Below are 68,902 nucleotides of genomic sequence, written 5' to 3' on the forward strand. Positions count from 1 at the left end.
GGTATGAGAGCGGCGGCAGCGGCGCGGCAGCGGCTCGTTCTGGCAGCGGCAATGGTCGTTCGGTGGTCCATGGACCAAAATATAATTTTTATTTATAATAGATATGACCCTTTTCGCAAAAAAAATTGAGTCCACCCCATCCATTTTGGACATGTGAGAGCTCACGAAATAGCCTTTCCTCTTGCTTTATAGATAAACTCAATTGACAGAATGATACAAGATGTTGTGGTAACCCTCTTACAAAGCCGGTCAAAGAAAACTAGGCTAAAACAAGATGATTGCGCTAACACTACACAAGGGATGCTCTACTGGATGTTGGCGGCTTGCCGCCGAGCAGAAGCACGAGAGTAGCAGGACAACGAGAAGCGCCTATAAGCCTACAAAAAGCAAACCCATGTCTCTTGGATAAAATCACCGAACTTTATCACAAAACATCCACCAAAAATGCCGCTAGAGAGGGCCCTCTACCGAGTGCTAACCCTGTAGGCGTGCAGTTTGGATCAAGGTAGCTGAAGACATAGTCCCGTGTAGGAGAGGACACAAACGAGACCGCCAAACGATAGAGCCGAAGATGCATCATCTCAATATCAAGCCTATGATGACGCCCCAAAATGGTGAAGACGCAACGCGCCATCATCAAGTCTAGCAATGGACATGGTTTTCCCCCGAGCATGGACAAGGGGTCGAGGTAAAACCACGACATCACCACTAGGAGGGACGCAACACCCGCAGGCGACGGCGGTGGCATCGCCGAGAGGCATTGGGCTTTCGCTCGGTACCTCCCTCACTCCTTGCATATGAACCCTGGCACATGGCCCTTATGCCCGGATGGCATCAGTAGAAAATGGATGGCCTAAATGCAAGGGTTTTACGCTCATAGCATCAACTTACAGTGGGAGGACACTGAGTGAACCTAGTTTTTGGGATAATCAAACAACTTGACTAGGATCGGCGGAACACGGAGGAGAATAGACATGATTATATGTCAGCGTACAAGTGTGGTGTACATGAAGTATAGCTCCCCATTGCCATCTCATGTATACGGACTATGGGAGTTCCCCTTATACAATGGTCCAAATCTTTGTCCATTGACAATATGTGCGACTAAACTACCACGTGTTGTTCCAGTCATTGACTTATCTCCATTACAAGCTATCCTCGCTATCTCTAACCTTTTGGCATACAACTATGTCAACTCAACATGCCACTATGCATGAGAAAAGACCAACCTTTCACCATTCATGCTACTTATATTTAAATATACTACAACTATACAATAATCGGGTACAATAAATTTATACGCACTTTAGTTTCAATTATTATATTATTAATTCAAATACTAATGTTTCATACAACCCGATATCATTGAAATAATTGGAACCAATCCCTGCAGTGACGCACCACGCACGCTGGGTATCATTTCTATTTCCTGAAATTTTGATGGACCAAGGCCCACTATAATTCTCACACATACATATGTGGGTAGGGATTGCTCAAAAAAAACTGCAGGTAGGGTGATCATCCTAGGAAGAATCCGAATGGTTTTGATGCTTTGTTGTTTCTTTATTGTCTGTCATCGTCATGCATCTTTGAACTCGGTTTTATATTTGCTTTTGTTGGACCATTTTAATATAAGTACTTCCGGAGCTGCTAATACTTGCACGGCCGGCTGTTCGTTCTCTCATTGTTTTGTGTTCACCTGCTCACCTAGAACGAACTAGATCCCTAGCTGCAACATACTTCTTTTTTAACAAGAGTTGAACGCACTTCCGCTCGAATTTTTACTGAACACAACCATTGACTCCACGGACCAGAGTTGGATTAAGCTAACATACTATATACAACCACAAGGTTATTTATTCTATCTGGTAATTAACTTCACGGTCACGCTGTTGTCCATCGATATTCACACATCATCCTAGAGTAAAACGTGCGTTCTACGTCCATGTGCAAGACTACAGCTATATAAGCACATCCCTTCCACCCATAGTTGACAGACCAAAGCACCACCAAGCTAATTGTAGTATCAGCAAGCACTAGTCGAGCAGATCATGGCCATCCCAAAGGCACTGCTTCTTGCCATCATAGGCAGCATCTGCTTATGCAGTAGCACCGTTCTATCAGCTCGGGAACTTGGTGACGCGGCCATGGTGGAGAAGCATGAGCAGTGGATGGCGAAGTTTAACCGTGTTTACAAGGACAGCACCGAGAAGGCGCAGCGGTTCAAGGCGTTCAAGGCCAATGTTGCCTTCATCGAGTCGTTCAACACCGGAAATCACAAGTTCTGGCTCGGTGTCAACCAATTCACCGATCTCACCAACGATGAGTTCAGAGCAACCAAGACCAACAAGGGCCTCAAAAGAAATGGTGCTAGGGCTCCAACTAGGTTCAAGTACAACAATGTCAGCACTGATGCACTTCCAGCGGCAGTTGATTGGAGGACCAAGGGCGTCGTCACTCCTATCAAAGACCAAGGGCAATGTGGTAAGTAAATTTAGGTAGTATGTATATATCATATTCTCATGATAACTGAAATTATACTAAGTACGCCAATATTTTTGTAGGCTGTTGTTGGGCTTTTTCGGCCGTGGCTGCAACCGAGGGCATTGTGAAATTAAGCACAGGGAAGCTCGTCTCCTTGTCTGAGCAAGAGCTAGTTGACTGTGATGTCCATGGTGTGGATCAGGGGTGTGAGGGTGGCGAGATGGACGACGCCTTCAAGTTCATCATCAAGAACGGCGGCCTCACCACTGAGGCCAACTACCCATACACCGCACAAGACGGACAGTGCAAAACTAGCACTACAAGCAACAGTGTTGCAACCATCAAGGGCTACGAGGATGTGCCCGCCAACGATGAATCTTCTCTTATGAAAGCCGTGGCTAACCAGCCTGTATCAGTAGCTGTGGACGGAGGGGATGTCATATTTCAACACTACTCCGGCGGGGTTATGACCGGCTCCTGCGGAACTGATTTGGACCATGGGATAGTAGCGATTGGATATGGCATGACGAGTGATGGAACTAAATTTTGGCTGCTGAAGAACTCATGGGGCACGACATGGGGCGAGAGCGGGTACCTCAGAATGGAGAAGGATATTTCCGACAAGAGTGGTATGTGTGGCTTGGCCATGCAACCTTCCTACCCCACCGAGTAGGGAAATACATTGCCACGTATATCTACAAATATTACATAAATACACCGTTTTTTTCTATATGTATGTAACTTCCATTGCACTACATTATTTCTCATTTGTAAAGTCGTAAATGTTTGGTAAATATATATTGAAAAAATATATATGACTTTGAGCTTAAATTCTCTATGGTGTTGTTTACACGGAAATCCCTCTTGTTAGAATCCACTGATCACTGATTGGACCCAGATTTGTTATTTCAAAAATGAGAGAGCATCCCTGATCTTTGCATCTATCAATGCACACATCCCGCATATTAAAGATATTCATTATATTGTATTCCCCTAAACATAAAAAGGCACAATAATAGGCAACAATTCCTACAACTTATGGGCGAAGTGGTATGAGTCAACGCGACATGTGGGTAGGTCAAACCTAGTTTGGACCTGAGCATTTTGATACTTACAGGACCAAGCTGACACACCTAGAATACTTTTGTGACTTCCGATGCACTTAATCTCTAGGAAAACATTACACTAATTGAGTACATGTCCATCCATTTGGACATGTGAGAGTTCACGAAATAATATTTCATCCCACTTTATAGATAAACCCTTACAAAGCAGATCAAAAAAATCTAGACTAAAACAAGACGGGCAGCGCTAACACTGCATAAGGAATGCACTACAGGACGTCGTCGGCTTGCCGTTGAGCAGAAGTGCAAGAGTAACATGACCACAACTAGAGGCTCTAGAAAGTCTACAAGCAAACCCCAGTCTCTAGGATGAAATCACCGGACTTTGTCGCAATGCCTCCACAAAAATTGTCACTGGAGAGGGCCCTCTTCCGAGCGCCAACCCTGCAGGCGAGCCATTTGGACCAAGGTGGCTGATGACATAGTGTATGAGAGGAGACAAACGAGACGGCCAAACGCTAGAGTCGAGGATGCTTTATCTCGGTCTCAGGATCCAATCCTGCCCAAGCACGTCTCCATGTTGTGAGACCTAAGCTCTTTGTTGACGCCCCAATAGGGTAACGACGCAACAAGTTGTCACCGAGTCTAGCAATGGACACGGTTTTCCCCGAGCACGGACAAGGGGATGGAGGTACAACCATGCTGGCACCCGTCGAACTAACGTGAATCCCGCAGGCATCGTCGGTAGTGCCACCGAGAAGCGCCTGGCTTTCACTCAGTACCTCTCTTACTTCTTGACTGGGAACCCTAGCTCTGACCCTTATGCCTGGACAGTAAGAAATGGATGGCCTAAATGCAAGTTGTTGGCGCCCAGAGCATCAACTTATGGGGAAAATATACGGAGCTCTCATGTGTAAAAAGTTAATTTTAAATGTTTCAAAAGATTTGAATTTTTCTGTGAATGTTCACAAGACATGTGGCTACGGCCTCGAAAAAAAAAGATCCAAACTCGAAATACACACTGAGAAACAAAAAAGGGAAAATTGATGTAAATATTGTCATTTTTGCAATTGTCTTTTTGTGACACTACTCATGCTGAATTTGTCTTTTTTGTTCTCAGTGTGCATTTCGAGTTTGAATATGAACTTTTCAGAGTTCATGGACTCGTGTCTTGGGAACATTAAAAAATCGGAAATTTTCAAACATTTGAATTGACTTTTAGACATGGGAGCACCTTAATGTTGGGAGCACTGGATATCCTCCTCAATTTATGGTGGGAGCACACCGAGTGAACCTAGTTTTTCGGGATAACCAAACAGAAGGAAGAGGATCGGCGGAGCACGGAGGAGAATAAGCACGATCAGATGTGCACGTAAGAATGTGTTGCACATGCAGTATAGCTCCCCATTGCCATCTCATGTAAATGCACGTCTCCTTATATATTTGTCCAAATCTTTGCCCATTGACAACATGTGACTAAACTACCACATGTTATTCCAGTATTGACTTCTCTCCATATCATATATAGCTAAATAGTTGACCATCACTGTCTCTAAATCTCTTAGCATTCAACTATGCCAACTCAACAAGCCACTCTACACGAGAAAAGACCACGATAACATGCATAGTTGCTTCTACTTATATTCGACAAATATCCTAAAACTACACAACAATCAAATACAGTAAGTTTATGTACAATTTAGTTTTACTTCTTATATTATTAATCCAAATACTAATGTTTCATACAACAAAACATCCTTGAGATAATTGAACCAATCCCCTCGACAACGCACAGGGTATGATTTCCATTTCCTGAAATTTGATGGACCATGAGCCGCTGATATTCTTACACATCAATCGGTGGGTAAGGTGACCACCCTAAGGAAAGGCTGAATGGTTTTGTTTCTTTATTATTACCGTTATCGTCGTGCATCTTTGAACTCTTTTTTGTTATCTTTGCTCTTGTTGGACTGTTCTAATATATGTACTTTCGTAGCTGCAATACTTGCCCGCCAGGCAGTTCCTCTTTCTCATTGTTTTGTGTTCACCCGGCACGAACTAGGGGTCAGTTCTTATTTCTCACTATTTTAAAATATACCCCCTTCGTACTAAATATAAGACGTTTCCAGGACCAGAGTTGGACTAAGCTAACGTACTATCTACAACCACAAGATTATTTATTCCAACTGGTAATTAACTTCACCGCCACGCTGTTGTCCGTCGCTCTCCACACCATATCTGCTACGTACATGTGTATGGCTACAGCTATATAAACACATCCCTTACACCCATTTTGACAGACCAAAGCACCACCAAAGCTACTTACAGTACTAGCACTAGTAATTAAGCACTGATCTAGCAGATCATGGCCATCCCCAAGGCTTTGCTTCTTGCCATCCTAGGTTGCATCTGCTTATGCAGCAGCACTGTTCTGTCAGCTCGCGAGCTCGGCGACGTGTCCACGGTGGAGAGGCACGAGCAGTGGATGGTGAAGTACAATCGTGTTTACAAGGACGACGCCGAGAAGGCGCAGCGGTTCGAGGTGTTCAAGGCCAACGTTGCCTTCATTGGGTCGTTCAACGCTGGAAACCACAAGTTCTGGCTCGGTGTCAACCTGTTTACCGATCTCACCAACGATGAGTTCAGGGCAACCAAGACCAACAAGGGCTTGAAAAGGAGTGGCGGTAGGGCTCCAACTGGGTTCAAGTACAGTAATGTCATCACCGATGCACTTCCAACAGTTGTTGATTGGAGGACCAAGGGCGTTGTCACTCCTATCAAAGACCAAGGCCAATGTGGTAAGTGGGTTTCGGTAGCATATATCATGTTTCCGTAAATCTCATCACCCCTCTTGACATGCGTGATGTAGTTCTTGGTGCGGGAGGAAGTTTACACCAAAAGGAGGAAGTTTTCACCAGCGAACAGAATGGGAAAGTACCAGGTCCGGGAGTTTACCCTTGACCTTGATTATCTCGAGATGAAATCGGTGGATCTTCATGATCTGTATGATATATTTACGAAGGAAGAGATTTGAAATGTCATTAAAGACATGCCGGCCGATCGCGCTCCGGCCCCAATGGCTTTATAGGCATTTTCTATCAGAAGGCCTTGTTAGAATAAATCCGAGGCGCTCCGTCGATCTATCGAGGACCAAGCAATCACACAAGCACGACACCGAGATTTGTTAACGAGGTTCACCGATATGGCTACATCTCCGGGGCCTGACTACGGGTGCTCCTCCCAGTGACACCGTCACAATACCGCACTCCGGCCGCCCGGGCGCCGGCACACGCCGCCGGCTCCCCCGCGTGCCTATGCTATTATGTTGGCATACACCATGTGTCTACCCCCGCTATATATGAGAGGCCTAGGATACAAGTGTCCTACTTGGACACGACTCCATATCCTGTCTACACACCATACGACTCCAAGTCCAACTGTAACCTAACTTGTACAATAATATTCGACACAACTCTAACAGGCCTGGCCTATAATCAAGCACGATATTATGGCAGCTATTCTGAAGTTATACGTGGGAGATAGCCGCGGGTTTGGCAAGCTAAATAAGGCACTGATCACCCTGATTCCTAAACGGGCGAATGCTGATTCGGTAGGGGATTTTCGCCCGATTAGCCTGACCCACAGCTTCGCAAAGCTGTTCGCTAAGGCGCTGGCCATGAGGGCAAGGAGACGCATGAAGGAGATTGTTCAGGCAAACCAGTCGGCCTTCATTGCGGGAAGATGCTTGCACGATAATTTTCTCCTTGTAAGACAGATCGCTAGGAAATTACACGCGAGGAAGATGCCAGGAGTGTTCCTGAAACTTGACATCACGAGGGTGTTTGATTCTCTGTCATGGCCGTTCCTATTCCAAGTTATGAGAAAAAAAGGCTTTGGGGACGCCTGGATCAGGTGGGTGGCCATCTTGCTTCAGACTGCTAGTACTAAGGTGGTAGTGAACGGATGTCTGGGACAGAGCTTTGTTCACGCTTGCGGTCTTCGCCAAGGGGACCTAGTCTCTCCACTCCTATTCGTCATTGCCATGGAACCCCTAACAGCGTTGTTCAGGAAAGGAGCTGAGGAAGGAGTCGTTAGCAAACTAAATGGGATCTCTCCAACACAAAGGCTATCCATTTACGCGGATGATGTTGCGTTGTTCATCAAGCCGACGGAGATGGACTTGATCTTTGTCAAGCAGGCGCTGGCAAGCTTTGGTGAGGCCTCTGGATTGGAAGTCAACTACAATAAATCCAAGGTTGATTCGAGGCTCGGTGGAGGACCAGCAGAGAGTTGCCGCACACTTGCAGTGTGACATTGGGCAGTTTCCATGCAAGTATCTGGGCATTCCCTTGGCGATACATCAACTAACTCGAGCAGATTGGTTGCCACTTGTGGATCAAGTTAGGAAATTTATCCCGGCATGGCAGTGCGGCCTCATTCAAAGGCCAGGACGTCTTGTTCTCATCAAATCTGTGGTGGCGGCGAGACCTATCCATCAGCTCATGGTGCTTAATGCCCCTGACTGGGTGTTCGATGAAATTAACGCATGGATGAGGTCATTCTTTTGGGCCGGGAAAGACAAGGTTAACGGAGGGCAATTCCTTGTGGCATGGAACACTATCTGCCGTCCCACAAGGTTTGGAGGCCTCGGAGTCAAGAACTTGAAGGTGCAAGCCCTCGCCCTTAGGGTGAGGTGGGAGTGGTTGAGGAGGACGGACCTTGACAGACCCTGGCAAGGTATCCCGTTCCTGGTTGACGAAGAAGCGAGGCATGTGTTCAATCAACTGGTGCAAATCACAGTAGGAGCCGGCGATAGAGTGCTCTTTTGGAAGGATCGCTGGATGAATGGCCTGGCGGTGGAAGACATTGCACCTGCCATCTTACCCTTGGTGCCCACGAGAGTGCAGAACAATCGGACGGTCGGTCAAGCTATGGTTGATAGCAGGTGGGAGCTGGACATCAATGAAGAGCCACCGTTCATGGCCCTCTTGCAGCTCATGCATCTCCGAGTGGCTACTATGGATGCTTATCGAGACTCTCAGGGGCCGGACACGTTTGCATGGACGTGGGACACATCGGGGCAGTACACACATCGGGGCAGTACACTGCGCGGTCAGTGTATCAGGCGCTGCACCTTGGGCTTGCGACTTCCCCTAGATACGAGTGCATTTGGAGGAGTGGGGCGATCCTAAAATGCAAAATCTTTGCATGGCTAGCGGTGCAATATAGGCTATGGACTTCGGATCGGCGCGCTAGACATGGCCTGCAGGACACTACGGCGGCATGCTACACGTGCCTACAAGAGGAAGATATGGTTGACCATATCTTACTTCTTTGCCCTTATGCCAAGGAGGTTTGGCATCTTTGCTTCACGGAAATTAGGGTCACCGTCCGGCAGCCGCAATCAGGTGACTCGCTGGAACCGTGGTGGCTTCAGGCGCGGAATGCAATCTCGAAGACGGACAGAAGAGGTTTTGACACCATCGTCATCTTCGTAGCTTGGTCTTTATGGAAGCAAAGGAATGCTAGAGTATTTGGGCGGGTGGCGCAACAAAGGAGCCCGCGGCAGTTGGTACACCAAATCTTCGATGAGCTTAAAGAGGGGATGAAGCCGATGTTGGGGGAATACATCGATTTATGAGTAGTTAGGCTAAGTATTGTTTAGGTGTTGAGTGGATCTTGCTAGCTTGATGTTCGCATCTATGCCTAGCTTCTTGTAATTATGTTTGCTGCCTTCTATAAAAATATGGTACGCCGTTGGCGTACTCTCGAAAAATCATGTTTCCGTAATAATTAAAATTACACTAAGCACATCACAATTTCAAGCTGTTGCTGGGCCTTTTCGGTTGTGGCGGCAACCGAAGGCATTGTGAAGTTGAGCACCGGGAAGCTCATCTCGTTGTCGGAGCAAGAGCTGGTTGACTGCGATGTCCATGGTGTGGATCAGGGTTGTGAGGGTGGCGAGATGGACGACGCCTTCAAATTCATCATTAAGAACGGCGGCCTCACCACCGAGTCCAACTACCCATACACGGCACGGGATGGGCAGTGCAAGACCAGCATTGCAAGCAACAGTGTGGCAACCATCAAGGGCTACGAAGATGTCCCCGCCAACGATGAATCTTCTCTTATGAAAGCAATCGCTAACCAACCTGTATCAGTAGCTGTGGACGGAGGGGATGTCATATTTCAACATTACTCTGGCGGGGTGATGACCGGCTCCTGCGGAACTGATTTGGACCATGGGATAGCGGCGATTGGGTATGGCATGACGAGTGATGGAACTAAGTATTGGCAACTGAAGAACTCATGGGGCACCACATGGGGTGAGAATGGTTACCTCAGAATGGAGAAGGATATTTCAAACAAGAGTGGTATGTGTGGCTTGGCCATGCAACCTTCCTACCCCACCGAGTAGGAGATATACATTGCCACATATTTATCTACAAATATTGCATAAATATGTGTATTTTATTTTCATGTATGTATCTTCCATTACACTACCTTGTTTCTTGTTTGTAAAGTCATGAATGCTCCGTGAATATACATAACAGAAGATAGATAGATGACTTTGAGCTTAGTATTATATGGTGATGTCTACACCAAAATCGATCTTGTTTTAATCCACTTCTTCAATGGAACACATTTCTCCCCGAAAATGAGGGAGTCCCTCTAGCCTTTACATCTATCAATGCACACAACGTTCTTAATTAAAGTAATTTATTACATAATATCAGAAAAGAAACAATGATTGTTACAACTCAGGCATCACAGATCCTATTACTAGTCCGTCACCCATATGGGCTGAACAAAGCTTGAGCTGCCAACATCAATCGACTGCACCAAGAGTCCAGAGTACGTTCGTTTGCATGTGCTGCAGTAAGCACCAAGTATGTATCGGGTAAAACGATTGGAAACTCATTGTTAAAGACAATATCCATATAACCCAACATAAAGCACAAATTGGCGTAAGTTGTCTATAGCCCCGAAAGCTATTTCCCAAACATATCAGAAATACTATGGGGTGGTGCAAGATCGAAATACACATGAACAACTCACCACACAGGGGGCAAAAGGGCATGAAAGAAAACAAGATCTTTATTCTTTCTTCTTCGTTGTAATGGCAACACTTTTAGCTGATTTTCCAGTTCCTCTTTGCAAGGTTTTCTTTTGTAAGGATTATCCCCATCGTAGGTACCATATGAAGATCTTAATCTTAAATGTCACCTTTGAGTTTCTAGATATGTTTCACACCAATTGACTGTTTGTATTTATTATATCGGCATACATGAATTGACCGAGGAAGACCCAAACGAGTGGAGGCTCCACCTAAATACATCTCGTTCTTGGTCTAGATGTATATATAGGCGAACATTCCACTAATTCAGTCCACCATATCTACTTTGGACCTATGAGAGCTCACCTAAATCTAACACTTAGCGGTGCAATGATCACGACCATCTGCCACTGTTGCGTGTTGTGGTTGGCCAATTTGATGAAGAAAATGATAATTCCTCTATAAACAAATATAAGACATTTTAGATACTAACGTCTTAAATTTGTTTACAACGTGGGTATTATTCACTGAGAGGCGAGTTCTCCAATTACACGCCCTTCTAAAACCTTGTTTGGGCGCCGTTATTAACAGAAACAAAGCATGGCATGGAAACCTAAGAGGGGCGATAGCATTAACAGAAATTCTCAATATCATCCCAAATTCAAAAGGTGAAAAGTTTCCAAATTGCTCACTCGGTATTTGTTAATGTGTTCATGTGTTTGTATTCAATTAGTTCACTCTGAATGTCAACACTCAGTCAAAACCGACACTAAGTTTATTCTTTGAGGTCATCTACCTCCCTTCTTTCTATGCTCTCAAGTTTCCCTTTACCATTCTTGTGCCCTCACTTGGTCACAAACTCACGCCAGTGGAAAGTGCAAGGATCATGCCTTCTCATGGATGCCATCGAAGAGATCAGCGAGCGGTCATTGCCACTCATTAGAATTTTCGAATGAATTAGCAAGGAGAATTTAGATCTAGAAGGAATAGAACCATTGGCACAATAAAAGTGGTTTACCAAGCATACAACTTGAATGTACAGCGATCAACGTCATCAACAGTAGCTCAACCCCTGTACGCCGATGGCGCAGGTGAAGAACAGGTTGATCGCATGATGATTGTTTTCGCGGGTTGACACTTGATCTTAAAAGAGCTGACGCGGAGTACGTGCAAATGACAATAACAATAGTGAAAAGTATGTATATGGCCTCAACAGCAAACACAGCTCACAGCATTCCCAAAGACAAAAACCCAACAACAATACAGTCACAGCAGAAGAGGGCAACTACAACGATATAGAAGAATCGTAATGCCGAAGTGCCTACCTCGCAAATAACCTTGCCTATTGTGCCTCCTGCGGTACAGGAGCAACATCAGTAGCCTCTTCAGATGGCTTGGTCGGGTCCTCATTGATCGCCTCATTAACGCCGAGCACTTCATCCATCAGGTCGTCTTCCGCGGCCATGTCGTCCACATCCACATCATCATCCTCGTCATTGCCACCGTCGGGTATCCTCCGAGCCTTTGGGCCATGCTCCGCCCTGTGCGTGTCCAACTCCTTGTCCATTTCCTGCATGTTAGCAGGCACGTTCCCCCTCCGAGCATTCCGGGCATTCTGAATTCTTTCGAGCTGACTCTCAACATTAGACAGATACTGCTCCTCAACTTGCTTTTGAAACTGGGTCAGCTCCGTTCTGCGCACAGATTTCCATTCTTCAAATACCTGCAATCATTGATGGGAGTTAGGTTCGTCTGGATTGACGGATCCAGAAGACAACTGGTGATTTAAAAGAACATAAATAATTTTGTCACGTAACATTAAAGGTGGCACCAGGAAAACATGCAAACAGATGCTGGAAATAGGACTACAACTATAATACTATGTGATGTTCTCAATCCATTATTGCATTTGGCAAAAAAGATGCTGGTAAGGTCACTATGAGCCACCATGTTCCTTCACCTCGGATGCGCATTCATCAAAAGAAATCACAAAGCTGCTCCTGAACAAAGTGAATTCACACATGTGCAACTGATGAACTGAAACTTAATAACACGCCAGAAATTTTCCCAGCAAATTTTGGAATTCATGGCATGATGATGCACTACAGCATAATTTTGCAAGAGAGCCGTTATAGGTGACTTCATACTGTGCAATGTAATTAACATTATCAAGAAAATATACTCCCTCTGTTCATTTATATAAGACGTTTTAGCCGGTTCAGACACTGCCCTAAACAGTTCAAAACCAGCTGTCTGAAACGCCTTATAAAAACAAACAGAGGGAGTACTACTAATAAAGGTAAATACCACAACGCCTATGTACTATAAGGACCAGCCACAAGCAAGTTATCATAGTTCCCACAAGTTACTGCCTCCTTTCCGGTTTATAAGTCTTGTGTGTATCCCTAGATCTATACTTTGACCAACATAAGATGAGTTGTATAGTCTAAAATTTCTACCATTAGAAAGTATACGATTTGAAGTTTCTAACGATATAATTTTTGTGATATATAACTTGTATTGCGTTGGTCTATTTGTCAACCGAGAGATACGCACAAGCCTAATAAACCGGAATGGAGGTAGTACCAGGTTCTTATGTGGTACTTTTCGCTCCTCATAAATATTTCATAACAGAGAATTTTTGGCAACTCATTGATGTGCTTAGTATTCACCACAAAGATACAGAGGCTGCACTCCTCATAAATATTTCATAACAGAGAATTTTTGGCAACTCATTGATGTGCTTAGTATTCACCACAAAGATACAGAGGCTGCACTCTAGTGGTTTGACTGGTAGATAATTCAAATGGTAGACACGAACAGCACAGCAGCAAAAGAAGATATTGAATCTATTGCTGCCATTTTCACTCTGTGCATAGCTGAAATGTTTCAACTTCCAAATATGTAATAGATATAGAGTAACTATAAAGGGAAATCATCCTTCAAACATGTGCAGATCATGCAGTTGTTTATTTATTCAACAGATCATAAAGTTTTTTAGTAACTTATAAGAAAATACCTTTTCCTTGTTTTGCTCAACAATAACCGGATCATCAACTATTGGTTTAGCCGGCATGTAATAAATAGCTGGTTCAGCTTTTGTCCTGCAAATACAAATGGAATCAAACAAGGAACAAACATATAGTATAATGAGTGGATATGGAAACCCCTGTAGACATCAAACATCAAGATTTGCGTACAATCAGAAACGCATCTTCCCTCAATTTAATTGTCAATATGGATACTTTTGGACCAGGAATAAAAATAACCTGCAGCATGCACAAAATAAGAACAGACTCATCAAAAAACTAGTAGAATCCAACTACGCAAATAAGCAGCACAATGGAAGGAAAAGGGATACTGATCATTTATCAAAGTCAAAGTGAAGAACGAATAATGATGTAAAGCAGTGAAGTTACCTTAAGAAACTGGACAGCTTTTTGTGATGCTCAGACCACTGAATGTACAATAGCTCCAACCTCTTTTCTTCTGCCTTAGCAGCTACTCGAGCACGAAGCGTCTAAATAAGAGCATCTCAGGATTAAATCATTTGGAATACAAACACACCCAAGTTAAAATGAGTGAAATTAAAGCAGATGCATGTCACAGAAAAGTGAGCCGGAGATTACCATATCACGCCTACGCTTCTCAGCTGCTTGCTCCCGCTCTTGCTGCCGCAATCTTTCACTGTCCTCACGAGCCTTTTGATCAGCCTACATTCAACCGGTCATTTCAGTATTTCCCAACATGTTAAAGCTAATATTGAGAATACAAAAAAAAATAACATGATCATCTGCGAGGCACATAACTTCCAAGAGGAAACACTAAATTATGTTCCCTCAGAAAAGGAATACTGAACTCCTCAAAGTTGGAAAAGATCATTGATCTCCCTCAGATCTTGAGTTCAGTTAAGAATAGTTCAAGAATTGCTAGAGTGGCAACTGACACCCATGCTAAATATTTTATATCTATTCGAATCTTCTACCCACAGGTCTTTCCCCATGTTTGAAAAATACATGATGCAACTACACATGTAAGAGAACCAAATAAGCAAACAGTACACAGAGGGGAAAAAACATCAGGACACAAGACAAGTAATAATAAACATTTTCAGTAAAAAAATAACTTTGAAGTGATCAAGGGTTAATGTCAAGACCTCAAAAAATAACTGCAAGCCACCTGAGTAATTTCAATTACTGTAATACCACCAGCCTAGAGGCTTCCATATAGGGCCTGGCCTATATGCACACCAGGCAATTTTCAATTTGAAAACCATATATGAGAATAACAATCTACTTAGCTCATAGCACCCTGTGTATTATTTGAATGGCTAATGATGAACACAAGCAACAAAATGTATAAATATAGATAAGTACCTTCTGCTGAGCCTCTGATCTACGCATAAAAGCCTCTGAGTTGGAAAGTTTTTTGTTCTCTTGCTGAAATTTCTGCATTGGCAAGCATTAGGACGAATCAGATAAACTGAAATATTCACAAAGGTGAACACAATGGATTGTGAAATCAGTTGCATTCCTCTAAATTGGACTAACAACATTCAACATAATGAAGCATACATAATACATGTCAAACTCCCTCGGCGCCAAGCTACTGACAGTCTACACCTGATTTGACTTGAATAGTGTTCATTCATAATAGTTAATTATGAAGTTGTGTTTCCACAAAATGTATGATAGTTTTTTTTTTTGGCGGGGAAAATGTATGATAGTTATGCTTGTTAACTTTAGCCAGCAGACAAACTAGTACTTATTGACCATATAGCTTGCAAACACAAAGCATTTGCTATTATTAGTGCAATAGTGACATGACTTTAACACTGTATTTGCAGATATTAGGTCACATCGCTTCACATCAGGCCTCTAAAAAACTCTGCTACACCTATAACATTAAATCCTCAATGAATTATTTGCCCTGCAACCTCAGCCACAAGTTAACTAAAAGTTTATTCAGCAAACTTCTTTTCTTTATTCTTGCTCATAAGGAGCAGGTGCAACGAACTTAGTGGTAAAGTTGAAAAATGGGGGTGCAATACAAAAGTTCCAGCAGAGCAAATTGCATATGGCGACTTCCAACAAACACAAAAATGACAAGCTTACGATACAGTTTCATTAAAAATTGAAGCTGTGGAGTGTGCTAGTAAAGCAATGAAGAAAATTTGTTGCAGTAGCTCCTTTTTGAAAACAATGAACAAATTTCACGTGATTAAGGAAAAGCTGTAAGCAGGCAATGTTATTGGAAGTAATGGAAATTCCAAAAGATTGCCAGAAACTAAGGGGGCTGATTTTCCGCAGCACAGACAGATATTTGAGGGCAATGAAGTTCAGCATTGTGTAAACATAAACCAGAGTACCAGACAAACCAAGTATGGCGAATGATTAAAAGGGTCTTGAGGATTTAATTGTGTTCAGTACTAATAACTTGAATACTTTGGATGAATCAAACAGAAATTAGTTATAACTGCACCACCCGTAACACAACACCTGTCTGGAGAATAAGGAATTTAACGTTCTCCAAAAGATTTGAATATAAAGGAGTAGGGAAATTGGTTATAACCTATGCAGTCAAATAGAGCTATGCCTAACCTAGTAAACAAACTAGGAACGATCTGTTCACCAGACCAGTTAATAAATTGCCAATAGTTATGGGGTAAAAGAAATGAGGATTTGATGATGGAAGACCACAAACTGATTGAGAAAACTGCTCAGTTGATGAAAGAAGCAAGTACCCGTCTGTAGCCAAATTGGCAGAATATTTCCTGTTTCATGCTAAAAGTTGCAGGACAAAATCAAACCTTGAGGATTCAAAAATTCACTTGCCGTTTGTACTTCTACTAAATTAGTATATATTCTTACCGAATGACAAGTTAATTTACCATGTTCGATTACACAATACCCAATCCAAAGCAATCAAGAAATACTGAAACAAGAAGGAATTATCACGATTTCTAAGCACATGGATCATCTCATTATACGTCAGATGAATTTGTTACCTCTAGCGTGCCAACAAGAAGCTTCCCCAGCATTCTCTTGTTCCTCCTCACCAAGCTCTGATCCTCTTCCTTGGGAGCCGGCCTCGGGAGAGGCTCTGGCAGCTGATTATCAAGCTCCTGCAACCAAATAATACCCATATAAGCGATCTCCCCAAAAAAGTATGTGGAACCCATCCACAAGCACGCGCGCACACACACACACACACTATCTCCTCCAAAATCCCATTCCCCTTACTCACCCTTCTCGACACCCACTGGCTCCCATCCCTCCTGAACCCACCACCATTACTGGCCCCCCTCCTCTCACCACCTTGAGCGGCAGTTGGTCCATCCTCACGCCCCTCCGCCCCCGCATCATCCCCATTAGTTCCAGGGCCATCCACCTCCGTACATCACGCCAGACACAGAGAACAATGTTAGGGTATTTGACAAACCAACAAAACACAACAGGATTGACGAAAAACAAATGACAAACGGGGGCTCATACTTTAACCACGGCAGACAGAAGCCGGCGCTTGGGCTCCGGTTGGTCCACCGGCTCCGGAGCCTGTCTCGCGAAGCCGCGGAGCGGGCGGGGGCCTCCGGGGCCGGTGGCGGGGGCGCCGCGTCGGAGGCCACGGGGGTCGCGCAGGCGCTCGCTGATCTGCGGGAGGGGAGGAGAACACGAGGACAAGCAAACGGGTCAGGCGAGACGCCTCGATGGCCACGGAGGGGAAGTGAGAGGGTGGGGAGGGGGGAGGGAGAGGGACCTCGCGGTGCTGGCGCTGGAGCTCTTGGAGCTCGCGGCGGATCTCCTCGGCCGTCTTCTCCGCCGCGGCGGCCATCGTCGTCGTCGGCGAAGGGGAGGGAGGGTTTGGCTTCTGCGCGAGGGAGGATGGGGCGGACGGATGCGTTGTCGTTCGGGGGTTTGGATGGATGCCCTAGGATGCGGTGCGTGGATGCGGGTGGTCTCGGCCGTTGGATCTTGGCGTGCCGTCTCCGTCGCGGTTGGGCCGTGGTCGCTTCGCCAGGTCGGTTGTTGCGGTCCGGTCAGATCAGCGTGTTTGGTTGCTTCTTCGCTGCAGCCTGGCTTAGCTCACCATGGCTCAACGGAGGGTGGCTGAAAAAATACAGACGAAAAACTAACATCCGCACATTGTTTCGTTGCCTCGCATCTAGTCCACTTGCATTAGGAAAACAATTTTGACATAGCATTTGGTTGTCTGTATTGCCTCGGCTCACGCAACTACACGGTGTTTGATTGTATACGCGGGATATGATTAAGAGTTAACAATTGCACTTAACACACACAGTTACAATGTGCCTCGCGACTGCGGTGGACGGTGACCGCGGCGCCGCGTCCGACACGATGAGCGCGGAGTCACGGGCGAGCGTTCCTGCCGGCGCCGCGACGAACTAGTTGCTAGCGTCGCCGCCGCACAGAAAGTCCTGCGGAGGGGACGGGGGAGCAGAAATGCAGTGTGTGTCGACTCATGGCGATTGTGGTCGACGGTGGTCGTGGCGTCGCGTCCGACACGACGAGCACGGAGTCGTGCGCGAGCGACCCCGTCGGCGGCGTGGCGAACTATTTGCTAGCCTCGTCGCCACAGAGAAAGTCCGCGCAAAGACAGTGGACAGAGAAGCAGAAATGCAATGCTCGCGCCTGGCAGCGTCAATGCAGTAGGATGAGAGAGGGGAGGCCGAGATGACCGATGCCGTAAACGACTCCAGTGTAGTAGGACGCGGGCAAGGATGTCAAGGGGAATGGCACCGACGTCGAGAGGGGCGAATAGGAGGGCTCTGAGGCAGAGAACAGAAAAGAAGAAATACAGTGTGCGCGCCATCATAAAGTCATTGCAGTAGGATCATGGAGAGAAGGCTAAGATGAACGACGGCGGCGATGACGCCATTGCAACAAGATGCGAGACTGGCCTAGAGGAATGATTAAGCAGTGTCTTAAATCACACCACACATATGCATATGTACCATCACAAGGAAGTCGTAAATCTTCTAGTTTACAATTGTCGAAACAGAAAACTTGCAACACGAATGTCGTGTGAAATTGCGAGATTAGGCTACTGGTCAAGGGAAATTTCAAAAGGTCGACTGTGTGCGACGAATTTGACAAAATTCGTCGAAAATAATGAACACAAAATTGAGCATTTACTGTTTACGAACCGATCGCAAAAATGGAATAGTTTGTGCATCTTTCCGTGTAGAGCTTATCTTGAATCGAAGCACCGTTGTGGAGATTAGAAAGGAGAAGGAAGAAAATAAATTAGAGAGGAGCTTACTAGAGGTAGAATGTGTACGTGCTCGCATCCCGATCACCCTCCAGCCTCCTCTCGTGTAAGGGGCCCACCCATGTGCGCTTGTTGTGGCTCAGCTCGGCCTGACTCGCTGGAAACTGCCAATCTGAGCGCTTCCAGTGAGACATGCCCAGAGATGCTTTGATTTTCGTGCTATGTAGCCCCGAGCATAGGCAACCAAACAGCTCAGTTTCTTCCGGTACGGGGCCTGGTTGCGTCTAATGCAGGCAACCAAACACGTCTTAGATGCAAGTGCGACCAAGGTTCTAAATAGTATTTCGGTTCCCGGGTGTAATCCGATACGGAAAAAATTGTCATAATAATTAAAAAAATTGAAGTTTTTTTTAATAAACTTGACTTTCTATCGCACTAATATATAAATTTTCGTGAATACACAAGACACTCTTTAGAGTATTTTGGGCTAAAAAAATTGCCCTGAAGTCAACCCGAGGTTTTCTTTTCGTGAATTTTTTTTACGAGTACAATGGAAGGACAAGTTTATTTCAAAAGAGTGTTCAATTTTTTTGACTTTTTATTTAATTACTATTTTTTTCATATAGGGTGTATATACACTCATAGACCCAACGCCCGCGTCTGATATGTCAATTACTTTTTGTGCGGCGGCTGAGTCAAATGGTATGAAAAATTATGGCAAACAACGATTTTTTTAGCTTTTTTCAATCATGCAAAAAAAAGAAAAAAAAAAGATACAGTCAAGCATCAATATCATATAGATACTTGACATACAGTCACAACAAAGCAAAGCCTGGCATCCAGCCAAACATAGCAGCAAAGCATCCAGCTATATACAAAGGCATAGCATTGAAGCATCCTAGCCATAACAAAGCAAAGCTAAATTAGTGCTAAATCACTCTATAGCTCGCCATTAGCAACAAAATCCATTTCTAGCGAAACACGCATAGTTGTAGGGTGATGCCCCTCCAAACGATGCAACCAACTATTTGAAACTTTGAGTGTGGATTATCTGAGATGTACAGTTTGTTTTTATTTTCTTCACGAATGACCCAAATCTTTGTTGACTCAAACAGGGTTACATCTGCATGAATGAGAAAGATGTGGCAATACACTGCGGAACCTAGTGTAGTAAGAAATAAGTGTTCTTTTATCTGGCTTATATATTAGATAAAGAGAACATCGGGTACACGCGTGTAAGAGCCTGTACTAGGTAAAAGCAAGGACCACCTTGACCTTATTCACATCATGTTTACAATGAATGATCTAGATCCCTCCATGCTCTCAGGCCAACTCTCAAATCAAAAGTCCGGACATTGGATCAACCCAAAACTGTTGAGAATCGGGTCATGTGAGCCAGATAGCATTGAGCAAGACCAACACTAATTCGGGAGACATCTCAATTTATGTAGGATTGAGCAGGGTGCACGCAAAGAGTTTGAAGACAGGGTTTAGCTCTAGGTTTGTTTCTTTTTTTTGGGGGTTGTTTTCATCTCCCAAGCAAGTTGTTGGGCATTCGAGGCGATTCAGGGAAGCTTAGTAGAGGGAAAAACCGGCAAAAAGTGACATATGAGCACGGGGGTACTGGAGCACGTTTTGGGAAGCTCAAAAAAAAAAGGGATTTCACGGCTTGAAAATTTCTAATTTCTGTGTACATCAGTACATGCACATATAGAAGTGTAGTATAACGGGCCAAAATTTCACCAATATACAGCTTGCATGTGAGAGGTTAAAAAAGACAAATACATGCAAATTGGGGCTTGTTTTTAATTGCTTCTGGCCCGAAATATTTTCTTTTGTGTGCAGCGTACAATACAGCATATTACTGACCGAATTTTCAAAGGTACTTAGACCACATGCATACGTATTTATTTTATTTAAAAAAAGAGACCTTAGGCTGTCCTTGGTCTGCCATGAACCAGTCAACTAAAAAGTTACCACTCCCCCCCCCCCCCCCCCCCCCCCCCCAAAAAAAACTAAAAAGTTACCACTAGACCAAATTTCACATGAATAAAATCACATGTATCATGTGGAAAAAAACTAACTAAAAATGCTTTCATGCCTTGTAGGATCTAAGCTGCTGAATAAACCCATCGATGCACCTTTCATGGCATGCGCTGTCGGCCACGGTCTCCTGCATCTTCTTGGCGTTGGCCGTGAAGGCCCTCCGGCCGTCTTCCTCCATGGCGACGGCCCGCACCGTCTCCGCGACGTCTTCTCGGGTGAACGATCCGTCGCTCTCGTTTCTCGGCACCTGCATCCCGACTTTCCTCCCCTCCATGAGCCGCGCGTTGGGCCCCTGGTCGCTGGAGATGGGCAGCATGATCAGCGGGTGCCCGAACAGCAGCCCTTCGATGGTCGAGTTCCACCCGCAGTGCGTCAGGAACGCGGCCACGGCGCCGTGCGCCAGCACGCTGATCTGAGGAACCCACCCGGTCACCACGAGCCCGCGGCCGCACGTGCGCTCCTCGAACCCCGGAGGGAGGATGTCGGCGTCCTGCACGCCGCTTGGCTTCCGCAGAGCCCAGAGGAAGGGTGCCCCGGCGAGCTCCAGCCCCAGGGCCAGCTCGTGCACCTGCTCCGCGCGGAGCGGCACCTCGCTCCCCAGCGCGACGTAGACCACTGACATGGCCGGCTGCGCGTCGAGCCAGCGCACGGCGGCGTCCTCTTTGCTGACGCCGCGGCCTCCCTCGGGCGAGGGTGGGAGGAGGCCGAGAGTGACTACCGGCTTGCCCGCGAGCGTGGTGAGGGCAGCCACGCTCTCAGGCTCCCACTCAGCGCAGCTCCGGATGGCCACGAGATTGCTCCTCGTGAGCGTCAGGAAGTAGCGCTCGGCGACCGTCATCCCCGACGCGTTCTGGGTGATCATCAGCTTTCTCCTCTCTGTCTCGAAGCTCGGCGCTTCTGCTGCCGATCGCTCTTTTCTGACGGCGGTCGCGGCGTGCTCGGGCACCCCTCTAGCCCAGGCGGCTATCACAGTTGCGGCTCCCAGGAGAAGCATCGCACATGGAACCTATAGCAAATCACAATATTACACGTTGATATACTCCCTCTGTCCTATAATGTAGTGCATATATTTTTTTTAAAGTCAAACTTTACAAAGTTTAATCATGTATAGAGAGAAACATATTTGTATTTAGAATACCAAATGTCTATCATGGAATACATGGTGAGTTAAATATTCATATTGTATGTTTGACATTATAGATATAGACGGTTCATCGAAAAAAAATATAGATGTAGATGGTTTTCTTCATAAACTTGCTCAAAGTTTGCAAAGTTTGATTTTTAGAAAATCTATATGCACTACGTTTATCGTTTATAGTAGAACGGAGAGAGTATATAATATCGGCGGCATGGATCGATCTAATTGCGCATATGGAACTGAAGCAACGGAGGAAAAAGGCTTCTTCGAACCTTATATTCGACGGCGGACGCGGCGGCCCAGTGGTGGAAGGTGTCGACGATGAGCCAGTCCGGCCTCTTGCCAGCTCCCTCGGCGCACGCGGCGCGCAGGAACTCGGAGAAGGGCGCGGCCAGGCCGTCGAAGGCCTTCCGGAGGAGCTCGAACTGGTCGTGCGGGACGTCGTTGGTGGACTCGGCGCCCTCGGGGAGGCCGTCCACGCGCGGGAGCGGCAGCGGCACGAAGTCGACGAGCGGCGCCACGGCTGGGCGGACGGGCGGGAGGCGGGCGATGTTGCGCGGCGTGGAGACGAAGGACACGCGGTGGCCGCGCGACGCCAGGCGCTCGGCGATGTCGAGGCACGGCAGCAGGTGGCCGAAGGCGAGCCACGGGCAGATCACCACGCGCAGCGGCGAGGAGTTGCCGTCGTCCATGGCGAGTATAACAACAAAACAAGTTTCAAGGCTGGCGTGCTCGCATAAGTTACGACGTACGCGCCCCAGGTTGAAAGGGCTCCTTCCCATATGTAGACGAAGAAAGCAGTTGGTAAGGAGCTGGAATTGACGCTTCCTATGCTGCCAACTGGCGTCACTAGTGGATTAAGTATACAGGGCAACGTCATGGACGGAAACTTGTATTTTTTCTAACGAAAGCGGCACATGCATCTGGCACAGATAGTCAGACGATGAGATCCCGTTTTCCATTCTTCTCAGAAAGAAAATATTGGGCAACTGTCAAACTGTCAATTCGCATTGCTGCCGGGGCGCGGCGGATGCCGGATCCGGCGACGCTGACGGAGGAGGAGCCGCCGGCCAGCCAGGCATGGCCAAGCGGTCACCGTCAAGTATAGGGTAGTTTAGCGTTTTTGTTTTAAGGCTTTTAGTTCACCGGATGAAATATCGTCCTGTTCTATACATTCAAGTATAAGGTAGTTTCCACGAATTTTGTCCAAGTTGATTGAAAAAGTGTTTGAAATGTATGCGGCCAGCATTGGATGGCAGCCTCCCGCATCCGTGTCCACGGACAGATGCGAGAGAAAACTTGCCGGTTGGCGTTGGAGATGCACTAAGGAGGTTAAAAATACTACTATCAGTCTAAAGAGTTGTATCAATCACCAATATTAAAGCGCCCAAATTGACCAGCATATGGACGACTCAATGGAGAGACAACATTGCATCGTGGCATGCGGCAAGGCATCAAACTGCATGCAATTCCGCGGGCAAAAGAAGGTGTGAAGACAAGGCATGCAGGAGCTAGATCAATTTGTAATTTCGTATGCTACTAGGCAAAATACTTGGATCTGATCTTTGACGCTCTATTCGCAATTCGTCCATGCTTTGGAGCGCTTCTCGTGTTCTCTCTTCCCTCTGAGATTTGAAATGAGCGTTAGGGTTTGATGCATGAGTACAAGGATCTGGCTTGCCTGCTCCCTCTCCATGCTCCCATCCGTGCTCCCACTTCATCCTACGGCTGTTCTTTTCCCTTTTTCTTTTCTAATCTAATCATCTCCCCCTGATTTTCAGGGGATGGGGCCGGGCCTTATTTTCTTCCAATCAAATCAAGCCACGTATGCGGGAGCACGGATGGAAGCATGGAAGGGAGCAGGCAAGTCTCGTCCCGAGTACAAGCGAGGGAATGGCCTTGATGCATGCCCTCCACGTGCCTAGACGTAGGTGCATGCATGCATACGTAGTACGTCGTCTCCTCTCGATGCAAGGACCGGGCGATGGAACCTTAAAAAGCTAAAATAGTACATACAAAGGAACATTCCGTCGAACACTCTGGGTGCAAGAGCACACACATGCTCGGCGGTGAAGTTCTGCCCCTCTCTCCATTCTTCATGTACTACCAAGAGAAAAAATCAACTTACGCCAAACAAACCAATCTTTTCTCCGTCATGTCCCAATATGTAGCTCAAAAAGATTTCCTACCCAGCTGCCTAGTTCCTACAAGATCGTAAGTGCTGAATGAACAAGTCGATGCACCTCTCGTTGCACTCCATGCTCGCCACGACGCCTTGCAGCTTCTTGGCATTGTCCGCGAACACGCTTCCCCCCTCCTCTACAATGACGGCCCGAACAGCTCCGGCGACGCCGTCTCGGGAAAATGAACCGTCCTCCTCGTCCCTCGGCACCAGCACCCCGACCTTCCTCTCCTCCATGAGCCGTGCGTTGGGGCCCTGGTCACCGGCGAGCGGCAGCATGATCAGGGGGTGCCCGAACTGGAGCCCCTCCACGACCGAGCCCCACCCGCAGTGCGTCAAGAACGCACCCACCGCGCCGTGCGCCAGTATGCTCACCTGAGGAACCCAGCGCGCCGCCACCAGCCCGCGCCTGCCCGTGCGCTCCACGAAGCCGTCTGGTAGTAGGATGCTCATGCTCTCTCCGTCGCCGTCGCCGTCGACCGGATTCCTGAGGGCCCAGAGGAAGCTCGTCCCGGAGAGCTCCAGCCCATGGGCCAGCTCGCGGAGCAGCTCGGCGCGCAACGGCGCCTCACTTCCCAACGCCACGTAGACCACCGACTTGGCCGGCAGCGCGTCGAGCCACTGAATGATCGCAACGTCCTCGGCGTTCTCGCTGGCGCTACGGGCTCCGTCGGGCGGCGGCGGAAGCAGGCCGAGCGGGACGGCCGGCTTGCCGTAGAGCCTCGTTAGGAGCGGGAACGCGTCGGGCTCCAGCTCGGGGCTGCTCCGCAGGGCGATGAACTTGGACCTCTCCAACGTCATGAAGTAGCGGCCCATGACGGACACCCCCGACGTGTCTTCCGCAGCGAACTGCTCCGTGGCCAGCTCAGCCTCGAACCTCGGTGCCGCGTCCATGGACCTGGAGACCGCCTGCCGCTCCTCCGCGCGGGACTCCGGCGGCGGGCCGGCCAAGGCCGCGATGCCCGCAGCGCACGGGAGAAGCATGGCGCACGGCACCTCGCGCTCCTCTGCGGCAGCGGCGACCCAGTGGTGCACAAAGTCGGCCACGACCCAGTCGGGCCTCCTGCCGCCGGCGCAGGCGGTGTCGAGGAAGGCCGCGAACGGCGCGGCAAGGCCGTCGAACGCCGCCCTGTGGAGGTCGAACTTGTCGGGCGGGACGTCGCTGGTGGACTCGGCGCCGTCCGGGAGGCCGGTGACGCGCGGAAGCGGCAGCGCAACGAGGTGGACGAGCGGCGCCAGCGTGGGACGGACCGGCGGGAGGCGGGCGAGGTTGCGTGGGGTGGAGACGAAGGACACGCGGTGGCCCCGCGCGGCCAGGCGCTCGGCGAGCTCGAGGCAGGGCAGCAGGTGGCCCATGGCGAGCCACGGGAAGATGGCGACGTGGAGAGGCAAGGACTCGGACTCGGGGGCGTCCATGGCCAACGACGGGAGAGGTCTACAGCCGGAAGCAACAAGGAATTGAGGGCGGGAGGCAACGGTGCACCATATCTCTCTGAAGGCGCATAAAACAATGGGATGTTGATGCTGATCGATGGAGCATTAGTCGATGTTCCGACGGCAGCAATGCGAATTGACAGTTTGAAAGCTACCCAATCTTTTAAATCGCCCAACTCCATACCAACTGTAACGTTTTAAATCGCCCAAGGGACACACAATGCCATCCATGAGCTGAATATACTGGATACCTATTCGCCCGAGTCTGTCACTTGTACAATTTTGTGTTGTGTTGGCAATAATCCTAGACCCATGGGCCTATTACGGGCTTTTACGTGATTATTCTTCTAAACTAATTTCTCTCCCCCCCCATTTTCAGCAGAGGTGGGGCCCATGCTCCGTCTTCTCCAATCCCCATCGCCCGTGTCTGCTATTCCGTAAATCCTGTAATAGTCCTGTCATGCGTCTAGCATTACCGTCGTCCGAGAGCGCGCGCGGCACAAGCAGCAAAGCAAATGGATCTGATAACAGGTCCACATCCATAGGCATGGATCCTCAGACAAGCACAAAAATATTATGTTTAGATCCTCAAAATATTATGTTTAACAAGTTCACGACGGTGCCGCGCGCGCTCTCGGGTGAGATCGCCGCCGCCGATATTCGTAGAGAACCTCAACATAATGATGAAGAAGCTGCGTGAATGATGGAGCTGCGTGGTTGATGGAGCTGGCTTCGGCAGGTCATGGGGTCGTGTGATCTTTTTTTCGGGGAAGGGCACCGTATACGTACGGGGCTTGGATATGGGCTACGTCGGGCCGAAGAAAAAAAAATATCCGGCAGGGTCAAGAATACCCTAAAAAAATTGAGTTAGGGGGGAGCGCGCGCTGAAGCAACGCACCTAGTTAGTTGTCATGGTAGCCCAAGCTTGGGCTGTTACCATGGTTGATGCACGTCGCGCCACGACAGCCGAGATCAACCAGCATGCCCAGCGTGCTTTACGCTCCAAAGTCCTCGATGGGAGTCCGGACACCGAACCTCACTACTCGATCGTCCTCCACTCCTGTGGATCCCGTCGATCGTCCCTGCGTACGTACTGTGGTCCGTCGACCCTCGCTGCAGCTAGCGCGCGGAGATGGACGCCGCCGCCGACTCTCCCCCGCCGCACATGCATCGTCGTCTTCCCGTGGCTCGCCTTCGGCCACCTGCTCCCCTTCCTCGAGCTGGCGGAGCGCCTCGCGGACTCCAAGTTGGCTAAAAACTAGTAGTACAAGCTGGAGGATTTCCACACAAACAAAAGCCTGCATTTTCGTAGAGACCATGCATGCATGGTGAACCTCACAAACATCGATTTTGTGTAAATCATGTCACAAGTCAAGATTTCTTGTACGAAGTCATCCTATACATGCACATACTAATGAAAATAGATAGTAGTGATCTTGTACTTAACGTAGTGTGAGGAACATAAACTCTGCTCTACGAGGAAGGATCCTACGTTAGCTGGAGACCCTCCAGGACCTTTGCGCAGCCGCGCCGCCGCTCCCAAAGGCTGGGGGCGTCCTCTTCCACGGCGGGCCGTCTCACCACCGGCGCCGGCACCGGCAGCGGTGGGTCAAGCTCAAGCGGGCGCGGCGCACGGGCACCCCGCGCGCTCCCTGAGGACGACGACGAGTCACTCGCCACGTCCCTGACCTTGGAGTATGCGCGCGACTTCCTCCCCGTCGACCGCCACCCGAACAGCCCCATCAGTAGCCCCGCCAGGCTGCCGCACGGGAGGACCGACGACGCCGGTCCCCTCGAGGAGGCCGGGCCGCGCGCCCTCGGGCATCTCCGTGCCCCCTTGACCTGCCCCATGTAGCCGATCCTCGGCGACGCCGGCGCCGGCGCGACCCCGGTGTCGCCACGGTCACCGACGGCCATGCCCTTCTGCCATGCCGACGGGGACAGCAGGATCGGCGAGCGAGCGGGCAGCTTCTTGGCAGCGTCGCCCCTTGCCGGCGCTGGTGGAGCGGCCTTGATCGTGACGAGCCATGCTGGCTTCGGTGCCTCCACGCGGTGCCGCCGGTGACGTGCCGCCATGGAGCTAGAACTGGCCAGACCAATCGGCGCCCAGAGCTCGCTGTCGTGCTCTCCGGTCGCCGGGGCGCGCGCTAAGTGAACTCGCGTCTGATGTGTGCGAGGGGTTAACGGATTCAGAGCTGGTTTATATGCAACGGGGCGGGCGTGTGAGACACGGTCCAAAAAACGTTAGTACACATCTGAGTATTCGGATGATGACACGAATTGCCCAGTCAATTAGTCAAGTCGTTGTTGGCTCCATCTGTTCCAGCAAAGGACAACTGGCTAGCCAAGAGGTCAGTACCGGTGCAGTTTCCTAATGGCCGTCACCACCTAATTCTTTTCAATTTTGCGATTTTTCAGTTGTCTGAGAATTTTTTTTATGCATCAGTCGATCTGCGCAAAGCCTCGGGGAAGAGATAGGGGCACCGCATAGAGGGCTTGGCCGGGAACGACCCAAAGCCGGGGAAGACGCGCGGCAACGATGTCCCTGGTGGAGCGGTGTCAGAGGTTGGCGGTTCGGGATGCGGTGCCGCATGAGAAGAAAAGTATTGGGGTGGTGTTTGAGGGATGGTCGATGGCGATGATGGGTTGGCAAAGGTGCCGGCTCAGGGTGCGGTGCCGGCGCATGAGAAGAAAAGTATTGGGGTGGGGTTTGAGGGATGGTCGACGGCGGCGATGGGTTGGCAAAGGTGGCGGCTTGAGGAGGGTGGGTCGATGAGGCGGGCATTGTAACGCCCGCCTGCTATGGATGGTGTGAGCAGGCGGTCATGGACTAGAGGGCGTGCGGAAGAAAAAATGCCCATGGAAAGAAAAAAAATAGTGCGCAAAGATGAAGAAGGCTGTTGGATGTCCATCCAAGGGCCACGCTAAAGTGAGCGAAAGTTTTTCAAAAATCAAACAACCGTGGTGGCCCTAATTCTTTTACCTTTTTCGTTGTTGGGGCCACAATGGACGTTTCATAAATGGCACAGTTTGACTATAGCGCTTCATTTTCATGTAGTTTTTTTTGGCATAGCACTGACTAGAGCCGGCCAGTCGAGATTGATTCGCTTAGTCCAGATATTTTAACCTAGCTAGAAAGTGGAGTCCAGATTGATATACGACTTTTAAGTACAGACGTGTAGAATATATATATATATATCAGTGCTGTGCTCCTACTGGTTGCTGTCTGGGGAGAGGACTGACCAAATCCAAGCCGTGGGGATGTTGTCAGGTTGACGGCAGAGCAGACTTGAAAATGTGGGCGTGTGATTGACGGTCCTCCTCCCCGGCCCGTCCGCCACGCCAAGCCATGATTTGTGTGTGATCGCCTAGACTGGACTGTCCACTGTGGGGAAAATATGAGGTGCTACGGGAGCACCTAAGTTTATGTGCTCCAAGAGCATCTCGGCCATTGGATCTGAAATCCAACGGTCATCTACAGATGCGCTGGACCCGATTTGCAATATCAAATTTCTAGGGGGTGTTTTTTGAATAAAAGCGTGAGCTGTCTCCTCGGTTAAAAAGCTCCTGGAGCCCCTAATCTTAGGTGCTCCCGTAGCACCAGATATCCTCCCGTCCACTGTGGTTGTGAACGCACGGCCATGAGAGAACAGAGATAGTACTACTTCTGCAAGCATCTCCAACATCAATAAACATTTTTTAACTTGTTCTAAAATTCATCATAACCTATTTTGATAGAATACACAATAACCGAATATACAACTGTTTATTCCAAAAATATATATACAACTATTTCGCCAAAAAAAGCATTCTTCTGACCCAAAACACACCTGGAGCAGCATACCTATAAGCGCATCATGCATGGATACCCATATTTTGCGAGCAAATAACCGGGGTCTTCCGACTCGAGATACCCATTCGATCCAGATTGGTGATGGCTAACCGAGCGGGAAATTTCAGCCTGAGCCCTGTCGTTCCCTCACCTCCCGTCGCCACCGTTGACCATTGTTGTCCCTTCTGTGCTTCCCGCCACCGCCGGGCCAAAGCCAACTAAGCTACACCACATAGTGAAACACTGCCATAAGAAAGAAACGCTGCAAGGGGCCACTGCTTTGCCCACAACAAAGGAGCCCGAAACAGACACGTGCTAACATGGCGCAGGTTACATGCTACATTAAGTTACAGAGGTTGTAAGATCCAACTGCAGGCGGATTCAAACATGCAAAAATTTAAAATTTATGGATATTTATTGCTTGGTTTACCTCTATCCATTGAACATTAGAACAAATTACAATTGAAATGGGCTTAGCCGAAATACCTATACAACACTAGTTGGTCATATAGCATGCCTACTCCAAAGAATAAACCAAAGGCAATAAAAAGATGACCTTGACGCTTGGCTGTTTTGCAGAGATAATGTTCACATGATATACTCCGGCTGAACTACACTGGTGAATAAGCATAGTGCCACATAGCTTTGGGTTCCCATCAAAACTAGAATTTGGAAATGTACTCAACTGGCCTCCTGTTGGTACAGACCCTTCTAGGTCATTGTTGGAAATGTTGAATGCAGAAAGGAAGTGAAGACTCTCCAATGCCGCAGGGATTACACCCCTCAGATGGTTATTAGACAAGTCTAGCACCTCTAGCTTCGTGAGGTTGCAGACCGACAGCGGAACCATTCCATATAGTTTGTTTGAGCTGAAATCGAGTTCAGAAAGCACTTTCAGTTGACCAATCTCTGGTGGAATCACACCTGTGAAATTGTTGAGGCTCAGATTCAAGAGCATAGGGAAAGCTGTAAGAAAATGGTATTGGCGCGATATATTCCTCCAAAAAAGAGGTAGTTCAACGTGGCCAGGAACCAAATAAGCTGATGTATTATCTTTTAGCATTGGGACCTCCATCAAGGCGATTGGGATATGCCCAGTAAAACTGTTGTTTGATACACCTAGATAGAAGAGGCTATGTAAGGAGTTGATCCAGCCTGGCATTGGTCCGGTGAGTCGATTGTTGGATAACTTTAGTACCTTCAAGTTCCTGAGCTTTGATAACCAAACTGGCAAGCGTCCAGTTAATGAGCTGTCGGCCATGTTGGAAAATTGAAGATTCTGAAAACCATCTAGGGTCTCATCTTGCGGCATGATCTCATTCACGAAGTTCTCGGTAATAATCAGAGTGGTGATGTTCCTGAAGCTATTGAAGACATGAAAAGCTTTTGTGATATTCGTAAAAGGGTTTCTAGCAAGTGATAGGTGCAGATTCCCTATTCTTGGTGAGATCTCACCATGGAAATGGTTCAACGACACCCGCAGCGCAATCAAATTGCTGCATGAGTATATGCTTTCTGGAACTATGCCACTGAAGTTATTTCTCAAAACATCTAAGCGTGTCAGGTTCTGTAGGGTGGAGAAGTTGACTGTGCCTAGTTCTCCACTGAGGTTGTTGATCTTCAGATCAATGACCATGAGATGTGTGCAGTTACTCAGAGTTGATGGCAGCTCCCCAGACATGTTATTATTACCCAAATAGAGCTCCTCTAGCCTCTTCAACTGACCTATGGAGCGTGGGATCTTCCCACTGAATTTGTTCTCCCTGAGGTCGAGGGTAACCAGATTACTGAGTTTTACGATGCTTGCTCCATCAAGTTCTCCTTCTAATCCATTGTTTGGGAAGGAGAGGTGCTCCAGGGAAGTGGCATGGTGTTAGGAATCGTAGCATAATTTAAAATTTTCCTACGCTCACCAAGATGCATCTATGGAGTCTACTAGCAACGAGGGGATAGGAGTGGATCTACATACCCTTGTAGATCGCGAGCGGAAGCGTTCCAATGAACGTGGATGACGGAGTCGTACTCGCCGTGATCCAAATCACCGATGACCGAGTGCCGAACGGACGGCACCTCCGCGTTCAACACACGTACGGTGCAGCGACGTCTCCTCCTTTCTTGATCCAGCAAGGGGGGAGGAGAGGTTGATGGAGATCCAACAGCACGACGGTGTGGTGGTGGATGTAGCGGCTCTCCGGCAGGGCTTCACCGAGCTTCTGCGCGAGAGAGAGAGAGGTGTTGCAGGGGAGGAGGGAGGCGCCAAAGGCTGTAGTGTGCTGCCCTCCCTCCCCCCCCTTTATATAGGCCCCCAAGGGGGGTGCGCAGCCCTTGGAGATGGGATCTCCAAAGGGGGGGCGGCGGCCAAGGGGGGAAGGGGTTGCCTTGCCCCCCAAGGCAAGGGGAAACTCCCCCCCCCTTAGGGTTCCCAACCCTAGGCGCATGGGGGGGAGGCCCAAAGTGGCGCCCCAGCCCATTATGGGCTGGTTCCCCTCCACTTTCAGCCCACGGGGCCCTCCGGGACAGGTGGCCCCACCCGGTGGACCCCCGGGACCCTTCCGGTGGTCCCGGTACAATACCGATAACCCCCGAAACTTTCCCGGTGGCCAAAACTGGACTTCCTATATATAATTCTTCACCTCCGGACCATTCCGGAACCTCTCGTGACGTCCAGGATCTCATCCGGGACTCCGAACAACTTTCGGGTTTCCGCATACATATATCTCTACAACCCTAGCGTCACCGGACCTTAAGTGTGTAGACCCTACGGGTTCGGGAGACATGCAGACATGACCGAGACGCCTCTCCGGTCAATAACCAACAGCGGGATCTGGATACCCATGTTGGCTCCCACATGTTCCACGATGATATCATCGGGTGAACCACGGTGTCGAGGATTCAATCAATCCGTATGCAATTCCCTTTGTCAATCGGTATGTTACTTGCCCGAGATTCGATCGTCGGTATCCCAATACCTTGTTCAATCTCGTTACCGGCAAGTCTCTTTACTCGTACCGCAATGCATGATCCCGTGACTAACGCCTTAGTCACATTGAGCTCATTATGATGATGCATTACCGAGTGGGCCCAGAGATACCTCTCCGTTTACACGGAGTGACAAATCCCAGTCTCGATCCGTGCCAACCCAACAGACACTTTCGGAAATACCCGTAATGCACCTTTATAGTCACCCAGTTACGTTGTGACGTTTGGCACACCCAAAGCACTCCTACGGTATCCGGGAGTTGCACGATCTCATGGTCTAAGGAAAAGATACTTGACATTGGAAAAGCTCTAGCAAACGAAACTACACGATCTTTTATGCTATGCTTAAGTTGGGTCTTGTCCATCACATCATTCTCCTAATGATGTGATCCCGTTATCAATGACATCCTATGTCCATAGTCAGGAAACCATGACTATCTGTTGATCAACGAGCTAGTCAACTAGAGGCTTACTAGGGACAGGTTGTGGTCTATGTATTCACACATGTATTACGATTTCCGGACAATACAATTATAGCATGAATAAAAGACTATTATCATGAACACAGAAATATAATAATAACCATTTATTATTGCCTCTAGGGCATATTTCCAACAGTCTCCCACTTGCACTAGAGTCAATAATCTAGTTACATTGTGATGGATCGAACACCCATTGCGTCCTGGTGTTGATCATGTTTTGCCCTAGGGAGAGGTTTAGTCAACGGATCTGCTACATTCAGGTCCGTGTGTACTTTACAAATATCTATGTCTCCATTTTGAACACTTTCACGAATGGAGTTGAAGCGACGCTTGATATGCCTGGTCTTCCTGTGAAACCTGGGCTCCTTCGCAAGGGCAATAGCTCCAGTGTTGTCACAGAAGAGAGTCATTGGGCCCGACGCATTGGGAATCACCCCTAGGTCGGTAATGAACTCCTTCATCCAGACTGCTTCCTGTGCTGCCTCCGAGGCTGCCATGTATTCCGCTTCACATGTAGATCCCGCCACGACGCTTTGCTTGCAACTGCACCAGCTTACTGCTCCTCTATTCAAAATATACACGTATCCGGTCTGTGACTTTGAGTCATCCGGATCTGTGTCGAAGCTAGCGTCGACGTAACCCTTTACGACGAGCTCTTCGTCACCTCCATAAACGAGAAACATATCCTTAGTCCTCTTCAGGTACTTCAGGATATTCTTGACCGCTGTCCAGTGTTCCTTGCCGGGATTACTTTGGTACCTTCCTACCAAACTTACGGCAAGGTTTACATCAGGTCTGGTACACAGCATGGCATACATAATAGACCCTATGGCCGAGGCATAGGGGATGACACTCATCTCTTCTATATCTTCTGCCGTGGTCGGGCATTGAGCCGTGCTCAATTGCACACCTTGCAATACAGGCAAGAACCCCTTCTTGGACTGATCCATACTGAACTTCTTCAATATCTTGTCAAGGTATGTACTCTGTGAAAGACCAATGAGGCGTCTTGATCTATCTCTATAGATCTTGATGCCTAATATGTAAGCAGCTTCTCCAAGGTCCTTCATTGAAAAACACTTATTCAAATAGGCCTTTATACTTTCCAAGAATTCTATATCATTTCCCATCAATAATATGTCATCCACATATAATATGAGAAATGCTACAGAGCTCCCACTCACTTTCTTGTAAACACAGGCTTCTCCATAAGTCTGTGTAAACCCAAACGCTTTGATCATCTCATCAAAGCGAATGTTCCAACTCCGAGATGCTTGCACCAGCCCATAGATTGAGCGCTGGAGCTTGCATACTTTGTTAGCATTCTTAGGATCGACAAAACCTTCCGGCTGCATCATATACAACTCTTCCTTAAGGAAGCCGTTAAGGAATGCCGTTTTGACGTCCATCTGCCATATCTCATAATCATAGTATGCGGCAATTGCTAACATGATTCGGACGGACTTCAGCTTCGCTACGGGTGAGAAAGTCTCATCGTAGTCAACCCCTTGAACTTGTCGATAACCCTTAGCGACAAGTCGAGCTTTGTAGATGGTCACATTACCATCTGCGTCCGTCTTCTTCTTAAAGATCCATTTGTTTTCTATGGCTCGCCGCTCATCGGGCAAGTCAGTCAAAGTCCATACTTTGTTTTCATACATGGATTCTATCTCGGATTTCATGGCTTCTAGCCATTTGTCGGAATCCGGGCCCGCCATCGCTTCTTCATAGTTCGAAGGTTCACCGTTGTCTAACAACATGATTTCCAGGACAGGGTTGCCGTACCACTCTGGTGCGGAACGTGTCCTTGTGGACCTACGAAGTTCAGTGGCAACTTGATCCGAAGCTTCATGATCATCATCATTAACTTCCTCCCCAGTCGGTGTAGGCACCACAGGAACATTTTCCCGCGCTGCGCTACTTTCCGGTTCGGAAGGGGTGACTATCACCTCATCAAGTTCCACTTTCCTCCCACTCAATTCTTTCGAGAGAAACTCCTTCTCTAGAAAGGACCCGTTCTTGGCAACGAAGATCTTGCCTTCGGATCTGAGGTAGAAGGTATACCCAATAGTTTCCTTAGGGTATCCTATGAAGACGCATTTTTCCGATTTGGGTTCGAGCTTTTCAGGTTGAAGTTTCTTGACATAAGCATCGCATCCCCAAACTTTTAGAAACGACAGCTTAGGTTTCTTCCCAAACCATAATTCATACGGTGTCGTCTCAACGGATTTAGACGGTGCCCTATTTAAAGTGAATGCGGCAGTCTCTAAAGCATAACCCCAAAATGAGAGCGGTAAATCGGTAAGAGACATCATAGATCGCACCATATCCAATAGAGTGCGATTACGACGTTCGGACACACCATTTCTCTGAGGTGTTCCAGGCGGCGTGAGTTGTGAAACTATTCCACATTTCCTTAAGTGTGTACCAAATTCGTGACTTAAATATTCTCCACCACGATCTGATCGTAAGAATTTTATTTTCCTGTCACGTTGATTCTCAACCTCACTCTGAAATTCCTTGAACTTTTCAAAGGTTTCAGACTTGTGTTTCATTAGGTAGACATACCCATATCTACTTAAATCATCAGTGAGAGTGAGAACATAACGATATCCTCCGCGAGCCTCAACACTCATTGGACCGCACACATCGGTATGTATGATTTCCAATAAGTTGGTTGCTCGCTCCATTGTTCCGGAGAACGGAGTCTTGGTCATCTTACCCATGAGGCATGGTTCGCACGTGTCAAATGATTCGTAATCAAGAGACTCCAAAAGTCCATCTGCATGGAGCTTCTTCATGCGCTTGACACCAATGTGACCAAGGCGGCAGTGCCACAAGTATGTGGGACTATCGTTATCAACTTTACATCTTTTGGTATTCACACTATGAACATGTGTAGCATCACGTTCGAGATTCATCAAGAATAAACCATTGACCAGCGGGGCATGACCATAAAACATATCTCTCAAATAAATAGAACAACCATTATTCTCAGATTTAAATGAGTAGCCATCTCGAATTAAACGAGATCCAGATACAATGTTCATGCTCAAAGCTGGCACTAAATAACAATTATTGAGGTTTATAACTAATCCCGTGGGTAGATGCAGAGGTAGCGTGCCGACGGCGATCACATCGACCTTGGAACCATTCCCGACGCGCATCGTCACCTCGTCTTTTGCCAGTCTCCGTTTATTCCGTAGTTCCTGATTTGAGTTACAAATATGAGCAACCGCACCGGTATCAAATACCCAGGAGCTACTACGAGTACTGGTAAGGTACACATCAATTACTTGTATATCACATATACCTTGGGTGTTGCCGGCCTTCTTCTTGTCCGCTAAATATTTGGGGCAGTTCCGCTTCCAGTGACCACTTCCCTTGCAATAAAAGCACTCAGTCTCGGGCTTGGGTCCATTCTTTGACTTCTTCCCGGTAACTGGCTTACCGGGCGCGGCAACTCCCTTGCCGTCCTTCTTGAAGTTCTTCTTACCCTTGCCCTTCTTGAACTTAGTGGTTTTATTCACCATCAACACTTGATGTTCCTTTTTGATCTCCCCTTCCGCTGATTTTAGCATTGAATATACCTCGGGAATGGTCTTTTCCATCCCCTGCATATTGTAGTTCATCACAAAGCTCTTGTAGCTTGGTGGAAGCGACTGGAGGATTCTGTCAATGACCGCGTCATCCGGGAGATTAACTCCCAGCTGAGACAAGCGGTTGTGCAACCCAGACATTCTGAGTATGTGCTCACTAACAGAACTGTTCTCCTCCATTTTACAGCTGAAGAACTTGTCGGAGACATCATATCTCTCGACCCGGGCATGAGCTTGAAAAACCAGTTTCAGCTCCTCGAACATCTCGTATGCTCCATGTTTCTCAAAACGCTTTTGGAGACCCGGTTCTAAGCTGTAAAGCATGCCGCACTGAACGAGGGAGTAATCATCAGCACGCTGCTGCCAAGCGTTCATAACGTCTTGGTTCTCAGGGATTGGTGCTTCACCTAGCGGTGCTTCTAAGACATAATCTTTCTTGGCAACTATGAGGATGAGCCTCAGGTTCCGGACCCAGTCCGTATAGTTGCTGCCATCATCTTTCAGCTTGGTTTTCTCTAGGAACGCGTTGAAATTGAGGACAACGTGGGCCATTTGATCTACAATACATAGTGTAAAGATTTTAGACTAAGTTCATGATAATTAAGTTCATATAATCAAATTATTTAATGAACTCCCACTCAGATAGACATCCCTCTAGTTATCTAAGTGAAACATGATCCGAACTCAACTAGGCCGTGTCCGATCATCACGTGAGACGGACTAGTCAAGATCGGTGAACATCTCCATGTTGATCGTATCTTCTATACGACTCATGCTCGACCTTTCGGTCCTCCGTGTTCCGAGGCCATGTCTGTACATGCTAGGCTCGTCAAGTCAACCTAAGTGTATTGCGTGTGTTCCGAGGCCATGTCTGTACATGCTAGGCTCGTCAACACCCGTTGTATGCGAACGTAAGAATCTATCACACCCGATCATCACGTGGTGCTTCGAAACGACGAACCTTCGCAACGGTGCACAGTTAGGGTGAACACTTTCTTGAAATTATTATAAGGGATCATCCTACTTGCTACCGTCGTTCTAAGCAAATAAGATGCAAAAACATGATAAACATCACATGCAATCAAATAGTGACATGATATGGCCAATATCATCATGCTCCTTTGATCTCCATCTTCGGGGCACCATGATCATCTTCGTCACCGGCATGACACCATGATCTCCATCATCATGATCTCCATCATTGTGTCTTCATGAAGTTGTCACGCCAACGATTACTTCTACTTCTATGGCTAACCGTTTAGCAACAAAGTAAAGTAAATTACATGGCGTTATTCAATGACACGCAGGTCATGCAAAATAATAAAGACAACTCCTATGGCTCCTGCCGGTTGTCATACTCATCGACATGCAAGTCGTGATTCCTATTACAAGAATATGATCAATCTCATACATCACATATATCATTCATCACATCTTCTGGCCATATCATATCACATATATCACTTGCTGCAAAAACAAGTTAGACGTCCTCTAATTGTTGTTGCAAGTTTTTACGTGGTTTGTAGGTTTCTAGCAAGAACGATTTCTTACCTACGTATGACCACAACGTGATTTGCCAATTTCTATTTACCCTTCATAAGGACCCTTTTCATCGAATCCGTTCCGACTAAAGTAGGAGAGACAGACACCCGCTAGCCACCTTATGCAACTAGTGCATGTCAGTCGGTGGAACCTGTCTCACGTAAGCGTACGTGTAAGGTCGGTCCGGGCCGCTTCATCCTACAATGCCGCCGAAACAAGAAACGACTAGTAGCGGCAAGAAGAATTGGCAACATCAACGCCCACAACTTCTTTGTGTTCTACTCGTGCATAGTAACTACGCATAGGCCTGGCTCATGATGCCACTGTTAGGAATCGTAGCATAATTTAAAATTTTCCTACGCTCACCAAGATGCATCTATGGAGTCTACTAGCAACGAGGGGATAGGAGTGGATCTACATACCCTTGTAGATCGCGAGCGGAAGCGTTCCAATGAACGTGGATGACGGAGTCGTACTCGCCGTGATCCAAATCACCGATGACCGAGTGCCGAACGGACGGCACCTCCGCGTTCAACACACGTACGGTGCAGCGACGTCTCCTCCTTTCTTGATCCAGCAAGGGGGGAGGAGAGGTTGATGGAGATCCAACAGCACGACGGTGTGGTGGTGGATGTAGCGGCTCTCCGGCAGGGCTTCACCGAGCTTCTGCGCGCGAGAGAGAGGTGTTGCAGGGGAGGAGGGAGGCGCCAAAGGCTGTAGTGTGCTGCCCTCCCTCCCCCCCCTTTATATAGGCCCCCAAGGGGGGTGCGCAGCCCTTGGAGATGGGATCTCCAAAGGGGGGGGCGGCGGCCAAGGGGGGAAGGGGTTGCCTTGCCCCCCAAGGCAAGGGGAAACTCCCCCCCCTTAGGGTTCCCAACCCTAGGCGCATGGGGGGGAGGCCCAAAGTGGCGCCCCAGCCCATTATGGGCTGGTTCCCCTCCACTTTCAGCCCACGGGGCCCTCCGGGACAGGTGGCCCCACCCGGTGGACCCCCGGGACCCTTCCGGTGGTCCCGGTACAATACCGATAACCCCCGAAACTTTCCCGGTGGCCAAAACTGGACTTCCTATATATAATTCTTCACCTCCGGACCATTCCGGAACCTCTCGTGACGTCCAGGATCTCATCCGGGACTCCGAACAACTTTCGGGTTTCCGCATACATATATCTCTACAACCCTAGCGTCACCGGACCTTAAGTGTGTAGACCCTACGGGTTCGGGAGACATGCAGACATGACCGAGACGCCTCTCCGGTCAATAACCAACAGCGGGATCTGGATACCCATGTTGGCTCCCACATGTTCCACGATGATATCATCGGGTGAACCACGGTGTCGAGGATTCAATCAATCCGTATGCAATTCCCTTTGTCAATCGGTATGTTACTTGCCCGAGATTCGATCGTCGGTATCCCAATACCTAGTTCAATCTCGTTACCGGCAAGTCTCTTTACTCGTACCGCAATGCATGATCCCGTGACTAACGCCTTAGTCACATTGAGCTCATTATGATGATGCATTACCGAGTGGGCCCAGAGATACCTCTCCGTTTACACGGAGTGACAAATCCCAGTCTCGATCCGTGCCAACCCAACAGACACTTTCGGAATACCCGTAATGCACCTTTATAGTCACCCAGTTACGTTGTGACGTTTGGCACACCCAAAGCACTCCTACGGTATCCGGGAGTTGCACGATCTCATGGTCTAAGGAAAAGATACTTGACATTGGAAAAGCTCTAGCAAACGAAACTACACGATCTTTTATGCTATGCTTAAGTTGGGTCTTGTCCATCACATCATTCTCCTAATGATGTGATCCCGTTATCAATGACATCCTATGTCCATAGTCAGGAAACCATGACTATCTGTTGATCAACGAGCTAGTCAACTAGAGGCTTACTAGGGACAGGTTGTGGTCTATGTATTCACACATGTATTACGATTTCCGGACAATACAATTATAGCATGAATAAAAGACTATTATCATGAACACAGAAATATAATAATAACCATTTATTATTGCCTCTAGGGCATATTTCCAACACATGGAAGAGCTCAACAGGGAGAGTCCCACTTAGGTTGTTGTGCCCAACCTTGGAACACTCTGAGCGTGGAGCAATCACCAAGTGCAGCAGGAATACCGCCACTCAATTGGTTGTAACAAAGGTCAAGAATGACCAATGATGGCGAGAGGCAAAGAGAAGGTGGTATGTGCCTCGTGAAGTTGTTGTTGCTTGCGTTGAGGACGACCAAATTCCGCATCAACTTCCATGTGTAGGATGGAAATGCTCCGCCGAATTGATTGCTCGAGATGTTCAGTACCTGCAGAGGCCGGGCAGTGGTAACCGAAGATGACAGCTCATGCATGCTACCTCTTGAGCACTGCGTTGGTTTCCCCTTGAAGAGGAAAGGGTGATGCAGTAAAGTAGCGTAAGTATTTCCCTCAGTTTTTGAGAACCAAGGTATCAATCCAGTAGGAGGTCACGCTCAAGTCCATTACACCTACACAAACAAATAAGAACCTCGCAACCAACGCGATAAAGGGGTTGTCAATCCCTTCACGGTCACTTACGAGAGTGAGATCTGATAGAGATGATAAGATAATATTTTTGGTATTTTTATGATAAAGAGTAAAAGTAAAGAAAGCAAAGTAAACAGTAATGGAAATAACGGGAGATTAATATGATGGAAAATAGACCCGGGGCCATAGGTTTCACTAGTGGCTTCTCTCAAGAGCATAAGTATTACAGTGGGTGAACAAATTACTGTCGAGCAATTGATAGAATTGAGCATAGTTATGAGAATATCTAGGGTTGATCATGTATATAGGCATCACGTCCGTGACAAGTAGACCGACTCCTGCCTGCATCTACTACTATTACTCCACACATCGACTGCTATCCAGCATGCATCTAGAGTATTAAGTTCATAAGAACGGAGTAACGCTTTAAGCAAGATGACATGATGTAGAGGGATAAACTCATGCAATATGATATAAACCCCATCTTTTTATCCTCGATGGCAACAATACAATACGTGTCATTTCCCCTACTGTCACTGGGATCGAGCACCGCAAGATTGAACCCAAAGCTAAGCACTTCTCCCATTGCAAGAAAGATCAATCTAGTAGGCCAAATCAAACTGATAATTCGAAGAGACTTGCAAAGATAACCAATCATACATAAAAGAATTCAGAGAAGATTCAAATATTGTTCATAGATAATCTTGATCATAAACCCACAATTCATCGGATCTTGACAAACACACCGCAAAAGAAGATTACATCAAATAGATCTCCAAGAGAAACGAGGAGAACTTTGTATTGAGATCCAAAGAGAGAGAGGAAGCCATCTAGCTAATAACTATGGACCCGAAGGTCCGAGGTAAACTACTCACACATCATCAGAGAGGCTATGGTGTTGATGTAGAAGCCCTCCGTGATCAATGCCCCCTCCGGCAGGATGCCGGAAAAGGCCCCAAGATGGGATCTCACGGGTGCAGAAGGTTGCGGCGGTGGAATTAGGTTTTCGTGGTGCTCTTCGATGGTTTGGGGGTACGTAGGTATATATAGGAGGAAGAAGTAGGTCGGTGGAGCCACGAGGGGCCCACGAGGGTGGAGGGCGCGCCTGGGGGGGGGGTAGGCGCGCCCCCTGCCTCGTGGCCGCCTCGTTGGTTGCTTGACGTCCACTCCAAGTCATCTGGATCACGTTTGTTCCAAAAATCACGCTCCCGAAGGTTTCATTCCGTTTGGACTCCGTTTGATATCCTTTTTCTGCGAAACACTGAAATAGGCAAAAAAACAGCAATTTGGGCTGGGCCTCCAGTTAATAGGTTAGTCCCAAAAATAATATAAAAGTGCATAAATAAGCCCATTAAACATCCAAAACAGAATATATAATAGCATGGAACAATAAAAAAAGATACGTTGGAGACGTATCAAGCATCCCAAGCTTAATTTCTGCTCGTCCTCGAGTAGGTAAATGATAAAAACATAATTTTTGATGTGGAATGCTTCTTAGCATAATTCTCAATGTAAATCTTTTTACTGCGGCATGAATCTTTAGATCCGAAAGATTCAAGATAAAAGTTTAATGTTGACATAAAAACAATAATACTTCAAACATGCTAACCAAGCAATTATGTCTTATCAAAATAACATAGCCAAAGAAAGCTTACCCCTACAAAATCATATAGTTAGGCCATGTTTCAATATCGTCACACAAACGTTCTCATCATGCATAACTCCGATGACAAGCCGAGCAATTGGTTCATACTTCTTAACGCGCTTCAGCCTTTTCATCTCTTACGCAATACATGAGCGCAAGTCATGGATATAGCACTATGGGTGGAGTAAAGTATAATGATGGGGATTATGAGAGAAGACAAAAAAGGTAGAAAGTCTTGTTGGAAATATGCCCTAGAGGCAATAATAAAATGGTTATTATTGTATTTCCTTGTTCATGATAATTGTCTGTTGTTCATGCTATAATTGTATTAACTGGAAACCGTAATACATGTGTGAATACATAGACCACAACATGTCCCTAGTAATCCTCTAGTTAACTAGCTCATTGATCAATAGATGGTTATGGTTTCCTGACCATGGACATTGGATGTCATTGATAACGGGATCACATCATTAGGAGAATGATGTGATGGACAAGACCCAATCCTAAGCATAGCACAAGATCGTGTAGTTCGTTTGCTAGAGCTTTTCTAATGTCAAGTATCATTTCCTTAGACCATGAGATTGTGCAACTCCCGGATACCGTAGGAATGCTTTGGGTGTACCAAACGTCACAACATAACTGGGTGGCTATAAAGGTGCACTACAGGTATCTCCGAAAGTGTCTGTTGGGTTGGCACGAATCGAGACTGGGATTTGTCACTCCGTATGACGGAGAGGTATCTCTGGGCCCACTCGGTAATGCATCATCATAATGAGCTCAATGTGACTAAGGAGTTAGCCACGGGATCATGCGTTACGGTACGAGTAAAGTGACTTGCCGGTAACGAGATTGAACAAGGTATTGGGATACCGACGATCGAATCTCGGGCAAGTAACGTACCGATTGACAAAGGGAATTGTATACGGGATTGATTGAATCCTCGACATCGTGGTTCATCCGATGAGATCATCGTGGAACATGTGGGAGCCAACATGGGTATCCAGATCCCGCTGTTGGTTATTGACCGGAGAGTCGTCTCGGTCATGTCTGCATGTCTCCCGAACCCGTAGGGTCTACACACTTAAGGTTCGGTGACGCTAGAGTTGTAGAGATATTAGTATGCGGTTAACCGAAAGTTGTTCGGAGTCCCGGATGAGATCCCGGACGTCACGAGGAGTTCCGGAATGGTCCGGAGGTAAAGATTTATATATGGGAAGTCCTATTTTGGCCACCGGAAAATGTTCGGGATTTTTCGGTATTGTACCGGGAAGGTTCTAGAAGGTTCCGAAGTGGGGCCCACCTGCATGGGGGGACCCACATGAACGTGGGTAGTGGGGGCAAGGCCCCACACCCCTGGTCAAGGCGCACCAAGATCCCACCTTAGAAGGAATAAGATCATATCCCGAAGGGATAAGATCAAGATCCCTAAAAAGGGGGATAACAATCGGTGGGGAAGGGAAATGATGGGATTTCTTTCCCCCACCTTTGCCAACGCCCCAATGGACTTGGAGGGCAAGAAACCAGCCCCCTCCACCCCTATATATAGTGGGGAGGCGCATGGGAGCAGCACCCCAAGCCCTGGCGCCTCCCTCCCTCCCGTGACACCTCTTCCTCCCCGCTTGCGCTTGGCGAAGCCCTGCCGGGATCCCGCTACTTCCACCACCACGCCGTCGTGCTGCTGGATCTCCATCAACTTCTCCTCCCCCCTTGCTGGATCAAGAAGGAGGAGACGTCCCCGCTCCGTACGTGTGTTGAACGCGGAGGTGCCGTCCGTTCGGCGCTAGGATCATCGGTGATTTGGATCACGACGAGTACGACTCCATCAACCCCGTTCTCTTGAACGCTTCCGCGCGCGATCTACAAGGGTATGTAGATGCACTCCCCTCTCTCTCGTTGCTAGATGACTCCATAGATTGATCTTGGTGATACGTAGAAAATTTTAAATTTCTGCTACGTTCCCCAACAGTGGCATCATGAGCCAGGTTTATGCGTAGATTCTATGCACGAGTAGAACACAAAGTAGTTGTGGGCGATGATTTGTTCAATTTGCTTACCGTTACTAGTCTTATCTTGATTCGGCGGCATTGTGGGATGAAGCGGCCCGGACCGACCTTACACGTACTCTTACGTGAGACAGGTTCCACCGACTGACATGCACTTGATGCATAAGGTGGCTAGCGGGTGTCTGTCTCTCCCACTTTAGTCGGATCGGATTCGATGAAAAGGGTCCTTATGAAGGGTAAATAGCAATTGGCATATCACCGTTGTGGCTTTTGCGTAGGTAAGAAACGTTCTTGCTAGAAACCCATAGCAGCCACGTAAAACATGCAACAACAATTAGAGGACGTCTAACTTGTTTTTGCAGGGTATGCTATGTGATGTGATATGGCCAAAAGGATGTGATGAATGATATATGTGATGTATGAGATTGATCATGTTCTTGTAATAGGAATCACGACTTGCATGTCGATGAGTATGACAACCGGCAGGAGCCATAGGAGTTGTCTTAATTTATTGTATGACCTGCGTGTCAATGAAAAACGCCATGTAATTACTTTACTTTATTGCTAACCGTTAGCCATAGTAGTAGAAGTAATAGTTGGCGAGACAACTTCATGAAGACACGATGATGGAGATCATGGTGTCATGCCGGTGACGAAGGTGATCATGCCGCGCCTCGAAGATGGAGATCAAAAGGCGCAAGATGATATTGGCCATATCATGTCACTTTATGATTTGCATGTGATGTTTGTCATGTTTACATCTTATTTGCTTAGAACGACGGTAGCATAAATAAGATGATCCCTCACTAAAATTTCAAGAGATGTGTTCCCCCTAACTGTGCACCGTTGCGAAGGTTCGTTGTTTCGAAGCACCACGTGATGATCGGGTGTGATAGATTCTAACGTTCGCATACAACGGGTGTTGACGAGCCTAGCATGTACAGACATGGCCTCGGAACACAAGCAAAACACTTAGGTTGACTTGACGAGCCTAGCATGTACAGACATGGCCTCGGAACACAAGAGACCGAAAGGTCGAACATGAGTCGTATAGTAGATACGATCAACATGGAGATGTTCACCGATGATGACTAGTCCGTCTCACGTGATGATCGGACACGGCCTAGTCGATTCGGATCATGTATCACTTAGATGACTAGAGGGATGTCTATCTAAGTGGGAGTTCATTAAATAATCAGATGAACTTAATTATCATGAACATAGTCAAAAGGTCTTTGCAAATAATGTCGTAGCTTACGCTTTAGTTCTACTAAGATATGTTCCTAGAGAAAATTTAGTTGAAAGTTGATAGTAGCAATTATGCGGACTGGGTCCGTAAACTGAGGATTGTCCTCATTGCTGCACAGAAGGCTTATGTCCTTAATGCACCGCTCGGTGTGCTGAACCTCGAGCGTCGTCTGTAGATGTTACGAAACATCTGACATACACGTTTTGATGACTACGTGATAGTTCAGTGTGTGATGCTAACGGTTTAAAATTGTGGCACCAAAGACGGTTTTGAAACGTCGCAGAACATATGAGATGTTCCAAAGACTGAAATTGGGATTTCAGACTAATGCCCACGTCAAGAGGTATGAGACCTCTGACAAGTTTCTTAAGCCTGCAAACTAAGGGAGAAAAGCTCAATCGTTGAGCATGTGCTCAGATTGTCTGAGTACTACAATCACTTGAATCGAGTGGGAGTTAATCTTCCAGATGAGATAGTGATGGTTCTCCATAGTCACTGCCACCAAGCTATTAGAGCTTCGTGATGAACTATAACATATCAGGGATAGACATGATGATCCTTGAGCAACTCGCGATGTTTGACACCGCGAAAGTAGAAATCAAGAAGGAGCATCAATTGTTGATGGTTAGTAAAACCACTAGTTTCTAGAAGGGCAAGGGCAAGAAGGGATACTTCATGAAACGGCAAATCAGTTGCTGCTCTAGTGAAGAAACCCAAGGTTGAACCCAAACCCGAGACTAAGTGCTTCTGAAATGAGGGGAACGGTCACTGAAGCAGAACTACCCTAGATACTTCGTAGATGAGAAGGCTGGCAAGGTCGACAGAAGTATATTGGATATACATTATATTAATGTGTACTTTACTAGTACTCCTAGTAGCACCAGGGTATTAGATACCGGTTCGGTTGCTAAGTGTTAGTAACTCGAAATAAAAGCTGCGGAATAAACGGAGACTAGCTAAAGGTGAGATGACGATATGTGTTGGAAGTGTTTCCAAGGTTGATGTGATCAAGCATCGCATGCTCCCTCTACCATCGAGATTGGGGTTAAACCTGAATAATTATTATTTGGTGTTTGCGTTGAGCATAGACATGATTGGATTATGTTTATCGCAATACGGTTATTCATTAAAGGAGAATAATGGTTACTCTGTCTATTTGAATAATACCTTCAATGGTCTTGCACCTAAAATGAATGGTTTATTGAATCTCGATCGTAGTGATACACATGTTCATGCCAAAAGATATAAGATAGTAATGATAGTACCACATACTTGTGGCACTGCCACTTGAGTCATATTGGTATAAAACGCATGAAGAAGCTCCATGTTGATGGATCTTTGGACTCACTCGTTTTTGAAAAGATTGAGACATGCGAACCATGTCTATTAGTATATATGCATGAAGAAAGTCCATACAGATGGATCATTTGGACTCACTTGATTTTGAATCACTTGAGACATGCAAATCATACCACATGGGCAAGATGACTGAAAGGCCTCGTTTTCAGTAAGATGGAACAAGAGAGCAACTTGTTGGAAGTAATACATTTGATGTGTGCAGTCCAATGAGTGCTGAGGCACGCAGTGGATATCGTTATGTTCTTACTTCACAGATGATTTGAGTAGATGCTGAGAATATTTACTTGATGAAACACAAGTCTGAATTATTGAAAGGTTCAAGTAATTTCAGAGTGAAGTTGAAGATCGTCGTGACAAGAGGATAAAATGTCTGTGATATGATCATAGAGATGAATATCTGAGTTACGAGTTTGGCACACAATTAAGAAATTGTGGAAATTGTTTCACGACTAATACCGCCTGGAACACCATATTGTGATGGTGTGTCCGAACATCATAACTGCACCCTATTGGATATGGTGCATACCATGATGTCTCTTATCGAATTACAACTATCGTTTATGGGTTAGGCATTAGAGACAACCGCATTCACTTTAAATAGGGCACCACGCAATTCCGTTGAGACGACACCGTATGAACTATGGTTTAGAGAAACCTAAGCTGTCGTTTCTTAAAAGTTTGGGGCTGCGACGCTTATGTGAAAAAGTTTCAGGCTGATAAGCTCGAACCCAAAGCGGATAAATGCATCTTCATAGAATACCCAAAACAGTTGGGTATACCTCCTATTTCAGATCTGGAAGCAAAAGTGATTGTTTCTAGAAACGGGTCCTTTCTCGAGGAAAAGTTTCTCTCGAAAGAATTGAGTGGGAGGATGGTGGAGACTTGATGAGGTCATTGAACCGTCACTTCAACTAATGTGTAGCAGGGCACAGGAAGTTGTTCCTGTGGCACCTACACCAATTGAAGTGGAAGCTTATGATAGTGATCATGAAACTTCAGATCAAGTCACTACCAAACCTCATAGGACGACAAGGATGCGTACTACTTCAGAGTGGTACGTAATCCTGTCTTGGAAGTCATGTTGCTAGACAACAATGAACCTACGAGCTATGGAGAAGCGATGGTGGGCCCGGATTCCGACGAATGGCTCGAGGCCATAAAATCCGAGAGGATCCATGTATGAAAACAAAGTATAGACTTTGAAAGAACTACTTGATGGTCGTAAGGCTGTTGGGTACAGATGGATTTTAAAGGGAAGACAGACAATGATGGTAAGTGTCACCATTAAGAAAGCTCGACTTGTCGTTAAGATGTTTTCCGGCAAGTTCAAGGAGTTGACTGCGATGAGACTTTCTCACTCGTAGCGATGCTAAGAGTCTGTTAGAATTATATTAGCAGTTACTGCATTATTTATGAAATCTTGCAGATAGGATGTCAAAACATTGTTTCCTCGACGATTTTCTTGAGGAAAGGTTGTATGTGATACAACCAGAAGGTTTTGTCAATCCTGAAAGATGCTAACAAGTATGCAAAGCTCCAGCAATCCTTCTAAGGATTGGAGTAAGCATCTCGGAGTTGGAATGAACGCTTTGATGAGATGATCAAAGATTTTGGGTTTATACAAAGTTCATGAGAAACTTGTATTTCCAAAGAAGTGAGTGGGAGCACTATAGAATTTTTGATGAGTATATGTTGTTAACATATTGTTGATCAGAAATGATGTAGAATTTCTGGAAAGCATCCAGGGTTATTTGAAAAGTGTTTTTAATGGAAAACCTGGATTAAGCTACTTGAACATTGAGCATCAAGATCTATAAGGATAGATCAAAAACGCTTAATAGTACTTTCAAATGAATACATACCGTGACAAGATTTTGAAGGAGTTCAAAATAGATCAGCAAAGAAGGAGTTCTTGGCTGTGTTACAAGGTGTGAGTATTGAGTAAGACTCAAGACCTGACCACGGCAGAAGAAAGAGAAAGGACGAAGGTCGTCCCCTATGCTTTAGACGTAGGCTCTACAATATGCTATGCTGTGTACCGCACCTGAAGTGTGCCTTGCCATGAGTTAGTCAAGGGGTACAATAGTGATCCAGGAAGGGATCACATGACAGCGGTCGAACTTATCCTTAGTATCTAGTGGACTAAGGAATTTTCTCGATTATGGAGGTGGAAAGGGGGTTCGTCGTAAAGGGTTACGTCGATGCAAACTTTGACACTAATCCGGATGACTCTGAGTAGTGAACCGGATTCGTATAGTAGAGCAGTTATTTGGAATAGCTCCAAGTAGCGCGTGGTAGCTGCATCTACAAGATGACATAGAGATTTGTAAAGCACACACGGATCTGAATGTTGCAGACCCGTTGACTAAAACCTCTCTCGTAAGCATAACATGATCAAACCCTAGAACTCATTGAGTGTTAATCACATGGTGATGTGAACTAGATTATTGACTCTAGTAAACTCTTGGGTATTAGTCACATGGCGATGTGAACTTTGAGTGTTAATCACATGGTGATGTGAACTAGATTATTGACTCTAGTGCAAGTGGGAGACTGTTGGAAATATGCCCTAGAGGCAATAATAAAATGGTTATTATTGTATTTCCTTGTTCATGATAATTGTCTGTTGTTCATGCTATAATTGTATTAACTGGAAACCGTAATACATGTGTGAATACATAGACCACAACATGTCCCTAGTAAGCCTCTAGTTGACTAGCTCGTTGATCAATAGATGGTTATGGTTTCCTGACCATGGACATTGGATGTCATTGATAACGGGATCACATCATTAGGAGAATGATGTGATGGACAAGACCCAATCCTAAGCATAGCACAAGATCGTGTAGTTCGTTTGCTAGAGCTTTTCTAATGTCAAGTATCATTTCCTTAGACCATGAGATTGTGCAACTCCCGGATACCGTAGGAATGCTTTGGGTGTACCAAACGTCACAACGTAACTGGGTGGCTATAAAGGTGCACTACAGGTATCTCCGAAAGTGTCTGTTGGGTTGGCACGAATCGAGACTGGGATTTGTCACTCCGTATGACGGAGAGGTATCTCTGGGCCCACTCGGTAATGCATCATCATAATGAGCTCAATGTGACTAAGGAGTTAGCCACGGGATCATGCGTTACGGTACGAGTAAAGTGACTTGCCGGTAACGAGATTGAACAAGGTATTGGGATACCGACGATCGAATCTCGGGCAAGTAACGTACCGATTGACAAAGGGAATTGTATACGGGATTGATTGAATCCTCGACATCGTGGTTCATCCGATGAGATCATCGTGGAACATGTGGGAGCCAACATGGGTATCCAGATCCCGCTGTTGGTTATTGACCGGAGAGTCGTCTCGGTCATGTCTGCATGTCTCCCGAACCCGTAGGGTCTACACACTTAAGGTTCGGTGACGCTAGAGTTGTAGAGATATTAGTATGCGGTTAACCGAAAGTTGTTCGGAGTCCCGGATGAGATCCCGGACGTCACGAGGAGTTCCGGAATGGTCCGGAGGTAAAGATTTATATATGGGAAGTCCTATTTTGGCCACCGGAAAATGTTCGGGATTTTTCGGTATTGTACCGGGAAGGTTCTAGAAGGTTCCGAAGTGGGGCCCACCTGCATGGGGGGACCCACATGAACGTGGGTAGTGGGGGCAAGGCCCCACACCCCTGGTCAAGGCGCACCAAGATCCCACCTTAGAAGGAATAAGATCATATCCCGAAGGGATAAGATCAAGATCCCTAAAAAGGGGGATAACAATCGGTGGGGAAGGGAAATGATGGGATTTCTTTCCCCCACCTTTGCCAACGCCCCAATGGACTTGGAGGGCAAGAAACCAGCCCCCTCCACCCCTATATATAGTGGGGAGGCGCATGGGAGCAGCACCCCAAGCCCTGGCGCCTCCCTCCCTCCCGTGACACCTCTTCCTCCCCGCTTGCGCTTGGCGAAGCCCTGCCGGGATCCCGCTACTTCCACCACCACGCCGTCGTGCTGCTGGATCTCCATCAACTTCTCCTCCCCCCTTGCTAGATCAAGAAGGAGGAGACGTCCCCGCTCCGTACGTGTGTTGAACGCGGAGGTGCCGTCCGTTCGGCGCTAGGATCATCGGTGATTTGGATCACGACGAGTACGACTCCATCATCCCCGTTCTCTTGAACGCTTCCGCGCGCGATATACAAGGGTATGTAGATGCACTCCCCTCTATCTCGTTGCTAGATGACTCCATAGATTGATCTTGGTGATACGTAGAAAATTTTAAATTTCTGCTACGTTCCCCAACAAGTCTCACATTGACGCGGCTAATCAATAGGCTATGGAGATGCCCATCAATTGATGTCAATGAGAGGAGTAGGGATTGCCATGCAACAGATGCACTAGAGCTATAAATATATGAAAGCTCAACAAAAGAAACTAAGTGGGTGTGCATCCAACTTGCTTGCTCACGAAGATCTAGGGCATTTTGAGGAAGCCCATCATTGGAATATACAAGCCAAGTTCTATAATGAGAAATTTCCACTAGTATATGAAAGTGACAACATAGGAGACTCTCTATCATGAAGATCATAGTGCTACTTTGAAGCACAAGTGTGGAAAAGGATAGTAACATTGTCCCTTCTCTCTTTTTCTCTCATTTTTTTTTTCTTGGGCCTTCTCTTTTTCTTTTTCTTTGGACTCCTTTTTTTAGTCCGGAATCTCATCCCGACTTGTGGGGGAATCATAGTCTCCATCATCCTTTCCTCACATGGGACAATGCTCTAATAATGATGATCATCACACTTTTATTACTTACAACTCAACAATTACAACTCAATACTTAGAACAAAATATGACTCTACGTGAATGCCTCCGGCGGTGTACCGGGATATGCGATGAATCAAGAGTGACATGTATGAAAAAATTATGGATGGTGGCTTTGCCACAAAATACGATGTAAACTACATGATCATGCAAAGCAATATGACAATGATGAATCGTGTCATAATAAACGGAATGGTGGAAAGTTGCATGGCAATATATCTCGGAATGGCTATGGAAATGCCATGATAGGTAGGTATGGTGGCTGTTTTGAGGAAGATATAAGGAGGTTTATGTGTGATAGAGCGTATCATATCACGGGGTTTGGGTGCACCGGCGAAGTTTGCACCAACTCTCAAGGTGAGAAAGGGCAATGTGCGGTACCGTAGAGGCTAGAAAATTATGGAAGGTTGAGAGTGCGTATAATCCATGGACTCACATTAGTCATAAAGAACTCATATACTTATTGCAAAAGTTTATTAGCCCTCGAAGCAAAGTACTACTACGCATGCCCCTAGAGGGATAGATTGGTAGGAAAAGACCATCGCTCGTCCCTGACCGCCACTCATAAGGAAAGCAATAAAAGAACACCTATGTGTCAAAATTGTCACACAACTTTTACCATACGTGCATGCTACGGGACTTGCCAACTTTAACACAAGTATTTCTCAATTTCACAATTACTCAACTAGCACACTCTAATATTACCACCTTTATATCTCAAAACACTTATCAAGTATCTAACTTCTCATGATATTCAATGAACTCAATATGAAAGATTAATTTCACAATTAAAGCAAATTACCATGCTGTTTAAGACTCTCAAAATAATATAAGTGAAGCATGAGAGATCAATAATTTCTATAAAATGCAACCACCACCGTGCTCTAAAAGATATAAGTGAAGCACTAGAGCAAAAACTATATAGCTCAAAAGATATAAGTGAAGCACATAGAGTATTCTAACAAATTCCAAATCATGTGTGTCTCTCTCAAAAGGTGTGTACAGCAAGGATGATTGTGGCAAACTAACAAACAAAGACCCAAATCATACAAGACGCTCCAAGCAAAACACATATCATGTGGTGAATAAAAATATAGCTCCAAGTAAAGTTACCGATGGATGAGGACGAAAGAGGGGATGCCTTCCGGGGCATCCCCAAGCTTTGGCTTTTTGGTGTCCATGGATTTACCTTGGGGTGCCTTGGGCATCCCCAAGCTTAGGCTCTTGCCACTCCTTATTCCATAATCCATCAAATCTTTACCCAAAACTTAAAAACTTCACAACACAAACTTAACAGAAAATCTCGTGAGCTCCGTTAGCGAAAGAAAACAAAACACCACTTCAAGGTACTGTATTGAACTCATTTCTTTCTTTATATTGGTGTTAAACCTACTGTATTCCAACTTCTCTATGGTTTATAAGCTCTTTTACTAGCCATAGATTCATCAAAATAAGCAAACAACACACGAAAAACAGAACAGTCTGTAGTAATCTGTAACTAACGCAAACTTCTGGAACTCTAAAAATTCTACCAAAATAGGAAGACCTAAATAATTTGTTTATTGATCTGCTGCAATTGGAATCAGTGTTATATCACGTTCTGGTAATTTTTAACAATTGTTTTCGTGAACAGAAAGTTTCTGGAATTTTCAGCAAGATCAAATAACTACCATCCAAGAAGATCCTATAGGTTTAACTTGGCACAAACACTAATTAAAACACAAAAACAAATCTAACCAGAGGCTAGATCAAAGATTTATTCCTAAACAGAACCAAAAAGAAAAAAACTAAAATAAAAATTGGGTTGCTTCCCAACAAGCGCTATCGTTTAACGCCCCTAGCTAGGCATAAAAACAAGGATAGATTTAGGTATTGCCATCTTTGGTATTTATCTTTTTAATGGAGTTATGCTCGAATCCGGGAGGTTCCTTACGTTTCCCTTCATACTCAGAGATTCTTAGATCTAGAGCATCCAACCGTTTATTGCAAAGTGTGACCAAAGTATTCATACGATTGAGGTTTCCTCCAACATTTTGAAGGGGTTCAAGAGATTTTTGCAATTCGCCTAATTTTTCTAAGATTTGGGTTCCCTCATGGGTGAGAGTTCATCCCTTCGGTGGGGGAAGTACTCCTACTATCCCCTCTATAATTTCATAAGAAAAACTAGGATCAGTTTCAATAAAATTCCCTTTGGCGGCAAAATCAAGGAGTTGTCTATGGGACAAGGTTAGCAAAACATAAAAATTACGAAGTAAAACCTTGAAATCTCCCTCTATAGTGCAACCACGATAGGATTCTATCAATCTATACCAAGCATCTTTTAAATTTTCTCTTTGTTTTTCTTTGAAGTGAAGAACTTCAAACTCGGGAGACAAAGGAGTAGATAAAGGACTAGCCATGATGGCACACGGGACACAAAAAGGCAAGCGAGAAAGAGGCGAACGGAAAAGAGAGGGCGAATAAAACGGCAAGGGTGAAGTGGGGGAGAGGAAAACGAGAGGCAAATGGCAAATAATGTAATGCGAGGGATAAGAGTTTGTGATGGGTACTTGGTATGTCTTGACTTGTGTACTCCGCAACGGCGCCAGAAATGGCTCGTTGTTGGGAGTCAAATCTTGACTTGACTTGGCGCACACCTCCCCGGCAACGACGCCAGAAATCCTTCTTGCTACCTCTTGAGCACTGCGTTGGTTTTCCCTTGAAGAGGAAAGGGTGATGCGGTAAAGTAGCGTAAGTATTTCCCTCAGTTTTTGAGAACCAAGGTATCAATCCAGTAGGAGGTCACGCTCAAGTCCCTTGCACCTACACAAACAAATAAGAACCTCGCAACCAACGCGATAAATGGGTTGTCAATCCCTTCACGGTCACTTACGAGAGTGAGATCTGATAGAGATGATAAGATAATATTTTTGGTATTTTTATGATAAAGAGTAAAAGTAAAGAAAGCAAAGTAAACAGTAATGGAAATAACGGGAGATTAATATGATGGAAAATAGACCCGGGGGCCATAGGTTTCACTAGTGGCTTCTCTCAAGAGCATAAGTATTACGGTGGGTGAACAAATTACTGTCGAGCAATTGATAGAATTGAGCATAGTTATGAGAATATCTAGGTATCATCATGTATATAGGCATCACGTCCGTGACAAGTAGACCGACTCCTACCTGCATCTACTACTATTACTCCACACATCGACCGCTATCCAGCATGCATCTAGAGTATTAAGTTCATAAGAACGGAGTAACGCTTTAAGCAAGATGACATGATGTAGAGGGATAAACTCATGCAATATGATATAAACCCCATATTTTTATCCTCGATGGCAACAATACAATACGTGTCATTTCCCCTACTGTCACTGGGATCGAGCACCGCAAGATTGAACCCAAAGCTAAGCACTTCTCCCATTGCAAGAAAGATCAATCTAGTAGGCCAAACCAAACTGATAATTCGAAGAGACTTGCAAAGATAACCAATCATACATAAAAGAATTCAGAGAAGATTCAAATATTGTTCATAGATAATCTTGATCAGAAACCCACAATTCATCGGATCTCGACAAACACACCGCAAAAGAAGATTACATCAAATATATCTCCAAGAGAAACGAGGAGAACTTTGTATTGAGATCCAAAGAGAGAAAAGAAGCAATCTAGCTAATAACTATGGACCCGAAGGTCTGAGGTAAACTACTCACACATCATCGGAGAAGCTATGGTGTTGATGTAGAAGCCCTCCGTGATCAATGCCCCCTCCGGCAGGATGCCGGAAAAGGCCCCAAGATGGGATCTCACGGGTACAGAAGGTTGTGGCGGTGGAATTAGGTTTTCGTGGTGCTCTTCGATGGTTTGGGGGTACGTAGGTATATATAGGAGGAAGAAGTAGGTCGGTGGAGCCACGAGGGACCCACGAGGGTGGAGGGCGCGCCTGGGGGGGTAGGCGCGCCCCCCTGCCTCGTGGCCGCCTTGTTGGTTTCTTGACGTCCACTCCAAGTCCTCAGGATCACGTTTGTTCCAAAAATCACGCTCCTGAAGGTTTCATTCCGTTTGGACTCCGTTTGGTATCCTTTTTCTGCGAAACACTGAAATAGGCAAAAAAAACAGCAATTTGGGCTGGGCCTGCGCTTAATAGGTTAGTCCCAAAAATAATATAAAAGTGCATAAATAAGCCCATTAAACATCCAAAACAGAATATATAATAGCATGGAACAATCAAAATTATAGATACGTTGGAGACGTATCAGTGCAGCACCCCACTAAGCCTGCTGAAGCTGACTTCGAGGACGATGATGCTTCTGGAATACATGAGCTCCGGCGGAAGGCCACCGAAGAATGAGTTGTGTGAAAGGTTGACACACCGCAGGCCGGTGAGACCGGCAAGGTGCGGCGAGATGCGACCTTCAAGCCCTTTAGATGCCAGCGAGACCGCGGTGACGCCCCGACCCTGTTGCAGGTTATGCCTTCCCATTTGCAGCAGTCCGTGCCGTTTCTCTACGACACGACGAGGTCGGCATCTTCAGATAGCCCGGCGAGGAACTGGAGGAGGGAGTGCTTCTCCTGCTCAGTGCATGAGCTGGCAGTAGAGGCCAAGGAGAGCAGCAGCAGAAATAGCTGCAACCCGACCAGAGCTGTAGAATGCATGGCTGGTAAGCTTAAAGCCTTCTCATCTTAACCTGTTTGTGCAATGGTTATCCGGTAGCCGATAGGGGTGGTTTCCAATGTTGCAATGGTATCGTTCTAAGTACTCCCTCCGTTCCGATTTACTCGTCGTGGTTTTAGTTCAAATTTGAACTAAAACCACGACGAGTAAATCGGAACGGAGGGAGTAGAAGATAGTGCTACTGTAATTGCATCATAGTACGTCTTCTGTCACTGAGGTACGATGGTGCCATCAAGAGGCTGGGTACCAACCTACTATTGCCTGACTCTTAGGCTTTGTTGGCTCTTGAGGTCCACTAACACCTCTTAGTCCTACATTTACACATGGCCATCTGGTTCTTTCTGAGCATGCCCATTAAGGCTCAAGATGGCAATGGGTAGTTACCCAACCAGGTAAAGCCTCTTTTTTTCATGCCCATGAAAGCACATGCTTGCCCATTACCCCATACCCACCGTGGGGAAGAATTTCACCCATACTCGTCGCCCGACAGATAATTCTTCCCCGCATGTATACCCGCCCCTTCTGATGCCAACCTCTAGGGGCAATTCACACATATCAAACCAGCAACTTATTATCCAGAATCATAACATTCTGCAGTTCAATAGCATAGTTGCATAGCACAATTGCATACCATTACATCATAACACTATCGACCATCAATTCGATAAAATAATTGCACAGCACAAGTGCATACCATCACATCAATAGAATAATTGCATAACAAGTGTATGCCATCACATCATAACACTAAACATCCATCAATTTAATACTAGCATAATTTATGCATTGCATCATTATCATAACAAGTAGCAAGGTTCAAATGATCAGGTACAAAAACTTTCTCACATCTCACAAAGTCAAAAGTCACAACTCTCAAGAGTAATTCTAGATGGCATAGTTCATCGCAAGACAAATGACAATGATACAGCTCAAAAACTGAGCAACAAAAAAGGGGGTCCATATGTCAGGCCCCCACTACTGGGTACAAGTAAGTAACAGGTATGGGTAATTACTAATGGATGAACGTACATGTACCTGTGTTACCCAGTTGGTAAGGATTTTTGCCATTTACTTACCCGTGGGCACGAAATGTGGCCCAAACTCATTCCTTAATTGAGTAATTACCTGTCGAGGATCGGGTAACAGGTACCCGTTGCCATCTTGTTAGGCTTTATTGGCTCATGAGGTCCACCAACACATTTTAGTCATACATTTAGGGCTTGCTCACCTCTTATTTTGATAAATAATCTTAGAAGTAAAGCTCTGAATCATATGTTTTGTGTTCATTTTCTATCGTTGTGTATGTTGCTGCTCATGCGTCCGCAACTTCATACTACATGGCTAAGCTTGTTACACAACCCATACCATGGATAAACCTCATTGACCATCACATTTTCATTCCAGGTGATGCCTTCCCAGGGAGCCAGAGCTGGTGGAAGAGGCACCATGCATGGACAAGGACTATTTCGAGATGAAAATCGGACGAGGGTTCAATCTAATTTTTTCAGAGCAATGGTCCTCCCTCTATAATGAACCTCCAATATAAGCTAAGCTAGGTCTCGCATTAATAGATGGAGCTAAGTTAGGTTCAGCTAACCACCGGTATAAAGTTACTGAATTGGTACTCATATGCTCCTAAAGTGCACACAATCTTTTTCCATCAGATGAAAAATATGTAATGTGGTCGAAGAAGAAGAAGACGGGAGCTACGGTAGCAAAGGCTGGGATGATTAAGTTTGTTGCTGCCATTTATGTAGTTCTTTCTTCAAGATACGGGAGCTCTCATTTATGCAAACTAGATGATGCCCCGGTCACCCCGCGCGTTGCTGCTAGAACACGAGAACCATGTTAAAGCAATTGTATAAATAGGTGCTTAAAAACAACTAAACTAATGGAAAAATGTAAGAGTGTTCTTAGTTCACATTTAAACAATAATAAAACCTACAAAGTATGTGATAAAATGATATATAAAAAGAGATAAACTTTTGAATTGAACTTAGCCCGGAGTGTGAAGCATGAACTATAGTTTTTTGGAAGAAATCAAAGCATGCATGACTTAATGAGGTGGCATGGTTGTGTTGATAAATTAATGCAGAAAAATTAACTTATGAGTAGCATGACTTTTGATGCCACACAATTTCGATCACATGACTATCAACAATTGAGGTGATGTACCCTAAAAAAATAATTGAGGTGATGTGAAAGTGGTTATGTGCATAATAACCTAGTGTTGTGGGGCTAAGGGCATCTCTAACGCCGACCCGTCCGCAGACGACCGGGAGGGACTAGTTCACGGACACTGATGAGGTAGCCGGTCATCCAAAGCTAACCGCGTATGTCCGCTTGCATTTCAATCGAAATATAATGAAATTGAAGAAATTTGATGCATATTTTTTAAAATGGATGAAATTCATTCATACTTGGATTTTTTAATATAAAACCGAATGGTTTTTGACAAATTTGAACTAGACCGGACTCTAAACCTAGCCTAAATGACCGCGAGCGCCCGTTTCCCATGTCCGACAGGCCATGGGCCCTAGGAACTGAAGCTCCGCTTCCGCCTCTGCAGCTTGCTTGCAGCTAATCGTACGGCGATGATGAGCTCACCAAGCTTGGCTTCAACCGGAGGGGAGGAATGGTGGCCTTCCTAGGACCCAAGCGTCGGCGACCTCCCATACGCTACTCTTCCTCACTGCTGGTGGCGCCGGCGAACATGCCGGCTTCGTGGTTGTTGCGGTGGGGCGCGGCCGTGCCGGAGCTGGCGACATTGCTCATGAGCATCCCGAAACGGCATGAGTTGAAAAATAACTACATTGCTCAAAGCATCGAAAAGCACATTAGAAGCTTGAGCATTGAGATAAGAGTTTTTCTCATCCTATAAAGATAATCTTTGTGGATCCTTTGAAGGAGAAAAACCCATATCTACAATTTGCTCTAAATTTGGGTCCATGACCCTAAAGAGATTAAGCATACGAATTACCCAAACTTCAAAATTTGTGCCATCGAAACTAAGAGTGCATAGAATCCTAAACCCCTAGTCGACATCCTTACTCTCTAGGCGGTTAAGCCTTAAAAAGAGAGACGAGGCTCTGATACCAATTGAAAGATCGTGGATGTTGCCTATAGGGGGGGGGGTGAATAGGCGCTTTAAAATAATTACGGTTAGGCTTGAAAAAATGCGGAATAAACCTAGCGGTTAATTTTTCAAGCACAAAACCTACAACAACTAGGCTCACTTATGTGCACCAACAACTTATGCTAAGCAAGATAAACTACTAAGTGATAGCAAGATATATGACAACAAACAATATGGCTATAACAAAGTAAAGTGCACAAGTAAAGGGCTCGGGTAAGAGATAACTGAGGCACGCTGAGACGACGATGTATCCCGAAGTTCACACCCTTGCAGATGCTAATCTCCGTTTGGAGCGGTGTGGAGGCACAATGCTTCCCAAGAAGCCACTAGGGCCACCGTAATCTCCTCATGCCCTCGCACAATGCAAGATGCCGTGATTCCACTAAGGGACCCTTGAGGGCGGTCACGGGACCCGTACAAATGTCAACCCTTCAGGGCGGTCACCGAATCTGTACACTTTGGCAACCCTTGGGGGCGGTCACCGGAACTCGTCAAAATGGTCGGAGCGATCTCCACAACATAATTGGAGACTCCGACGCGCTTGCCCAGAGCTTTACACCACAATGATTGAGCTCCGAACACCACCAACCATCTAGGGCACCAAGGCACCCAAGATGGACAAGCTCAAGGGTACCAAGCACCCAAGAGTAATAAGCTTCTCAACTTGTAACTTCCACGCGTATCATCATGGAGAACTCAAACTGATGCACCAAATGCAATGGCAAGGGCACACAGAGTGCCCAAGTTCTTCTGTCCCAAATCCCACCAAAGCAACTAATGCTAGGGAGGAAAATGAGAGAAAGAACGAAGAAGAGAACACGAAGAACTCCAAGATCTAGATCCAAGGGGTTCCCCTCACATAGAGGAGAAAGTGATTGGTGAAAATGTGGATCTAGATCTCCTCTCTCTTTTCCCCCCAAAACAAGCAAGAATCCATGGAGGGATTGAGAGATAGCAAGCTCGGAGAAGGTTAACAATGGGGGGGGGGGCAAATGCGAGCTCAAAGGATAAGGCTCAATGGGGAAGAAGACCCCCTTTTATAGAGGGAAAAAAATCCAACCGGTATCCCCATTCTCAGCCCGCAGCGAGCGGTACTACCGCTCTAGGGAGTGGTACTACCGCTGGCCGCATACTACCGCTGGGACCTCACACAGCGCAAAGGGAGAAGAACAAAGAGGAGGGCCATTGAGCGGCACTAGTAGCGGTAGTAGGGGCGGTACTACTGCTTACAAGCGGTACTACCGCTCCTACTGCCGCTGCTACTGCTGTTGAACCCGACACGAGATGCGCAGGTCTCGAGTCGAGGCGGTACTAGCGCGAAACCGGGGTCGTACTACCGCTTGTGGCTGTGGGCGGTACTACCACTCTGAATCAGCGGTACTACCGCTTGTGGCTTTAGGTGGTACTGCCGCTCCGGGGCCGCGGTACTACCGCTGGCGCCTCCCAAAGTCACTTCCAAGCAAAACAGATGCTCTAGAAAAACCAAAACTGCCACAACTTCTATAAATGAGCTCCGAATTGAGCAGACTCAAGCTTGTTGGATAGATGACGACAAATACTATCCAATAGCGAATGGTTATAATAAGAAGAGGCAGTGGAGGTATGCCTAAGATATAGAAGAGGGAAACCTCCAACACAGAAGAACTGGCATAACCTCCAACATCGAAAATATCATAGAAGATGCATGTGAACTCTGTTTTTGATGAACTCGAGCTTGTCATGAAAATGACCATAAGCTCCAAAAATCACAAGGAGAAGAACCAAGCAAGAACCAATAAATATAATGCAAGGATGCAATGGTTTGAGCTCTCTACGAATGATACAATCAAGCTACTCATCAAGAGCTCCCCTTGATAGTACGGCCAACTATCATATAACCCGGTCTCCCGACTACCACCATGAGACCGGTAAAATAGAAAACCTATCAAGGGCAAACCTTTGCCTTGCACATAGTCCACTTGAGCTAGATGATGACGATCTTGACTCCCTCAAGTTGGACCACCTTTCTTGATTGCGTTGGCTCCATGAAGACTACTTGATTGCTCCCCCATTCTCCACTATGGGTGAGCCACTCTTCGTCACATCTTCACAAGTCCATTGACACCACAATGGACGGCAAGCTTCAACACTTGATCTCTTCGTGATGCTCCACTTGAACTTGCACACCGCAATCTTGATGACGATCACCACTTGATGTCATCCTCCATGGGTTGTATAATATCTTCCTCTTGACGCAAGCCCATGGAAACAAACCTAACCCCACATAGAACTCTCACACAGACCATGGGTTAGTACACAAAGCATAATGGACAATGCTTACCATACCATGAGATCACTTGATCCCTCTCGGTACATCTTCTACGCTTTGTGCGTTGATCAACTTGATTCACTTTTTGACTTGGTCTTGATCAACCTCTCACATGACCAATATTTAGGTAATTCCTTGAATAGCACATTGGTCATCACAAACTCTCCTTAAAACCAACAAATGGACTCCAAGAACAACCTATGGACAAATCCTTAAAATATAACTTAAGGCAACCATTAGTCCATAGAGATTGTCATCAATTACCAAAACCAAACATGGGGGCACTGCATGTTCTTTCACTCGAGCAACGCCTCGTGCTTAGGCACGTCCACATCCGGCGCGATGGCCGTGCCGACGACGAGTTGCTCCTCTATGTGTCGGTGCTTCAAGGAGGCGAACGTTATACCCCTGGTGGGCCTACACCTGCAAGAACGCGATCCGCCGCTCGTCTAACACCATCTCAGTGTAGTGAGCATCGGCCTCATCGATGGTGATGCCGCATTAGCCCGCCGGGACGGGGTCGCCGGCTTGTCGTCGGCCACCTCTTCCATTGGGTCGGCCGCAAAGCTGATCTCCGACTGCAATGGCGGTGATCTCCTGCTTCTACTCAGATGAGAGGATGTCCCAGATGGCTTTGGAGCTCGAGGAGGACACGTCGGATGTGATTCAGAGCAGAGAAAGTGAGCGAAGGATGTTGGATGCGGCAATTGTCGGACCTATGGTTTAAATAGCGGGCAGATGTCAGGGCAACCGACGAGGTGGTTAATGGTGGGCGGCAGAAAAGACGGACGAGTGGCACCGGCTCCTTGTTCCCGAGCAACCGTACATGTTTAATGTAGGTAGGCGGACGAACGGGTTATCGTTTGAACGCGGAACAGCCGCATGCATCGGGAAGCACCGAGGGTGGCCCACTCGGCCGATGTGTCGTTTCAATGCCGGAGCGACGTGAGAAATCGCATCGCTCTGAGCCGACATGAATGCGGCACTGGTGCTCTGGAGCGGCATTGATGGCTTTGGGTGGGAAAGAGCGCGGGCGAGGGGGTATTTTTGTGTGGGCCATGGATGTCAAACGCGAGCGAGACATCGGTCTGGACGCCTGCAAAACTCACCCTCTAGTTTGTTTTCAGTTTGCGGGAAAAATCATGTCCAGACTGGTCGGCGGACCGATACATGCCCGCGCCAGATGGCAAAGTACGTCCAGACCGTGCGGTCCGGACGGTTTGAGGATCCGCGCTGAAAGTGCCCTATCTCTTTAGATAGTATATAGTCGACCAAAACATTTTATATTTTGAAGCATAGAGTTTAGGGCATCTTCAATGCTCCCTTTCAAATTGGACATTGTATCCGTCCGTGGACTAATCCGGACCGGTCCGTGAACGATGATGCGGGAGGTGGCCATCCTTCTACATTCCTTAAACGTTCATACAGGTCCAACCAATTTGAATTCAAATGCATAATGTCTGGTCACATAGCGCCTGGTTACAATAAAAAAAGATAAGTATGCATATTTTTTACATGCTCGGTCACAAAAGAATCTTAGTCCACAATTCGTGCAAAATAATGTATTTTTTTGCCCTGTCGTACCAATTATCCAAGGCTTCACGCTCATTCTGACGATGGCTCCTCCTCACCACCCGCCTCCTCGGTCGCCATACGCTTCAACATCCTAACACGGACGGCTTGCGTGATCATTCTTACAACGTCATCCAACTCCTCCATCTTGAAGGCCAACATCTTTGTGTCCTCTGAAGCGGCAATGATCTCAACCTTGTTCTCTTCGAGCATGATCTTTTCTCTTGGATTTTGAGTTTCTTCTCGGTCCCGTCATCAACATCTTAAACCTCCCAGTCTGCTTTTCCTCCTTGACGTCAGAGCGCTTGACACATGTCTCCCTGTCTCCGCCTTCTTCACCAAGATGTCCTTGAACATCTTCATCATCTTGGTCGTCGCCCCTTCTCTCCTCTCATTTTCCTCCTTCCACTTCTTTCCTCTGAACCCTCTAATATTCTTGGGCGGCTCTTTTGTTGGGTTCGTTGGATCACCCGCTTCTTCCTCGGTCTCGATGCCGTCGGTCTTGACGGTGTTGACAATGCATGAGGATGAAGTTCTTCTCCACCTTCAAAAACATGTTTCACGCAAGGGAAGACTGCAATGAAAAACATTCTCATCCAGCCAAAAAGTTGCATCTGGCCAAATGACAACACACATACAACTTACTTGCTTGGTGATTTGCGCAGCACTTGAGCATCGACCGATTAGTTGCTTCAAATGGCATTAATATTTGGACACAACCTCTTGGGTGATTAGTTCATCTGCATTGGGCTCGAAATGCTTGTGCCCACGGAATAAAGTATGAATTTTGGCCCAAAATGTTGCACCATTTTGCTATGTGTCATGGATCGGATAGATGCTAGTGGCCAACGACCCCTCCACCCTCATGTTAAAGCTTTCTCCTCTATCTTTTTCTTTAGATCAGCAAGAAATTCATCTGGATCAAGGTCGTCGTCGCCGTCCTCCTTCTGCTCGTGTCAGCTAGTGAACGAATCCGGTTGCTAGGTGCACGTGGCCGGCTATGTGCCTGGCTGGGTGTACATGCCCGGCGTGGACTCCGGGTCATCCACCTGCACATCCTCGTAAGAGCCTCCGCTTCCGCCTCCGCCGTGGATTATCTCAAACATCTGCTTGTTTGTGTCGTCGTATGTCGCTAGTCCGGTTGAGACATGCTGGCAAACAGAGAGCGGGCACCAAGCTGCTCCATGCCCGGTGCTCGCATCCGAAAAAGTCACGGCGATGCAGACTCCACGCGCGAGAGGAGGCGTATCAGACGGCCAACAACAACTAAGCCACAAAATCTAATGTCAGTGAGCATGGATGCCTGAGAGGACTCATATTAGGCTCAACTTCAATGTCCTAAATAAAATGCCTTTGTTTGAATAAAACTCTCTCAATTGTCAAAAAAAAAGAGGAGAAATCTCTCGTTTTGATCGAAAAATAAAATAAAAGAGAATATATCTCGTTTTGGTTGAACAACCAGGGCAATAATCACGGGAACTAATCACGGATCAATTACACGCCTTGGTCCCTGCGCACCGGCTGGCACGAGATGGGCTGGCATGCCTACTGACGGGTTGACCAGGGCTCTTGATGTCCACAACTCGTTGACCTTTTCTGGGAGGCATGCATGCATACAACGGTGCTGAAAACAGTACATACTCCTAACAGCACTGCTATACAAACGACAGTACGTGAACGATTTATGAACGACAACCCATCAAAGCCGTCCATGCATGGCAAAAGTTGTTTGCAAACCGCTGGATGGACCATCGTGCAAGAGTCGTTCACCCTAATTGAGGTCTATGCATATTTCCTAATTGCAGAAAATGAATCTGAAGTCTGTTCTTGGTACAGAAATAGAGAATCGAATTTGTGTCAGTAGGGCAAAACACAATAAAATCTTTTTCACGTCGTTCACTCCTCGTATCCAGCATCAAGCTTCGTTGTACTCCCTCCGTCCCATAATATAAGAGCATTTTTATATTAATGTAGTATAAAAAACACTTTTGTAGTATAAGTCGGAGGGAGTAGTTCTTTATTTTCTACGACACATTAGAGATTAGTCGTTCGTGCCAATCAACTTGTGGTTGCTGGTTAGGATGATAATGGTATTCCGTACTCATCAGAGTTCAAGTTCTAAACTTTGACATTGGTGATCGCATTATTTCTAGATTTATTTCAGACTTCTGACGATGTTCGTTTAGTGGGAGGAGACCATTCCGTTGACTGCGAGGTGTATGTGGTGACTTCGTAAAATCTCGAGATGCTATATTGTGTGTCATTCATATATATGAATGACTTTGATTATACTGTGTTTGAAAAAAATCATTGATAAAAACCTTATTCTATAAGACATGCAGAACAGAAGTGCTCCATGTCTGTCCCCTAGAGAGTAGTAGGAGAAAGGATGAGTGGAGAAAGGAAGAGACCGAGATATATAGAGAGAGGAAAGGTTTACCTGACGATTGTTGTCGACTCAATCAAATATATATGCATTACAGCGCGTAGCAATGCGCGGGCTTCCTACTAGTCCTTGTAAGATCACCAGCACTCCTGCCTTTTTCGCCTCCATGAGCAGAGAATTCGGCCCTTGGTCTCCGAAGAATGGCAGCATGATGAGCGGGTGCCCGTACTGCAGCCCCTCGATGGTGGAGCTCCACCCGCAGTGCGTCAGAAACGCGCACACGGCTGCGTGCGCCAATATCCTTGTCTGTGCGACCAACCCCATGGTGACGAGCCCGCGGCCATGGGTACGCTCATGGAAGCCGGATGGAAGTGTTAGAGTTTATGTGTAATATGTTTGTAATCTCAACTAAACCCCTCTCTCTCTTTTATCCCGTAGTATATCTAAACCACCGAATCCTAGAGATCGGTAGGTCCTCAACTTGTACTCCAAGCTTGGCCTTGCGCCCCAATCAATATAAGTCCAACGCGGCTCCCTTACGAGGGAGTAGAAACACTTCCTGACATGGTATACAGAGCCAACCTCTTCCCATCTATCTAGCCAGAAAAGCTTCTCCTTCGATCACCACCACCATCGATCACCATCACCATTGCCAGATCGCAATCACCACATCACCATGTCCTCCTCGGCCACCATCGTCATCAACCTTGGTGCTCCACCAGCCGAGAAAGTCACCAGAACAAACTACATCCTATGGAGGACCCAGGTCATGCCGGGACTGCGAGGAGCGCAAGTCACCGGCCTCCTGGATGGATCCGACGCTGCGCCACCGAAGACAGTGCAGCAGCAGCAGGCGGACAAGACCACGGCAGAGGTGCCAAACCCTCTGTATGCACAATGGATCTCGAAGGACCAGCAGGTCCTGAGTCATCTCCTGAATTCTCTGTCAAAAGAGATTCTCGCCCAAGTCACGAGTAAGGAGACAAATTTTGATCTTTGGACTGCTATCACTACTATTTTTGCCTCGCAGTCCCAATCTCGCATCACAAACTTGCGGATTGCCATCACCAACACCAAGAAGGGATCCATGTCGAGCACCTCCTACATCGCCAAGATGAAGAACCTGGCGGATGAACTCGCCGCGGCGGGTCGCCCTGTCTCTGATCCAGAGATGGTCGACTATGTGCTTGCGGGTCTCGACAGAGACTATGACGCTGTCGTGGCGGCTATCGGCGCAGTTAAGTCGACGATCTCAGTTGACGATCTCTTCGCCCAGATCGCGGCGTTCGATCAGCGGGTGGAGATGCTAGGCGACGGCGTCGATGCTGGCTTCAACTCTTCAGCAAACATGGCGTACAGGGGACGCGGGCGCGACTACAGCAGGGGGCGCGGTCGCGGCTACAGCAGAGGTCGTGGCCGAGGCAGGCGCTCCTCCCCGAGTCCATCTGGCGGCAACGGCGGTGGTCGCGGCCGCCCACAGCAGCAACGATAGCAGCAGGCTCGTGATTATCCGGAGTGTCAGATCTGTCACAAGCATCATCCAGGGGGCGCCCGTGACTGCTAGCACAGGTATGACGAAGATGAGCCTGAGGATAAGGGGCCCAACATGGTCACCGACTCCTACGGTGTTGACACGAACTGGTACGCGGACACCGGCGCCACGCACCACATCACCGGAGAGCTGGACAAGCTGACTATCCGGGACAAGTACCACGGACATGATCAAGTGCACACCGCGAGTGGTTCTGGTATGCAAGTTTATCATATTGGTCATTCAATTGTTAGAACCCCTAATAAAAATCTACATCTAAACAAAATCCTTCATGTTCCTGAAACTTCAAAAAGTCTTCTATCTGTTCATCGATTTACTCGTGATAACCATGTCCTCATTGAATTTTACCCTTATTTCTTTCTTGTCAAGGACTTGGCCACGAGGAGAATACTTCTTAGGGGCAGATGTGTGGGAGGACTTTACCCACTCATATCTTCTTCATCATCGTCATCGAATAAACAAGCTTTTGCGGCTATCAAGCCTGCATCATCAAAGTGGCATAGTAGATTAGGTCATCCTTCATCAATTATAGTTAAACGTGTTCTTAGTGAAAATAAACTTCCTCACTCTCATGAAGTTAGTATTGAGTCAGTTTGTGATCCATGTCAACAAGCTAAAAGTCATCAGTTACCATATCCTGTGTCTACTAGCATCTCCACTGCACCCCTACAACTTGTATTCTCAGATGTATGGGGACCAGCTCCCACTTCAGTTGGTAGATACTCATATTATGTAAGCTTTATTGATGATTTTAGCAAGTTTACTTGGATCTATCTTCTTAAGAAAGGGTCTGAAGTGTTTCAAGTCTTCTCCAATTTTAAAAATCTTGTTGAGAGAAAACTGAACACTAAGGTCATTGCTATGCAAACTGATTGGGGGGGGGGGTGAATACAGGAAGTTGAATTCCTTTTTTCAGCAACTTGGCATTTCTCATCACGTTGCATGTCCACATGCACACCAACAGAATGGTTCTGCAGAGAGAAAACATCGTCATGTTGTAGAAGTAGGTCTTGCCCTATTTGCCAATGCATCTATGCCACTCAAATTTTGGGATGAAGCATTCCTCACTGCTACATATCTCATCAACTTGCTGCCTAGCAAAGTCATTAATTTTGAAACACCCATCACACGTCTCTTTGCCACCACTCCAGATTATAAATCTCTTCGAGTGTTTGGTTGTGCATGTTGGCCCAACCTACGACCATACAACACACGCAAGCTTGCTTTTCGTTCCAAAAAATGTGTTTTTCTGGGGTATAGTCCTCTCCACAAAGGAGTCAAGTGTTTAGATGTCACCTCTGGCAGGGTCTATATATCACGAGACGTTGTTTTTGACGAATCTGTCTTCCCATTTGAGTCCCTTCATCCAAACGCCGGAGCCCGTCTAAAACAAGAAATTCTTCTTCTTCCTCCTACTCTCCGGTCCTTTGATCAAGGGGGCGACAATTGTACTGACCATTATGACTGTTCAACCAATTATGGTGTTGCATCTACTCATGGGCAGGTCGATGGTGAAAATGCAGAAGAAAACGGAGTTGAAAATGATCAAAATCCGGTACAAAATGGAGGAATATTGCATGTGGAAGAAGAAGACGGAGCCGGCGCTGAATATGAGGAGGATCCGCTCCAGCCCGCG

The 68,902-nt window shown here is 46.6% G+C and overlaps 5 protein-coding genes and 1 pseudogene across 5 annotated transcripts; 2 read left to right on the forward strand and 4 right to left on the reverse strand.

The window, feature by feature from the left end:
• The first annotated feature begins 2,051 nt into the window (after positions 1 to 2,051).
• Positions 2,052 to 3,157, forward strand: LOC123095809 (senescence-specific cysteine protease SAG39-like). The gene is made up of 2 exons (XM_044517377.1): positions 2,052 to 2,484; positions 2,565 to 3,157. Exons 1-2 carry the CDS (start codon positions 2,052 to 2,054, stop codon positions 3,155 to 3,157), a joined length of 1,026 nt encoding a protein of 341 aa, XP_044373312.1.
• A 2,756-nt stretch (positions 3,158 to 5,913) lies between these two features.
• Positions 5,914 to 9,966, forward strand: LOC123095810 (senescence-specific cysteine protease SAG39-like). Its single transcript, XM_044517378.1, has 2 exons — positions 5,914 to 6,350; positions 9,375 to 9,966. Exons 1-2 carry the CDS (start codon positions 5,914 to 5,916, stop codon positions 9,964 to 9,966), a joined length of 1,029 nt encoding a protein of 342 aa, XP_044373313.1.
• Positions 9,967 to 11,773: 1,807 nt separating this feature from the next.
• Positions 11,774 to 17,555, reverse strand: LOC123095811 (pinin). Its single transcript, XM_044517379.1, has 9 exons — positions 17,362 to 17,555; positions 17,100 to 17,255; positions 16,852 to 16,995; positions 16,613 to 16,729; positions 14,982 to 15,053; positions 14,235 to 14,318; positions 14,025 to 14,125; positions 13,625 to 13,709; positions 11,774 to 12,328 (listed from the first exon to the last, which is right to left on the reverse strand). Exons 1-9 carry the CDS (start codon positions 17,434 to 17,436, stop codon positions 11,948 to 11,950), a joined length of 1,215 nt encoding a protein of 404 aa, XP_044373314.1. The 5' UTR covers positions 17,437 to 17,555; the 3' UTR covers positions 11,774 to 11,947.
• Positions 17,556 to 20,892: 3,337 nt separating this feature from the next.
• LOC123099448 (putative UDP-rhamnose:rhamnosyltransferase 1) lies at positions 20,893 to 22,757 on the reverse strand. The gene is made up of 2 exons (XM_044521602.1): positions 22,291 to 22,757; positions 20,893 to 21,886 (listed from the first exon to the last, which is right to left on the reverse strand). The coding sequence occupies exons 1-2, from the start codon at positions 22,708 to 22,710 to the stop codon at positions 20,930 to 20,932; spliced, it is 1,377 nt and encodes a 458-aa protein (XP_044377537.1). The 5' UTR covers positions 22,711 to 22,757; the 3' UTR covers positions 20,893 to 20,929.
• Positions 22,758 to 24,093: 1,336 nt separating this feature from the next.
• On the reverse strand, positions 24,094 to 25,696 carry LOC123099449 (UDP-glycosyltransferase 91C1-like). The gene has a single exon (XM_044521603.1). It carries the CDS (start codon positions 25,614 to 25,616, stop codon positions 24,216 to 24,218), a length of 1,401 nt encoding a protein of 466 aa, XP_044377538.1. The 5' UTR covers positions 25,617 to 25,696; the 3' UTR covers positions 24,094 to 24,215.
• Positions 25,697 to 28,846: 3,150 nt separating this feature from the next.
• Positions 28,847 to 40,437, reverse strand: LOC123096582 (receptor-like protein 2; annotated as a pseudogene).
• Positions 40,438 to 68,902: the final 28,465 nt, after the last annotated feature.

This window comes from Triticum aestivum, chromosome 4D (assembly GCF_018294505.1).
Source record: "Triticum aestivum cultivar Chinese Spring chromosome 4D, IWGSC CS RefSeq v2.1, whole genome shotgun sequence".
NCBI classification, from domain to species: Eukaryota; Viridiplantae; Streptophyta; class Magnoliopsida; order Poales; family Poaceae; genus Triticum; species Triticum aestivum.

Bases quoted from the DNA above. Each gene is read 5' to 3' on its own strand.
- LOC123099448 (XM_044521602.1), bottom strand. From the start codon at position 22,710: ATGGACGACGGCAACTCCTCGCCGCTGCGCGTGGTGATCTGCCCGTGG. The intron at 21,887-22,290 runs GTTCGAAGAAGC...GATTTGCTATAG, and splicing joins CGTCCGCCGTCGAATATAAG to GTTCCATGTGCGATGCTTCT.
- LOC123099449 (XM_044521603.1), bottom strand. From the start codon at position 25,616: ATGGACGCCCCCGAGTCCGAGTCCTTGCCTCTCCACGTCGCCATCTTC.
- LOC123095811 (XM_044517379.1), bottom strand. From the start codon at position 17,436: ATGGCCGCCGCGGCGGAGAAGACGGCCGAGGAGATCCGCCGCGAGCTC. The intron at 16,996-17,099 runs GTATGAGCCCCC...TGATGTACGGAG, and splicing joins TTCTGTCTGCCGTGGTTAAA to GTGGATGGCCCTGGAACTAA. The intron at 12,329-13,624 runs GTATTTTCTTAT...CAATGATTGCAG, and splicing joins TTGAGCAAAACAAGGAAAAG to GTATTTGAAGAATGGAAATC.
- LOC123095810 (XM_044517378.1), top strand. From the start codon at position 5,914: ATGGCCATCCCCAAGGCTTTGCTTCTTGCCATCCTAGGTTGCATCTGC. The intron at 6,351-9,374 runs GTGGGTTTCGGT...CACAATTTCAAG, and splicing joins GACCAAGGCCAATGTGGTAA to CTGTTGCTGGGCCTTTTCGG.
- LOC123095809 (XM_044517377.1), top strand. From the start codon at position 2,052: ATGGCCATCCCAAAGGCACTGCTTCTTGCCATCATAGGCAGCATCTGC. The intron at 2,485-2,564 runs GTAAGTAAATTT...ATATTTTTGTAG, and splicing joins CAAAGACCAAGGGCAATGTG to GCTGTTGTTGGGCTTTTTCG.